At 32.9% G+C, this 72,089-nt stretch overlaps 5 protein-coding genes across 7 annotated transcripts; 2 read left to right on the top strand and 3 right to left on the bottom strand.

Annotated features, from left to right (window-relative positions):
• Positions 1 to 4,792: 4,792 nt before the first annotated feature.
• On the bottom strand, positions 4,793 to 13,181 carry LOC133196945 (uncharacterized). Its single transcript, XM_061332790.1, has 3 exons — positions 13,156 to 13,181; positions 10,671 to 10,855; positions 4,793 to 5,170 (listed from the first exon to the last, which is right to left on the bottom strand). The coding sequence occupies exons 1-3, from the start codon at positions 13,179 to 13,181 to the stop codon at positions 4,878 to 4,880; spliced, it is 504 nt and encodes a 167-aa protein (XP_061188774.1). The 3' UTR covers positions 4,793 to 4,877.
• A 136-nt stretch (positions 13,182 to 13,317) lies between these two features.
• LOC133196944 (uncharacterized) lies at positions 13,318 to 14,104 on the bottom strand. Its single transcript, XM_061332789.1, has 2 exons — positions 13,879 to 14,104; positions 13,318 to 13,624 (listed from the first exon to the last, which is right to left on the bottom strand). Exons 1-2 carry the CDS (start codon positions 14,102 to 14,104, stop codon positions 13,341 to 13,343), a joined length of 510 nt encoding a protein of 169 aa, XP_061188773.1. The 3' UTR covers positions 13,318 to 13,340.
• An 18,597-nt stretch (positions 14,105 to 32,701) lies between these two features.
• Positions 32,702 to 38,125, top strand: LOC133196541 (uncharacterized). 2 transcript variants are annotated; one of them, XM_061332416.1, is made up of 4 exons: positions 32,702 to 32,864; positions 33,139 to 33,195; positions 35,824 to 36,024; positions 37,728 to 38,125. In XM_061332416.1, the coding sequence occupies exons 1-4, from the start codon at positions 32,777 to 32,779 to the stop codon at positions 37,976 to 37,978; spliced, it is 597 nt and encodes a 198-aa protein (XP_061188400.1). In that variant the 5' UTR covers positions 32,702 to 32,776; the 3' UTR covers positions 37,979 to 38,125. The 2 variants fall into 2 exon arrangements, with proteins under 2 accessions (XP_061188400.1, XP_061188399.1); XM_061332415.1 differs by having other exon boundaries at positions 33,139 to 33,291.
• Positions 38,126 to 38,557: 432 nt separating this feature from the next.
• Positions 38,558 to 50,174, top strand: LOC133196540 (WAP four-disulfide core domain protein 1-like). 2 transcript variants are annotated; one of them, XM_061332413.1, is made up of 7 exons: positions 38,558 to 39,116; positions 43,865 to 44,078; positions 44,352 to 44,393; positions 45,577 to 45,618; positions 49,491 to 49,634; positions 49,773 to 49,884; positions 50,042 to 50,174. In XM_061332413.1, the coding sequence occupies exons 1-7, from the start codon at positions 38,979 to 38,981 to the stop codon at positions 50,085 to 50,087; spliced, it is 738 nt and encodes a 245-aa protein (XP_061188397.1). In that variant the 5' UTR covers positions 38,558 to 38,978; the 3' UTR covers positions 50,088 to 50,174. The 2 variants fall into 2 exon arrangements, with proteins under 2 accessions (XP_061188397.1, XP_061188396.1); XM_061332412.1 differs by having other exon boundaries at positions 38,577 to 39,116; positions 49,770 to 49,884.
• A 2,781-nt stretch (positions 50,175 to 52,955) lies between these two features.
• LOC133196539 (uncharacterized) lies at positions 52,956 to 54,194 on the bottom strand. The gene is made up of 2 exons (XM_061332411.1): positions 53,242 to 54,194; positions 52,956 to 53,051 (listed from the first exon to the last, which is right to left on the bottom strand). The coding sequence occupies exons 1-2, from the start codon at positions 54,185 to 54,187 to the stop codon at positions 53,038 to 53,040; spliced, it is 960 nt and encodes a 319-aa protein (XP_061188395.1). The 5' UTR covers positions 54,188 to 54,194; the 3' UTR covers positions 52,956 to 53,037.
• Positions 54,195 to 72,089: the final 17,895 nt, after the last annotated feature.

The raw sequence follows: 72,089 nt of genomic DNA, 5'->3' as shown, positions 1-72,089 counted from the left end.
TATTACTCAGACACATATCATCAAAATGTACTATATAATAGTCAACTGAAGCTTACTTAGCAACTCTGCATTCCTTCAAAATAATAGCATGTCATTCACATTATTACAGTTGTGTATTTTCATTAGCTGAGAGAGTCTTGCATTAATTTTGTTCGCTTAACTATGACGTCATACGACATAGGCTCTCCGTTAAGAGTTAATTTTCAAGAATTTGGTTTAAATTCACAACTGGTTCTGACATTTTTCTTTCGAATTTTTTAGGATTAATTTCTTCAATCCATGTTCAGTTTTTAATACTTTTAGTATTACCAAAATGTAAATGAGTTTGATAGATTGCACCTATAATGAATTTCCAAAAATTCCAAAACAATTCTTGCAAACAAATATGTATATCGCAGGGTCCAGTATATAAATGTTTAACAAAGTCCCTACTATAATTCTCATTAAAATGCTATATTCTGTGAAGGAGAGACTACTGTGCTATACATATTCAAGAAGTGCTGTAAATCAAAAGCGGATTCTCAAAAACTCTATGATTGATTGATTGTATGTTGTTTAACGCCACCACTTGCCGGTGGAAAGCTGTAAATTTTGTCCCATACTCGGCACTTACGGCCATTGAGCAGTGAGGGATCTTTTTCGTGCCAGCACCAACTGCGACACTGGACCTCGGTTTATACCGTCTCATCCGAAGGACCGGTCTCCACGTCCCACAGTGGGATTCGAACCCGCGACGTAAGGATCGACTCCTTACTTTGCGACTTTAGAGCAGACGCTCTAACCACTGCGCCACGCGGGCGACCAAAAACTCTATGAAAAAGAAAAAATTAAAATCACAAAATCTCCTCCAAATCAGTAACCTCGGAACGCATGATTTTTCAATGGTTTATATACGTGTAGCCATTCCCTACGACAGATTAAAGACCAAGATATTTTTTGCATGACAGACAACTGCTTCTTCAATGAAAAAGGATTGGTCATCTAAAAATTAACTAAATTTCTTAAAAACTATTCTGTTTATACACACAAGTACTCTAAAGTTGATATTGTAAAATGTTGGAGTTCCTCATTAATAATATCGTATGTAATCTTTGGAGACCAGGGCTTCCAATAATTTGTTGGAATTTCGATGGACACTTATTGTAGTCCTTTATGAACCGATCTGTATTGGGTATTTAAGAATACCAATCGTGAGGAGGACACAAACAAGGACCCCTGGAAACACCAGAGGTGGGATCAGGTGCCCAGGAGGAGTAAGCATACCCTGTCGACACCCATCGTTAACCCTCTGTATTGGCAGGTACACGGAGTAATCCGTAGTCATAATTGGTATAAAAGCAATGACCTTACAATTGGTGGTAAACATGTTTGTCAAAATACGACCCAACAATAGGTTGTATTATTAAAACGAGCATAGAGTTTGTGAAATGTTGTCTATAAATGAGATAGTAGGAAGTCTTGGCTAATTCGATTGATGGCCACGTAGGCTATGGTGGATCCACAACAAAGTCCATGTTTTCCACATGAATATATAGAAACGACTCTTTATCAAATTTCATTTCAAGAAGAGCAGAGCGTCAAGGAGTCGAGATAACATACCTAGGGTTAAGCCACAATAGTGACTAAATATCTTTGAAAAATGTTCTCATAAAAAACGACATTACATCCATATTATTTTATTATTATGCATTATAAATTCGAATTTCTTCATTTCATGACCGGGAGATAGAATGGGTACTCCACTCAAGTTTAAAGTTTTAAATTGGAATATATATCAACAACAAAAATGAAATGAAACGAAATGGAACATTACTAAGTATATAAGCGTCTTATGTATAGTGTAGATTTGTCAAATAATGGCCCATGTGGCAAGTGTTCGATCCGAGTAGGGAATCCGAGTTACGAGGGATGTTTCAAAAATAAAGATACTTGGCTCTTTTCACCCACATTTATTCATCTTTGATTCGTTTATTCGTCCCTACCCTCCAAAGTACTCACCCTTGGCCTGGATACACTCTTTTAGACGATCATTCTGGAAACATTTTTCATACTCCTCAATAGGGACACCAATCATATACTGATAAATAGCAGATCCAAGGGCATTTCGTGATTTGTATCTTTCCAGATAGGTGGAATTTAAGTTTGGGGAACATGCAGAAAGAAATCGCACGGGGCTAAATCTGGAGAAAAACGGGGGTGTGGTAAGACAGTAACCTCTTCCGCCTCCAAATACTAGTACTCGGTCACAATGCGTGTTTTGATTTGTGTGCAGGCGCAAATTGTCGTGCGTAAGTCGGAGATACTTCACACTCGTTTCGGGGTGACGACTTTAGTAATATTTCTTCAGTTTTTTAAATAAAAATCTTTTTGTAGAAGTTATCTGTTACTGTTTTGCCATTTGGCACAGGAATTTGCATGACAGGGCCTTTATTGTCAAAGAAAATAACATATAAAACCTTCTTCACGGTTCGTAATCTTTTAGCAATACATTTAACGTTTTGCATTCTTTGATGCCCAGATTCCGTTAGAACTTTTGCGTTTTGGATCAAAATAGTATACCAAGGTTTCATCACCAGTAACTAAATTATCAAAAGTCTTTTTGGTATATTTTGGTTACAATTAAATAATTTCTTTGTATTTTCAACGCATACTCTCTTTTGTTCATCGCTAAGTAAATGAGGTATCCACCTAGCGTTTATCTTTCTAAGCTTTAGATTTTTTTTTCAAAATACCATGAACACGTGCTAATGACATGTTTACATGTATCATCTGAGCCAATACGTTTTATTTCCATTACTGAACTCTTCAAAATTAGAGGCGCGTTTGGTCGTCTGACTGGGACAGCATGGGGTGGCGGATAATACAAAACATGCCAATCTCAATCCAATTTTAAATGTTAAATGTATTTGTCATTCCAATTAAAGAATAGAAGAACTAAAAGACATATGTAAGAGAGCGAGAACCCTAAATTTATCATCCATTAATAAAAAAAATACGACATTTCAAAGGCATGTGTATTGTATTTAGATATACCATACGATAAATAGATACATACTACGATCAACAATAGATTTTGACTTGATATCGTTGTCATTCCTACTCTTGATGTATATAAAGTCCACAACAATAAAATATTTCATTTGCATTTTCTTACGAACTGTTCATCGACATTCAACATATTGCTTACATGATTATGTTACGTTTGTCCCAGGAATCCCGCGAGATTTGTACATTTTCCGACTTTTTCACAAAAGAGCGCACTAAGAAGTATGACTCTTCCATAGTGGAAATAGAACGTATTGCCTTACAGTATAGCTTGCGTCTTTCTGTAAGATTAAGTGGTTTTTTACGATGTTATTATTGGTTGTAACTGTTACAGGGCGACCTTGGCGAGCAGCATCTTTGAGGAGTTCGTAACCTGTTTTAAATTCAGCAACCCACCTACAGACAGACCTTATGAGACATTTGAGCATTCCCATAGATATCACATACCTCACGATGAATATCTACGGGTTTAATGAAAAGTAAGGACCTACGTTTTATACAGGCCCTAATTTCAAGTGCATTGTTTGCTCTTTTTCCAGTCATTTTGAGTATAGTGTAATGAATACGGCTATGAAGCAATGTATACTGTAGCTAAGTCAGTGAAATTGTGAACATGAAATTTTCTTCAGCTACGCGGTTCATTGATCAGTGTCAATGTGGTTTCAGTAACTAAGATATTTACACGATTTTCACGCGAAGAAGGTGAAATGAAATTATTTTTGGAACACTCCTCGTATTTCCAGCCTTTATAAGAATCAACAGAAAAGAATCCCTTTTACTCCCCTACTGGTGAAAACGGAGGGGACTATGAATTTCCTCCTAGTCTGTCAGTTCGTTTTCACTCTGTTTTTCAGCCTGTCCCACTTGGTTTTCCGTACTTTTTAAAACATGTTTGTAGATATTAACAGCATGATTTTTGGTTTGTGTACCTTGATGAGTTACAGATCGTTTGCATGTTGCACCGCTTTAATGATTTTTGACAGAGTTACAGCCATTTTAATTTTTTAGGAGAACCAGAATACACTTGTCGATAAGGGACTAGTTTAGCTTATGCAATGCTCTAAGAATGCTTGTCTTCATGACAGAGGACATTAAAGTACATGTACATAAACAGAAATTCAAGTATCTCCGTAGTAGTTATATGCAATTTTTATCTTATCATTTTCACCGTAGGTCACATTAATGCATGGTCGAAGTTTTATATAGCAATTATAAAATTTTTATTAAGAAAAAGAGCTCAAATTTATGTTTCAGAGATATTTTTCTATGTATTGTCAGTTCCAAATTTTCAAATTTACATATCGATTCGGATTTGACATAAGATTATTAATATTAGCATCAAATATACTGTTAGTTCGAATACAATATTCACCGTTTAGGGTAGCTCAGTTGGTAGAGCGCTCGCTTCGTGATCGGGAGGTCGTGAGTTCGATTCTCGGCCGCGACTGACCTAAGTTGATAAACAAAAATGGGTAACAACTGTTCCTTCGCCATGCGCTCGGCACTTTGAAGTGAAAGTTGCGGGTCCTTCCGATGAGACCTTAAAAACCGAGGGCCAGTGTCACGGCAGACGTTGGCACGATAAAGATCCCTCACTGCTCAATGGCCCTGAGTGCCGAGTAAAGGTCAAATTTGAAGCTCTTCACCGGTACATGGTGACAGCTCTATATGAGTGAATAATTCTCGAATGGGACGTAAAACAACATACTTCAATCAATCAATCGAATACAATATTCTGATTAGCAGAGGAATTTAGACTTCAGAGTAATTGCCGATGTTTTTAGATACATGATACATCCCTATGAAATCGTGATTCTTCCGAAAATTCGTTTTTACTGACAATTATGCACTATGTTAACAAAAAACATCATTATGTTCAACAGGTAACAGATAAGATTGATGGAGGCTCCATTGTGTAAAACATCATATTTTGGATCAATGTGTTGAGGCCCATTGCAAAATCTACTCTTACAGACCGTCAAGCAGACGACAACTTTCCCATCTCCTGGTCTATAAGCACAAGTCGTCTGGTTGTCTGGAACAACTGTTCTTTCTGGAAAATCACCAAAAGAGAACACTTTCCCATCTGTACAGCCTCTAAAGAATGATTTTATTTTTCCACTCCCTGAAATTACCATACAAAAACAATTACATATAGTATATTTCAAGATTTTTCAAGTTTTAAAGATAATTTATTGTTAATTATGATTATATCCACTTGCATGTACATCAAACATAAACACTCATCGTTTAATGATTAGTGGTAACTGCGTATTCAATAATGTTTACAATAATTCATTACATGATTCATCGAATCATATAGTACTTGTTTAAAAACATAGATACAACTCTATGAATATGGTAAAAGGTTTAACTCCATTCAGAATATACTGAATCAGTATGCTTGGTGGTTATATCAGAGTCATAATTGAAATGGTTTATGAATTACAATGATTTTTTTTAAAGACCAGTTCCTTTATGGAAGATTTTTGTAGCAGTAATGTTATTTTATTATAATGCAATAAAATATCTACGGAAGCCCGTTGAGGCCAGTTCAGAGAAAGAAATATTTTTTATTGCGTTTAAACGCAACAATTATTGTGTTTAAGCGCAAAACATTGCGTTTAATCGCAATTATCATTGCGTTTAAACGCAAAAGATTGCGATTAATCGCAATGTATATTGCGTTTAAACGCAAAACACTTTGCGTTTAAACGCAATCTTTTGCGCTTAAACGCAATACTTTTGCGATTAAACGCAATACGTTTTGCGTTTAAACGTAATAATATTTTTGCTTTTAAACGCAATATTTTTTGCATTTAAACGCAATAATTTTTGCGATTAAACGCAATACTTTTAAAAGTATTTGCGATTAAGTGCAATAGCATTGTGATTAAACGCAATAATCTTTGCGTTTAAACGCAATAATCCTTCCTTATAGGGATTTGTTTTGCATTTAAACACAATGATACTGTAGTTTCAAAATCATGAATTAGTCAAAGCTCATAATTACATGTACATGTACTAGGATCCGACACTTCAACTTTAAGAAGATCCGATTTGTTCTGTGTCTTTTTGCAAAATTTTCCAGTTTTTGAAAATTGTAGTAAAACAATGGCATCCTAACAACCTGAATGTCTTAAATGTATTAAAATTCAAAACTCTTAATGAAGTCTCTGATCAATTGCTTACGTATATCACAATTTGTGTTTACTGTATGCAACCATAGGAAGGGTTATGAATGTACATTTAAGTCTAAATACTTCATCATGTTGTACGTAATTCCAACATTTCCTCAGTCCTTTCCAAAAATCCCTTTATACATGGGTTAAACTTGTGACCGCAACGTAGGGGACAGTTTTTTTTTAACAGAGCAACTGACCAAAACTTCATTAAGAATGTAGAGAATAATAAGCTTAAGACATGTCTCGTTTTTAGGTTGCCTTTGTTTTTACAACCCGACATTTTTTTTCTCCTCTATAAATTCTTATTAGTGATTTATCCTTTTAGAGAGCGTTTGCTCGGAGAAATCTGATTCTATAAAGCTAGACAATACAAAATTTCCTAATAAGTGAAAAGAGAAAGAAATAAAAGCTATAAGTATGCGTGGGTTTAATGTATTCTGCAAGGTTTGATACAAATGACTGCCTTTAAACACAAAGATTATTGCCTTTGGACGCAAAGATTATTAAACGCGAAAGTATTGCGTTTAAACGCAAAAATTATTGCGATTAATTGCAAAATTATTTCGTTTAATCGCAATATTATTGCGTTTAATCGCAAAAATATTATTGCGTTTAAACGCATAAACTATTACGTTTAATCGCAAAGTTATTGCGTTTAAACGCAAAAGATTCGTTTGCGATTAAACGCAAAGTGTTTTGCGTTTAAACGCAATATGCATTGCGATTAAACGCAATCTTTTGCAATGATTATTGCGATTAAACACAATGTTTCTTTCTCTGAACTGGCCTCACCGAGCTTCCGTAAATATCATAATACTAAATACATATACATATATATATATTCACACTTAAGAATAATTTACTAGTTTATTCTAGCTCTTGAAAAGTAAATTATAAAATTATCTATATTGAGAAGTATAAATGAGGTACACCCACAGGACATTATTAAGCTCATACCTTGCTGCAATTACAAAAAATAAATAATGTCTATATAATTATATTTTGATTGAGACCACAATGGACTGTATATAAATATGATATAGTGTGCCTTACAGAAACAAGAACAGATAAAGCTGACATAATCGACATTCCTAATTTTAGTGCATTTTGTAAGCATAGAACAAATTTGTCATTTCGGAAATCTGGTGGAATAGTTGTGTATATTAGAAATTCAATTGCTAAAACCTGTAATATTATTAATAATGAATGTGACAATGTACTTTGGGTCCGATTAGAAGGTAAAACATTTGGAATCGATGACCATTTATTAATAGGTACAGTCTATATACCACCTGTAAACTCCAGATTTTCATCTAGTGAAATATTTGAAGATATTGAAAATGAAATTTTTAATCTATCTACAGAGAATAAATGTATTTGCTTACTTGTTGACTTTAACAGTAGAGTCTCAAATCTGAAAGAATTTAATGATTGTGATGAACCTTTTGTTCAAACCCATGATCGTGTGTCTGATACTGATTTTAATTGGGCTGTTGATCAAATAGATATAAGATGTCTTGAAAAATATGGTTTTTCAATGTTAAGAAATTCAAGAGATATGATTGTAAACCAGTATGGGAAAAACTTATTGATATTTGCAAACATTGTAATATTTTTATTTGATGTTCATAATCCTGTGGAGGTTTTACTAGCCTTTGAAAAAGAACACGCTTCGAAATTAAATAACCCACAAAAACAAATACAAGAGATTGCTAAAAATTGGATTCCTGAGAAGCAAGAAACATTTCATAACTTTGTAAAAGACAAAATAAATGCTATCACACTATTAGAACATGAAATCAGGAACACTATAGCAGGAAAAGTCACATCAGATTTTATAGATAACGTTGTCGAAAGAATAAGTGACATATTGGTATCAAGTGCTAAAGAGACCTTTGGCAAGAAAACATTTTATACAAATACATGTAAGAAAACAAATTTTAAATATAAGAAACCTTGGTTCACAAAAGATTGGAAAAATGCTCGACAAAACTTTAGGAAAGCAAAAAGGCTGTATAAAAAATTTGGAGGGGAAATTTTTAAAGCTGACTTGTATGAAAAAGAAAAAATATATAAGAATAAATTAAAAAATACTAACATTAAACATAGAGTAGAAATGAAAAAGAAACTCACTAATTTAAGAACAAAAACCCCCAAAGAATACTGGAAAATCCTGAACACAAACTGCAATAAGCAAGGATGTAATGCTGATTTGAACGACCTTTTTACATATTATAAAGAATGCTGTAACGAAAATTTTAATGAACAAGAGTCAGAGCCCACAGTATTAACACAAGAAGAGCTTGATATTTTAGCTGATGTTCAGCTCAATCATGAAATTAACCAACAAATAACACATGATGAAGTGCGCAACAGTATTAATATGTTGAAAAATAACAAGGCTTGTGGTGATGATAGAATCTTTAATGAATATATTAAAAATTCATGTGATTGCATGCTGAATTTATACACTGAATTGTTCAACAAAATTTTTGACTCTGGTGTAATACCCACTCAGTGGGCTTGTGGAAACATAATCCCAGTATACAAAAATAAAGGGGACAATACTGATCCTAAGAATTATAGACCTATCACACTGCTGAGTTGTCTAGGAAAATTATTTACTGCAATTATTAATGAAAGATTAAACTCATATGCTGATAATGTACAACTCATTTTAGAAAATCAAGCAGGCTTTCGTAGAGGTATGGGTACAATAGGTCATATTTTTTCATTATATTCTCTTGTAGAACTTTTTAGAAGACATAAAATGAAATTGTACTGTGCATTTATAGATTTTGAGAAAGCATTTGATTCGGTTTGGCATGTCGGACTATGGAATAAAGTTTTACAAAATAATATTGATGGAAAATGCTTTAAGATTATAACCAACATGTATAAAGGTATTAAATCAAAAGTAGTAGTTAATGGAATAAGTTCAGAAATGTTTGAATGTAGTATAGGAGTTCGGCAAGGGGAGAATTTGTCACCATTTTTATTTTCATTGTACTTGAATTACCTTGAGGAATTTTTATCTGGAAACAAAGCTAAGGGTTTACCTTGTTTGTCAGAAAAACTCGAGAGAGAACTAAATCTCTACTTACAGCTTTTTGTTTTATTATATGCAGATGATACTATTTTGTTATCAGAAAACGCAGATGATTTTCAGTACATGCTAAATACATTTTCTAAATATTGCAAGAAATGGCACCTTAAGGTTAATAGTTAGAAAACAAAAGTTGTAATATTTGGTAGAGGTAAAAATAATAGCTCTTTTACATTTGAAGGCTCCAAGCTTGATATAGTTGACAACTTTAAATATTTAGGTGTTACATTTTGTAAAAGTAATTCTTTCAATTTAAATACCAAAGAATTATATGACAAAGCTACTAAAGCAATGTATAGTGTTATTGGTAGATGTAGAAAACATAACTTATCAATGGATTGTAAATTAGACATGTTTGATAAAATTATCAAACCATTACTTCTATATGGATGTGAAATGTGGGGTTTTCACAATACTAAACTAATGGAGGAATTACACCTAAAATTTTGTAAACATTTTCTAAGCTTGAAAACATCAACACCAAACTTTATGGTGTACGGAGAACTTGGTAGACACCCTTTATTAATTGATATCAAAGTTAGAATGATCTCATTTTGGGGTAAACTTATTAATGCTCAGAGCTCTAAATTGTCTGCAAAACTTTTATGTGCATTGAAAATATGTAAGAATCCATGGTGTGATTTTGTTCAGAAAATTTTAAATGAATGTGGATTGACTTATGTGTGGTATGAAAATTCAATTAATATATCTTGGCTAAAAAATAAGGTATATACCACTCTCTTAGGTCAGTTTAAGCAAACATGGTTTAGTGATGTACAAACTTCCCCTAAAGGTTTGAACTATAGAATTTTTAAAAAATCATTAATCTTTGAAGACTATTTGTTGAATTTGCCTCCTAAACAATCCAAGAAATAATGTTTATTTAGAACTGGGAATACAAAATTACCAATTGAGACTGGTAGATGGTTTAATATCCCTAGAGAAAATAGAATTTGTAAATTATGTAACAGCAACGAAATTGGGGATGAATTTCATTATTTATTTAAATGTACTGATGTGTCTATAAAGAACTCAAGAGTTATGTATTTGTCAAAGTATTTTCATTTGAATCCAAATGTTTTGAAATTTGAAATGCTCTTTAATGTAACCAATACTAATCAACTTAGCAAAATTTGTAAATTGTTAGATATTATAATTGAGAGAGTTGGCGCTCTTGGTTGACATACTCTGTTACCCCTTCTTCAGGCATGTAATATTTTCTGTTTATTATACTGTACATATCTTCTCTTCACTGTTTTGTCAGTTATGAGAATAAAGTTCAAGTTCAAGTTCAAGAAGGTATAGCATACAAAATAATTCTATTAAATTAATACCTGCTTCACGAACTGTTTCAATTGAGCACTGGTCTCCCCAATCGTGCTTTGCACAACTCTTAAAAAGATTCGGATATCTCCAAGAATTATTGATTGTGAGCACCTCTATGTCATTTTTACAGTATCCTTCAGCATTTAAATCCGAGCACCAATAACAAAGTATTGCCCCTGTAAATGAGTGTAGACTTTATACATGTGTCCGAAATACGTATTCATTAACAAGAATATATTACCAAAAAGAATTATTGTGAGCTAAATATTTTTCTTTTTTAATTTCATTTTAAGATGCCATCAAGTCAATCAAGATTTACATGTACTTGTACTTTCGGTTGAAGTGAGATACATGTAAAAATAGAATACCGATACATTGTTTTGATAACGGCTCTATAGCCACTACAATTTACCAGTTACTAGCCTGTGGTACTAAGTTTTATAAGAAAATCACGTAAACTTCGAATTTTGCTTCCTTATAGTAAGAATTCTTTACATCCCTATAAGAAACATAGTTAAAGAGTCTAGTATGGGTTTCCTGAAGGTTCCTTAAAACCGAAATTTCTTTAACATGGTAAATGCGGTCTATGCAAATATCTGTTCTTAGAAAGCAATGTAGTATTTAATTTAGTTGCTCAATTGATCAAACACTATTCAAAGGAAACATTGTCGTACCTGAAGTATAGATGTTAGCGGAAAATAAAAGAAAGAACACAAACATCATATCACATAACCCTTCAAAAACGAAACTAAAACATTTTCACAATACTGTTATCTCCCATTATAGTGATTTCAGATAAAATAAAATCAATAAAATAAACCATCTAAGAACGAGATACAGGGGACCTATTTCAGATAAAAACCGATAGCCTTATCTGCTAAAGCGAAACAGTTGAGGTATTTCAAGTAAGGAGTTGGTAGGAATGAAAATTGCATAATACATGTAGTCTAAAGTTTTTGCTTACATTATAGAATAACTTTTCTTTTGCTCTGAACATATTTTATTGACAATATGTCAAAGGGATTGGACACAAGTTCCAAAAACTTAGGTAGTCCTCTCAACTTTCAATAACTTCTCAATCATGACTTCACCTCTTTGCCATATGACCAGTCACGGTAGCCGAGTGGTAGGGCGACGTAAACATAAAAAAATGTTTAATCTGTTTATACCCAGCATTTTTCTATAATAAACTGTAAATGGTCGTTTAATAAAGTAAGGGTTAATATTTGTTCACTGCAATAGTACTGTAATTAAATATACGCATGCAAGTGAAGGGTATATCATAACAATTACATAGTTTAAGAAGAACAGCATATTCATTTTGAACATGAAGACAAAAAAAAATGTTAACCTTACCTTCAGGTTACATTTTTTGGCTGTTTTTCATGTCTCAAGAAAACAGATAATAGACTTAAGTCAATCATTTTAAAAATAAAACAAAACTTTCATTAAGCTTGTGCATATTATAACATGCAACTTTTTTCATTCATGTTTGTTAAAAATCAAGCTATTTCGCATCTTAATTTTGACTTAATTCTGTATTCAGTGTGTGGTCTAAAAATCATACGCTGCTTACATACTGATCATGAATCAATAATTAATCATTGTCAATGTCTAGTCTTCATGGTTTTTAATTTTTCAATTAACAACTAAAGCTTGAGTGTGTCAGACATTTTGTCAGTTTATTATAATTATTTTATTAATACAGAAACCCGGTACGATATTGAGAAAATTATCAAACACTTATTAAAATGACAGGTATCTGTTCTGTATATCACTTCTAAGATTTTCGACTGATCAACCCAAGTCATGGAAGAAAAATATATTACATTGCTATTCTATATACATTAGTCTTAGAAGTAACGCAAGTACTTTTTCAGACCCGTGGCAACGGTTTCAAAGTTGGGAGGGGCCAACTTCCCCAAGCAAAAAAAAAAAAAAAAAAAAAAAAAAAAAAAAAATTAAAAAAAACCTAAACTGACCAAAAGTGGGTGGGGGTTGGGGGGTTGGCAACTTCCCAAAATTATCTGAAAAGCAAAACAAAAGCTAATTTACTATCCAAATACTGGAATTTGCCATGCAGTACTCGATCTTACAATATCAAAAAGTGGGGGGCGAACCAGCATCTAAAGGAAAAATACTATATTCAGAAAAAGCCCCCCCCCCCCTGCGTTCTACGGGCCTGCTTTTTAAAAAGTAATTTCAAATAGGTAAGGACAGAGTTCTACACACGAAGTTTAGATCAGGAATTACAGTTATACAAAGACTGAGAAACAAAAAAGTATTGCTAAAAAATATTGACATTCATTTCCTATTCATACATATAGAAGGTTAAGAATGAAATGAATATCTGCATTTACATGAATATGTCTAGAACTTTATAATACACATTCAAAATTGTTTCTCAAATGTTAAGAAGTTCGTTATAGTCATTCAATATAGATTCTTCAATCTCTTTTTATAGTCTGATGAAACTAACTGTGCAGCATTTACCATGCAATTGTAAATTCACTTATCATACTGATATTTCAACAAAATTCTAACATGGTTACTGTATATTTGTTTTCTAAATAATTAGTTTTCTAAATAATAACAGATATTCATGAGAAATCATTGTAGTTCAAAAGGAAAAAAAAATGAGACTCTAAGAAGAAGGGACATTCCTGTGAAACGAGTCCTTAAGATTCACTGAAACAATTCACCTTATTCACAAGTAGTAGCATCAGTATCGCCAGTAAAGAACAAAAGTGATTTGAAGATGCTCCATCGTGTAATGGAGGCTGTGGGCCATTACATAGATCTGTTTTACAAATTGTCAAGCAGACGACAACTTTTCCACTCTCCGGTCTGTAGGCACATGTCGTCTGATTATCTGACACTATTGTTCTATTAGGGAAATCATTGAGGGAGAACACTTTTCCATTTGTACATCCTCTAATGAAAGACATCACTTTTCCACTTCCTGAAATTTGGAAAGAAGTTCAGGAATATTGTATAACTTTTATTTTGTCAATCTAAATCAACCAACCTTTAAAGATATTGAATATAAATAAATGATTAAGCCATTGACCATTTCTCAATCTTATCAAAGACAGACATGAAGACAACAAATGTTCCTGAAATTTATAGAAGAACCTCAGTAAATATCAGCACAGACAGAAGATGGTTGACAAGTCGATCAAACTGCTGGTAGAACTGTTCTTTTCAATATGTTACCTGCTTCCCGTATATTTTCAATCAGACATTGCTCTCCCCAGCTCTTTGTACAGTTCTTCAGATATGTAAACTCTGTATTGAACTCTGTGTCCGTGATATTGGTCCTGTTTTGAATACCCTGGTTATCTGACAGGAGTCCACTGTTGTCATGCCTACATGTTCCTTCTGCTTTGGCGTCTGAGCATTGGTAACAAAGTATAGCATCTATCAAAGAGAAATAGAACATTGAAACTTACGTATTATGTAGCAAGGAACATGGAGTAAGTAAACTATCATTTTAATTTTCCTAGTCGAAAAGATTCTTATCATTATCTATATTGAAGGAAATTTATGATACTTTTAGCACAAAATACAGATCGATTGTATTGTCATAGATATTATAACTAATATTGATAGCCACTGAAATATAATCTTTACCAAGTAGATAATTTCTGCACCAGATAATGTAGTACTACTTTCTGTTTGAATATGATAGAAAACTAAAATAAGCACACTTACACCGGGTTTATTAGACAAACTGGTGAGACAAATGAGAAATAATTACATCTCATGATGGTGAAGCTCACAATGAATTTTATAAGTATTTAAAATATGGAATTTTAAAAGTAGATCATTCATATTGGTTTTGCTTATTGGTACTAAGGAGAAATTTTCCTACCTGAAGCAGTGATGAATATAGAAAATATATACATGAAAATTCGAAACATCATGAAACAAAATATACCAATACGGAAGTAAAAAAAACTACATTCACAGAACAAAATACACTCGATCACAGTATTCCAGATAATCGGTTAAATCAATTTTTCATTCCTAAAGGTTTAAGATAACGCAAGTGTCGGTGTCGCACAAAATTGATATCGTTATCTGTTATCACACAAAACAACTAAGATATTTCAATAAAGAAACAGAAAGATCTATAGGCCTATTGAAATGCAATTGTTTTTTTAATATATTGGAAACATTAAAATATGATAGAATGATGGTTTTGCCAGATTTGACAAAGATAAAAAAAATATGGTTGTCATGCTTAATTGCAATAATTCTGAATATTTTTAGATTCGGTACTCTTGTCCAATATGCTTTTTCAACTCAAGGAATAAAATTCTGTGTCCATAAAGTTAATTTCGAAAGTTAATAAAATTTTATACATTTGAATTTAATTTTAAGCATCGACTGATTTTGTGTGTCATTCAGTTATAGTCAATTTACATTTTCAGCCACTGAATATTATCCCCTATATTTCTTATGAAAACCATCAGTCAGTAAACACCGCTAAGCATATCACATGTACAGTATAGTGGCTGTTCCATCAATGAAACGTACAATGACGTAAATATCAATAATACATTATTTAATCTACTTAATCCTTGTTTAGATGATTATTTGTACAGATACATGTATAAATATAAACAATAAAATATCTTTCTTTCTTTGTCAGTACGGGTTATGCATTTTTTTCTGCAACAGCTGCAACATTAGTTCCCGTATTAACATCGTTAACCAAAGAAAGCATTTAATTGTTTAGATATATTCACGATTATTTTTCGTAAACGTCACTTCCGAGATAATGTGAATAGTACTGCGCAGCCGCCAAGTCATTGAACTGCAAGTAGCCGGAGCGAGTAGACGTGGTCTTACTTGCTCGATCATTTTTGATATATTTTTACATATTGACGAGGTCAATATACTCTTAGAACTTTTTCAGAGTTCATTATCTTTTCTGACGTGGTCAGATCAGTTTTCGGGGGCGATTTTGTCTGACGTGGTCAGATATTTTTTCATCGGTTTTGAAAGTTCAAACCACGTGCGTCATGGCGGACGTTCCTAACCCTGACGATGATAAAGCACCGGTCAAGGGAAAGAAAAAAGCCCCGAACAAATCATCGTCTTCGGAGAAGACACCGTCTAACTTGCGTTCGTCGTCGAGTTCGTCGACTTCGACTGGCACTTCCACATGTTCTCGTGGTCATGGCGGAGGACATGATAGTTCCGCGCCAAATAACGAGAATGAGATTCTCAACATATTAAAAGCGATTCAAGAGAATCAAAAGAAACAAGACGATCGTATGACAGAGCTAGAAAATCTGTATGATTATGATTACCAAGAATATGAAGATCGTCAAGACGATACCCCGGACGAACCGGGTACTTCCGGTGAAGCGGCTTCGAGGAAGCGCGCATTAAACGAGATTCTGACTGATACGGAAAACAAGTACGTCAATGCCGGTAAGAAACTTAAAGTTAAAGAGACTTGTGATAAACCGATTGATGATGAACTAGCTAATCTCGTGACAGATTGGTTCCGAGAGGGAATCGAGGAAGAACGATATAATGAACTTCTGAAAACGACAAATCGTCCTGAAAACTGTTCAGCATTAGTGACTGTGAAAACTAACCAAATGGTTTGGGATTTTTTGAGCCCAACTACAAAATCTTCCGATAAGAAGATGCAAAATGTTCAGACTTCGTTGATCAAGGGTGCTTGTGCACTCACTAAAATGACTTATTTGCTCGGTAAGTGTGACAATCCCGAGATTTTAGACCTTTTGGGAAATGCTATGGAATCATTGGCATTGCTGGGGCATGCCAACAGACAGTTGTGTATGTTGCGTAGAGAATTTATGAAACCTGATATGAAGGGTGAATATACTCACCTTTGTAGTCATAATTTAAAGTATACAGACTATTTGTTTGGTGACGATGTCCTTAAAACTGTAAAAGACATCACAGATTGTTCCAAAATCAGCAACAAAATTGGTATCGGATATAGAGGGAGCTTCCGTGGTCGCTTTATGAGGGGACGATCACGTGGACGCTTTGTCCGAGGAGCTGCAAGGGGTCGTGGATCCTACTCGAATGCTGCATCCTTCTCATCTGATTCAAAAAACTACCAACGAAGAGGCTTGCAGAGTCGCCTCCAGAAGTAGTTGAAAAGGTATGTGAATTTAGAGCAGGTGTACTAAAAAATTTCATTTCTGAATGGAAAGAGTTAACATCAGATAAAAGTATATTAGATATTGTGAAAGGTTGTCATTTGGAATTTAAAGATGATAAAATTCCTGTACAAAATTCAAAACCTTTTGAGCCACGTTTTAGTTCAGCTGAATCATGTGTGATTGACAAAGAAATTGAATCTTTATTAGATATGAATGTAATTGAAGAATTGTCTGAAAATGTAGACCTTAGTGATGGTTTCATTTCCACTGTTTTCACTAGACCTAAAAAGAATGGCAGTTATAGAGTCATTTTGAACCTGAAAGAATTTAACAAAAACATTGTGTATCACCATTTTAAAATGGATACTTTTGAGAGTGCTCTTGATTTAGTGACTCAAGGTTGTTATTTTGCTAGTGTTGACTTTAGCAATGCATACTATAGTGTCAGTGTGGCAGAGGAACATAGAAAGTTTCTTAGATTCATATGGAAAAATAAGATTTATCAGTATACTTGTCTCGCTCAAGGGTTAGCTAGTGCACCTAGACTCTTTACAAAACTACTGAAGCCTGTTTTTGCAACACTTAGAAGATTAGGACATGTCATTATTGGGTATATTGATGACTCGTTACTGATTGGCAATTGTATTAAAGAGTGTTTAGATCATGTTTCTGAAACTTTAGCCCTAGTAGAGAGTCTAGGGTTTGTAGTCAATTATGAGAAGTCTGTTCTCACACCTAGTACAAAAATCATTTTCTTAGGAAATGTTATTGATTCTGAATTGATGATAGTTTCTCTTACTGAAGAAAGAAAGGAATCTATTTTAGAGGCATGTAAAAAATTACAAACAAAATCAAGAGAAAAAATTAGAGAAGTTGCAAAGGTCATTGGATTGGTCGTGGCTAGTTTTTCAGCAGTAGAATTTGGTCAGCTGTTTTATCGTGATATGGAAAGAGCAAAAACTGATGCACTTGTACAATCACAACATGACTATGATGCTTTCATGATCATAACAAAAGAAATGAAATTAGAATTAGATTGGTGGATTTCTAATATTTCTTCATCAGTTAGAAGAATTTTGCATGAACCCTATGATCTTACAATAACTTCTGATGCTTCTCATCTTGGATGGGGTGCTGTTATGAATGAATTGAAATCAGGGGGTAGATGGACAACAGATGAATCTGAAAATCATATCAATTACTTAGAATTATTAGCCTGCTTTTTGGGGTTAAAGTGCTTTTGTTCTGATGTAACAAATAAAAATGTCAAATTATTTATGGACAATACCACAGCTATTTCCTACATCAATAACATGGGTGGTATTAGTTCTAAAAAATGTGATAAACTTGCAAAAGAAATTTGGCTATGGAGTATGAATAGGGATCTGTGGTTAAGTGCATGGCACATTCCTGGTAAAGATAATTTGATAGCAGATATGATGTCGCGCAAATTTGATGATCAAATAGAATGGATGTTGAGCAAATCTGTGTTCCATAAAATTGTTTTAAGATGGGAACAACCTGAAATTGATTTGTTTGCAACAAGGTTGAATAAGCAGATTGATGTATATTGTTCTTGGCATCCAGATCCAGATGCCCGTTATGTTAATGCATTTAGTTTTTCATGGGCAAACATTTATGGTTATCTTAATCCTCCTTTCAGCCTCATTGGACGTGTGGTGAGGAAGATTTGTCAGGACCAAGCAGAGTGTGTACTGGTGGCTCCAGTGTGGCCAACACAGCCGTGGTTCAATCGTGTGTTAGAAAAACTGGTGGATCATCCGGTGATTTTACCTGTGATGGACAATCTGTTGACACTTCCAGGCACAGATGTGCAGCATCCTCTGAAAGACTCGTTAGTGCTGATGGCATGTCGATTGTCCGGTTGCAGTACCAAAAACGAGGAATTTCTCATCAAGCAGCCTCGATCCTTTTGGCATCATGGAAGTCGGGAACCAAGAAACAATATAAAACATTTTATACGAGATGGTTTCAGTACTGTAGTGAAAAATCGATTGATCCATTTTGTACAACTATAGAAACTGTTATTGAATTTTTAGCACATCTTTTTCGCCTAGGTTTAGGGTATAGTGCTATTAATACTGCCCGAGGGGCTTTATCTTCTGTTGGACTGATTTTTGATGGGTTTACTGTTGGATGTCATCCACTTGTTATACGATTTATGAAGGGTGTTTTTAATTTGAGACCATCAAAATCTCGATATGTACATACTTGGGATGCATCTATTGTTATCAAGTATTTGAGAAAATTGTCACCTGTAAAATACTTAAGTTTGAAAGACTTGACACTGAAGTTAGTTATGTTAATTAGTTTAATTTGTGCAAGTCGAGTACAAACTATTTCATGCATGAAACTTGGTAATATGACGAGAAGAAAAAATAGCTTTGTTTTTACTTTTAGTGATTTATTGAAAACATGTAGACCTAACAGTAGTATGTCTGACATGGTTTTGAAATCATATCCTCCAGATAGGAGGCTTTGTGTATATATTGTTTTATGTGAATACTTATCAAGGACTGCAAGAATTAGAAATAAGTGTGATTCACTGTTTATCAGTTATGTACAACCACACAAGGAAGTATCAAGAGATACTGTTGCCCGTTGGATAAGAACAGTGATGTGTTCTGCAGGTGTTGATACTACTATTTTTAAGGCTCATAGTGTTAGATCTGCATCAGCATCTAAAGCAAAAGAGAACTTTGTTCCTGTCGATGATATTTTGTCCAAAGTAGGTTGGTCTAATGTCGAAACCTTCAGAAAGTTTTATGACAAACCTGTGCTGAATGATGATAAGTATGCAAATGCTGTTTTGAAATTAAAATAAAGAATTTGATTTCAGTTTGAAAAATTTTTTGTGTTGTGCTTTAAAGATTCACATTATCTCGGAAGTGACGTTTACGAAAAATAATTAGGAAATTAAACGAGACTTACCTTGGTAAAGGCGAAGTTTGATTCCAATTATTGGAGTAAATAAAAGGCACTGTAGAGATAAGGTGCCTCCCTCCCACCCTGCAGGTGGTGAATGTATTATTTGAAATTATTAGTGAAATGAATTTGGGTTTGATGTTTTGTTGCAAATCTATCAACCCAAAAAATTTTAGCTTTGAAGCAATGACTTGGCGGCTGCGCAGTACTATTCACCTTATCTCTACAGTGCCTTTTATTTACTCCAATAATTGGAATCAAACTTCGCCTTTACCAAGGTAAGTCTCGTTTAATTTCCTAATTTTTCTCTGTATTGATCAATATAGGCCTAAAGAATTGTATTTGTGTATTTTGTTCCTGGAAATATTATGCTTCAAATAATAGAACCACATGTCATAAAAACAGTATTAAAATATGTTGTTGTTATTTCATAAAAATAATTTCGAAATAAAACTAATTCATCAACAAATGTACATGGAATTATATACTTCAGGTTTCTTTTTTTTAAATAGATTGATTACAACATGTGCCCAGGAACTAAACATACAACTGTTGTACATGAGTACAAACAATAACTAGTACATGTATTTATGCACTGAAAAATTGTAAAAGATCATAAAATAAAATTACTATTACATTATAATCTTTTCAAGGTTTTAAAACCCCTTCAAGATAGAGAGAGATACATGTGGTATAGTATTTCGTTTAAGTATTATAATGTAAATCTAAAATTTTCTGGAAGAAAGTATATGCAAAATTTAAAATCTGGTAACAACTATCATATTGTAAATTTTGCCATACCTCCACCCTGTAAAAATTAACAACATTATATAAAACTTTCTCTCGCCTAGTTCCCTGTTAAATACATATTTTTTACATTTGATTTTTAGCCCAAATGGGAAAAAGCATATGGAAATCAAAGATTTTTTGTGATTTTGGATACAACTGACCTTTAAATAAAATAATAGAAAACTTTAAATGAATATGAGATATGAATTTTATAGCTGTATTCAGCAGAATTATATCAGTGCAATCATTTTAAGTTTTCTTACTCTCAGACTTAATGAAAACCAAGACACACAAAACATCTTTAGTAGATTTTAATAATAATAATAATAATAAAAACAGGAAAACGGTGATTGATTTTTTCCAAAAAATATTTTATGTCAAATTATTTAAAATAAATATCCTATAATATTCCATTCTGTGAGATATATGCGATTTACTTAAATACATTAAATGTCGATTAAAATATCACCCCGAACAAGTGAACCAGATGGAACAAATATTTTTTTCCACATAAATTCTTCTCTTTTACTTGTGAGATAGGGATTTGCACAGCACAATTTTTAATGTATACGAGTTATCTTTCTTCATACTCGGTATTTCATTGAATTCTTCAATGAAACTTAATCTAATTACATTTTGGGTACTAAAGCTGTAGTTAATTGACCGTATAATACATATAGTACATCTAACCACATATATTGGAGAATCATGTTACTGAAAAAAATAACATATATTCTGAAGCTGTTATAAATATGATTTGAAATCTCTACGATGCTATATATCCGAATAGAATTGGTCATGTAAAATGTTAAAAAACATGCATACAAATATTTGCACTGACATCAGAATCTTTGAAATCTATCGTTCGTTATCAAGAGATAAAAATCTCTAATTGAGATGAAAAATATTGGTGGGCTATCTGCTCATGATCAGCTTTAGTTACGAATGATATAAAAATTTAGGAACCTCCGCCTGTTTATCTTCTTTGGCCTCATTTTAAGGCGATTTATGTATGATCAATAACTTTGCGTATACTTTGTAATTTTTTTTTCCTTTTGGCAGTATTTATCGTTACAAAAATGAAAATACAGTCAATGAAAATGCAGATTCACACATGTTCTTTCGATAATATATGTTCATGAAATCTTTCTTTAGCAAAATGTTTTTGTAATGAATAATATTTCAGTGTAGTGACGACATTCATGGTCTCATTTTTTCAATTTTCATTTTTTTTATAGCTTAACATATAATAATATAATGTAATGAACATTCTTCAGAATGATCATTTTCCTAGATGAGATAATGACAAAATGCCTCATCCTATCAAATGTGTTTATATTTCTTAACAATTCAGTGTCCAGCAAATAGTTTTGAACATTTTCGAAGTCAAAAACAGTTATACATCTAAACTCCTTCAAAGATAATCTCTTCGTGTTCTCAAATTCTCTGATGAACAATTCATCCCCGGTTCTACTACCATATGGATTGTCTTTTTGCTGTTAAGGTAACTAAGAAGGCAATGCTATTTTCACGGCAATTATATTTACCCAACCCAATGAATGAACCCATGTATCATCCCGATAATAGAAAAGGGTAACAAAGTCTTAGTGCCAATTATGTTCTGTAGTTTATCCTTTTCATCTAAAGAAAAATTTCAAAGTCATATTCTTTTTCATCATGGTAAGTTTTTGTTATTTTATTTTGTTAAAATATACATTTCCGGGTACCAACAACTATAACGTTTGGTGCCAATGATCAATAAAAAAAGAAGCTTTCACAGACAGTTATATCATAGCATAAAAATATAATCAAATCATTTGTTGTCTCTTAGCTTTGAAAATATTGGCTTTAAAAGTCTTCAGTTATTGAGAGACCAAAATTGTTCTTAAGGACAGATGATACGAACAAACTTTTATCAAAAATCTTGAAAATAACGACTTAAGTCATATTTATATATGCAAATGAATAAGTTTAACGTATAGATTTTCATTTTTCTTTCGAAGTTTTACAATATTTGAATTTAACAAAATAATTTAATTGTGACAAAAATTTGTATAGAGTAATAAGGATGGCTGCAGAATGTTGGAATTTTGAACATCGTAGAAAGTATACAATTAATTCTTAATATTTTAGAAACTTATAATTCTAATCATTTGAAACCAAAATATATTAAAAAATATATACCAAGCTAGGCATCCATTTTTTTTTCTGTGTATCATTTGTCCTTAAATAAATGTGCTTCGTGAAGAATGTACTTTATATCAGATAGTCAACAACAAAAAACCAAAAGCACTCAATGTGAACTTGACCCGAGTGTTTCTTTTAGACCCAGATCTTTCGGAAGACATCTTACATTAAGATTTATAAACTTCAGAAAAATGATGTCTTTTTGAAATGCATTAATAGCTCCAACTTTCAAGATTTTTTTTTTACTAGAATAACATTAACGGGAGGAGTTGAAGTGCTGCGACAAAGATGCGCTTGGAGGGGGACCAACCTGTAAATGGAAATTAATTTCCATACTAAATTGACAGAAAAAGATAACCCTCGGGAAAAAAAGTGAGGGAAAGGGGACAGACTCTCCCCTTCCCGATACTTCATGTCAAACTAAAACATACAAGGGTTGCTATAAGAACAAGGCCCTTTAAGTATATTTAGTTGGAATACATTTCTCTTTTTTTGTAAAGGAAAGCTTCAGTAAGGTGGGTCTAGGAATACCTCCTCCCTTTCCTGTATCCAACCATCTTGTTTGCAAACGGGTTAAAGAGACAGCTTGAGGACATATTGCATATGGCTTCGTACGAAACTCATTTCAGCATGAGGGGAAATGACTTGCCCCCGTACATCGCCCTCTTTCTTTTTCGTAATTGTTAACTTAGTGCAGCGTTGCATAATTTACAAACCATATGACAAAACAGAAGTCTACTAGTTACATGTTCGCATTGACAACTTGCAATTGCATTTTACACAAGCTGTGTTGTTACAAGTAACAAATTGTTATAAAACAATTTTTACAAATTATGAAATTATGATTTGCAATTCACAAACTCAGGTTTACAAGTATACATTAAAAGAATTACAAAGTTGGAATTGTGAACCCGTTGGTTTTCCATACTTAGCAGGGTTTTTTTTCATTCTTGATTCCCCAAAGGAAGCTCACTCTCAATATTGGTCGGATGCTCTGTGTGACCTCTATTTTCTGGATGAGTAATCAGGAAACTGCATGATTTTTTAGTTTGTCCATTCCAAAGATTACCATGCATTTGTTTATTTAAGATATTAGATAAATGATTTCTATTTGTTCATTTATCCTCTGTATCAATACTTCACAACTTATAAAATAATTCCTAAGAAGTCCGATACCCACTTTCTGAACCCGACAACTAGTTTACAGTGCTAACGATTCCATCATGCATTTAAGGGCTTGTAAAAGCAAATTAAGATAATGTCTTTAGAAAGAATCTTGTACTTTTTATTAGATGCTCCTGTTAACATTCTCAGTTGGAGAGATATGTATGGTTAATGCACGTTTCCAAATTTCCAATTAAAGATCACATTGTTCTGGAGCAATTCAATGCTTCACCTACAGACAAAGATGTAGCAACACTTCAAACTTGGAAGAAGTTTTAAATATATATTAATCTTGATTTTTATCCGGTATTAAGAACTGTAATACACTTTTCCGAAGAATGGTAACACCTTCAAATTTCATTAGGGGGTGGTGATATTAATTTTTATAGAGTTGGCATATATAGTTACTAAATACTAGTATTTTAAATTGCAAACTTTAAAAACATACACATTTCTTAAAGATGATCAGATCTCCACAAAATACAGAATTTATCTATTAACCTATGGAATTACATATACCGTATATACTCGCCTATAAGTCGGTTTTTTGGGAGTTAAACTTTGGTCCAAAACTCTTTATCCGACTTATACGCGAGTTATAAAAAGACTGGTATTTTATTGGGTCAATCCCTCTAATTTAAGCTGAAAAATAGGCGGACCGACTTATAGGCGAGTATATACGGTATTTCTTCTCTTTTATAAAAATGTTTATCAATCAACGGAATTATTTCTTCTCTTTTACAGGTTATGTCTTCTTTTCTTTTTCAAGAAATTAGAAACGTTTTACGATATCCTTACTTGTATCTCTGGTATTTGGAATAAAATGATACTATACATAATTTACATTCATTCTACTATTAGATGTACAACTTTTTAACTTATGTTTTTATTTTCTTTAAACTTAGAATGCCCATTGCTTATGGTCGTGTAAAATTATCAGGTACGTTTTGAAGTCCACACTTAATTGACCAAAACTACATCCCACTGTGAAAAATTAAACATGTTATATACTTGTATATATCTGATGCTCCTTTTTAGTAAAGATGTTGTGTATGGTTGGAGACTTAATTTTTGGTGTTTTTGGTAATTTTTGAATTATTTGCTTAACAAAAGCATTCCTACCTGAAGAATGTTTTTTGTTCGTTCGTATTTTTTTTTAAAAAGGAGCTCTACTGTTGGTTTTCGCTTAAAATTAAAAACTAATAAAATTAAAAATATATGTGAAAAGAACAACATGATTGTTCTTTATCTACTACTCAACAATAAATTAAAAGACGTAATTAATCATCTCCTCGATGTACTTACTTCTGGAATTTTTTTTTCCGGTTCGGATAATAAATGTAGGATAAAACCAGAGACTTTCGAGTTTTCCATTCTGAGGTCTTTGGTTTTATCGTACACTACAACCCTAACCGGAAGATCCTGTATCTCGTCTAGAGTCTTAAAATTTATCGAGGTAATTTTCGAGGAATAAATGAGTGGTTTACAATAAAGAGGCTCGACCAGAGACGTCTAAAATAATTTATTTGACAAGAAAAAAAGTCTCTTGAAGCGAACGATGTCATTTTTTAAGTAGGTTAATGATTGATATATTAACAAAATACGAGTTTGAAGTGGGGGTGTCTGAAATTGAGTTAGGTACATTGTGGAAAAAAAAAATTAGAGGGTGACCCCATATACGAAACAAGTGCCTATGGTCTGGTCACATGAATTACATGTGTGAAATATAAAAGCCTTCGCATCAACCATTCAAAAGTTATGACTAAGGTTTAAGTTTGGTAAAATTTTGCAAAAGTGGGTCAAACTCCAAGGTCAAGGTCAAGAGGACAAATATGTTACCCAAAGAAAGGTCTTGTCACAGTGAATATACACATGTGAAATATGAAAGCCCTATCACCAACCATTCATATGTTATGGGCGAGGTTGAACTTCTTGCGGACAAACAGACAAAACGATTAATAGACAGACTTACATACATAGTAAAGGACAGACTAAAACCTATCTGCACCTAATGCTCAATTACGGGGGCATAAAAACACAATTATCTAACAACATCTTTTTCGTCTAAAGGTTTTCATATCACATAAAATATAAGAATCACAATAGATTTTAAAGGGCCTTCGTGGCTGTTGCTGTGACTGATAGCAGAAAGAAATCTGTGGCGAAGGAAGCTACTGTTTAATACCATATCACAGTAAAATAACAAATCAATATTAAGCTTCTTTTACAATCCTCATTTATCTTTCTTGTTAATACTATGCATAAACGTTTAGAAAACATCTCTACGAAATAAGTCTTTCATTTCTGAAACTTTTCACATAATGGTGGACTATTACAATAATATCGAGTTTATTATATCATCATATCAATTTATAGTAAAATTTTGTATTTCATTTTTTCAGTTGGATCTTTCCTCATTTAAATAATGATAGTATATGCATTAGTGTTTCGTCCATATCTATATATATATATATATATATATATATATATATATATATATATATATATATATATATATATATATATATATATATATATTGCAGATTCCCTATTAATCAAACAAACAACAGATATTATTTTGCTTGTTTAATTTGGCGCTTCTGGCCGCGGTGATCAATTTGCTGGGGCTACCACAGGGCTGCCCCACAATCAACAATCAATACAACAAATGTGACGACCCAAATCGGGCGGATCATGCACTGGGTAGGTCACAAGTGCATGAACGTCACCAATTCAATTATCAATCAAGTTCAATCAATCAATCAATCAAATTCAATCAATCAATCAATCAATTCAATATCAATCAAGTCAACTGCTTGTCAATTACAAGCCAATGCACAAATTCAAATCCTGAATTTCAATTTACATGTGCAATAGGATAAACAATGGAATGAGCGTAAGAATATGTGTTGCACTCCTCCAGTTGCGTTGAGGTGCGACGGAATACGCAAACACACATAATTACCACCGCGACATCAGTTGAAGTGGACGCTGTACCCAGCAGGCAGTCATCACGGAATACGCAAACACACAGATTTCACCACCTTCACATAGGCTGATGTGGACGCTGGATCAATCAGGCTGTATTTACAGAATACACAAACACACAAAATTCACCATCGCCACGTAGGCTGATGTAGGTGCTGGACCAAGCAAGCTGTCCTTACGGAATATGCGAACACCCATAATCCACCACCGCGACATAGGCTTTTGTGGAAGCTGGACGAAGCAGGCAGTCTTCAGCTACAATGACATAACAAAAAGCAGCAGTATTTGTTCTAAAAACAAGAGGAGGGTGGGTGGGTAAAATTTAAAACATTGCCACAATTTAACTCCCAAAAATTTTCCAAGACCTTACCGTTTAATCGATTCTTTGAGAAAGGAGGTAGAAGAGAACTTACTATTAGACTATATACGAATGGACCTCAATTATCCGGAATGATAGCTTGTGACTAAGGGTGAAAATCTATATTTATCCGAATGTACGTAACTTATACGGAATAGATAAATATTACTAGGGTTACTGAAATAAACTCACTTATCCGAGACCAGGCTCGTGTAAGTGGTATTATTGCAGATTCCCTATTAATCAAACAAACAACAGATATTATTTTGCTTGTTTAATTTGGCGCTTCTGGCCGCGGTGATCAATTTGCTGGGGCTACCACAGGGCTGCCCCACAATCAACAATCAATACAACAAATGTGACGACCCAAATCGGGCGGATCATGCACTGGGTAGGTCACAAGTGCATGAACGTCACCAATTCAATTATCAATCAAGTTCAATCAATCAATCAATCAAATTCAATCAATCAATCAATTCAATATCAATCAAGTCAACTGCTTGTCAATTACAAGCCAATGCACAAATTCAAATCCTGAATTTCAATTTACATGTGCAATAGGATAAACAATGGAATGAGCGTAAGAATATGTGTTGCACTCCTCCAGTTGCGTTGAGGTGCGACGGAATACGCCACTTGCAAGGGCCATGAATACTCGTGTCTACCACGAGTAAACATGGAACTGCAACCGCCACCAATGGGGGTGCCAAGAACCATGGTGACGGCGGCAGTACCTCAACGCAAATGGTCACCGTCGACCAGGGCCTGCTCATTCACCAATACAAGTTATAAAACAAGTGACTTATTAGTCAATTTACTATTCAATGCATTAAAACAAAATATGAATTTAAATCGCCAACAGTCATTCACCTATTCCGTTATAATTATTTTAACAAATGTGTTGAAATGCAATTATGGACTTTTCAGTATAAAACAACTCCCCGTTTAATCTAAAATTGTGGATCCTTACCTGCACTGTATTTCCCGTCCCGATGGTTTCTTTAATCGTCTTACTTACCTACTAGGCTGTTACTCCTGTTACGCATTTTTATGGCTTTTATAAAAAATTTAAACTATCCTTGCAAGTATTGGTTATAGGTGTACTAAAAAGTTTGGAGTGTATCAGACCTAGGGCTGGGACGATATATCGAGATATCGATAATATCGATTCAATGTGAGGATGATACGCATATCGATACGTATGAAGAAATATCGACATATTTCCCAAAAAATTCTGACTAATGTTTTTCTTTGTTAACTTAACATTTTGGGTTTAATATGTAAAATAAATATGCTTAATATAAATAGGAATATGAAATACATAATAATTAAGACCAAAATAATTAAGTTTTACAACAGATATACAACTTCTTTGAATAAATTATTCTTATTTGTGAAGAAATATCTTGTTCATTTCAATATAAAAAAAGAATTTATAACCAATTAAACATATCGTGATACATATCGTATCGTGGCTCAAATATCGGGATACGTATCGATATAGAAAAAGTTGGATCGTCCCAGCCCTAATCAGACCCATATTGAACAAAATCGAGAAATTTACGTCACCTCTCAACTTTTAGAATACTTTTAAAACTATATGATATCCTTAACCCCCCCCCCCCTTTCTCATTTCCCCAGCTGCATAAATCGAATTCCCTCTTCGCAATTTATCAAACAACTATAATCCATAGCAAAATTCAAAAAAATAAATCATTGGAATGAAAGAAAGTAAAAATATGTGAGCCTTGTAACAACTACTTAATGGATGCATAAACATGTGCATTTTATAGCCAGCGTTTCAAAGCTAAAATAACCTCCCCCGTTGCATCTTGATAGCAAATGTGCTTTAGCGGTTGCTCCCTCATTGTAGTGAATGGGATTTAAATTTTGTATTCTACAAATAATAAAACATATCGGCATGATATACAGTATCCAATACTGACTCAACCTGCTCTCAGTTTCCCTGAAAAATGATAAACGCCTTATATGACTACATTCTAACCGTTAACTTTTTTTTTTAATTTAATTACCAATAACTACCAAGGCTTATTAATTTAATCATCACCTAATAAGTGTTTTAAAGTACGACTAATTTTAGCCTTATATAACCTCATGCCATAACGGTACTTTAACCTATTTTAAACAAAAGAAAGAATACTTTATATCGCTATTACTTAACGTAATGAAACTCTTTTGCGTTGAAGGTAGGATACGTTGATTAATAGCTGAGGACAATGTGCTATAGCTATTGACTACACTATGAGATTGATCACTGCAGATTTAGAAAGAAGCCCTGATGAAATACCTTGCTAAATGTTCGGCGCACCACGCTGCTGAAATTAAAATGCTAGCTCTCTTGTGTAAATTTTTGTGGATATTTCCCTGTAAGTAGACTATTCTAATAATAAGTTTAATCATTTCTTTCTGATAAACGTTATTTTGGGAATCTAAAAACTCCGAATACTTTGACTTGCTTTCTGATGTGCAACCATCGGCATTACATTGTACATTCGGCATACTTATTGTTCGTATCATTCCATTGTCGCTAGCGTAAACAATATATGTAAACAATATGTTATGTCCCGAAAATGAAGGGAGATTTATAACTTTCTTGACTTTATCGCAAAACAGAGGCATTAAGTTATATAATTCGAGGTAATTGCGAAACTAAATGTTCTGAGTATTCAAAAAAATGTCTACGAGGGAGTAGTTTGATCTCTGGGAAATTTAGGTATAAGCGTGGACCATTGTGTATTACACACAATTATACATGTATTTGGTAATAATTAAACAGAATGATAAAATTAGTCTCAAGGCTTAAATCCCCATTAGACACTGACATAGGTGCGTAATAAAATAAACAAGCACCATAAAATATCCGAGAAAACAAAATCTTGAGTATGTTGCAATTCTTTGTCCACGGGTATGTGCGCTGGACAAAACTGGTTTACTTGATAAGGCATACTTCTGGACATATCTTGGATATCCCTTACCAGATTAGCTTAAAATTGAATATCGTAGTGTACCTTAAATAAATGGATCAATATTGTTTTGACAACACATTATTAACTCCTTGGTTTTGACCTTTCTTATATACTAGAAAATTCAATATACTAGTTGATATTCAATATTGCAATTTCACATCAACCTATTAAATCTTTAGATAATTGTTGATTCATATATACGGTAATTTATATTTAAATGATTATTCGACAAGCTTTGTTTCCCCGTCTCGTCGCACGCGTTACCAGACTATCCATTCAAATAAAGCGTGATAAGCAACATACAGAGCAAGTGGTGGGTGCTGCTTATCCGAGTGAGACTCCTGACCAATCACTTTGTTAACCTGCCTATCACAGTGCTCTAATAGCTTAACTAAATATCAGAACTCAATCGATCCGAAGGAGATGAGGAACCAATTTGATTTTGACCATCTACTTAAAAAATTACCAGTTTACTTGAAATATGCCCCCCCCCCCCACACACACACACACAAAGACCGCTTAACCAAATTATACTTTCCCTCATAATGTAATCTAATAGTTGCAATTAATTGTAGCTGGATTAGGATAAATATATCATTTGCCAATGCCACTTTTATATCTAGTTGTAGCACAACTGCAACATTTCCTACTTATTTCTTTTTTGCAAATCTTTAATTACTGTTCTAATGAATTACTGGGGAAGTGATAAGGTCATGCTTTGATGGAAAGGAATCTTGTTCCCACTGCAGCTGTTGACTCACTGATAAAGCTGTCTTAAAAAAAATAAAAATGTTGACCTGTTTTTGGTAATGTAGCTGAAAATAATTAATCATGGTAACATATATCTGTAATCACTATCACTTAAGGTTTTTTATTGTACTTACTGCCTTTTGTACCAATATCATTTGCTCCTTGCTTGTGCCCGAACCCTGCAAATTTGCATACCTATTCTAAAGCATATGAAGAATACATTTCCACAGCTTTGCTATGGTTTGACTGCTCACTGTGAGACAAATGCTTGCAAAATTAATAAGAAATGTTTTCATCCTATTTCAATAAACTGTGATTTTGCTTTCATTAGTTGGATTTTTATACAGTAATTGACCATGTGGACCACATGAGTTCCCATATATTGTGTAACATAATATACAAATTAACTCCCCTCCCATTATGTAATAGGAAAATCAGTTCATACAATATCACCTATAAAACCTTAGACCTTTTTGTTTTCTTGGTAACATGTTCTATGTAAATGCCAGGATAACATGAAAAAAAAAAATTAAAAAATTGGAAAAGAAAACAAACAGTACTCTTCCATACTTTTTCAAAAGACCAATAAACAAATGAAACGTTACAAGTCTGCAAATAGAGCATAACACTACTACAACTTAATAAATCTCCTCTCAGTACATACAGTACTTTGATTACTTCAAAAAGTGAAAGTGCACAAATCCTCTTGAATGCTTTCTCCGGATTTAACGACGATTACATTTTGTAAAATGCGAATCAATAAACCTCCTTCAAGCACGATAAATCTATGTAGAAAACAAACTAAAATCCGTCTAATAAGCCCGGCTTCTTAGAATATTCCGTGTTTTATGAAATTAACCCCCCCCCCCGTTATAGCTATGATGAACTCGAAGTTTAACATTTCGCTCCTAAAAATAATACTCAAGTTAAACAATCCTTTGACCCCCAAACTGATCTTAATGTTTATTTATTCCTTTTATCTGTAACTCACACATTACAATATCGCGTAAAATCAATTCAGTTTACGAAAAAGTCCAATCAGGCCAAATCCAAAGTCAAACTTCGCCATTGATACGTCTAATTTGCTTTGAAACTACAAACCTCAATAGTTATACTAAAAATCAAACTTATTTGATTTAAAAAATTTAAAACATTGCCACAATTTAACTCCCAAAAATTTTCCAAGACCTAAGCGTTTAATCGATTCTTTGAGAAAGGAGGTAGAAGAGAACTTACTATTAGACTATATACGAATGGACCTCAATTATCCGGAATGATAGCTTGTGACTAAGGGTGAAAATCTATATTTATCCGAATGTACGTAACTTATACGGAATAGATAAATATTACTAGGGTTACTGAAATAAACTCACTTATCCGAGACCAGGCTCGTATAAGTGGTAATATATATATATATATATATATATATATATATATATATATATATATATATATATATATATATATATATATATATATATATATATATATATATATATAAAGCTATGTCGATTTTTGAAAGGAATTGTTAGCTCTTTCCATTTTTTTAGTCCTTCTTAAGAAACATAATTATTCATTTAACTTTAAAACCCGGTTTGTTAATGTAAAGTCTGTTGAAATGTTTAAATACCAAATACCATCTAACCATGTCAATATGTGTGTTCAAATAGAACCAGCCACCCATGAAGCACTGTGTGCATTACACTTCTGGTATTCCAAACTAATACAGGCGGAGTAATTATAGTGGAAATGTGAACGATAGACAGACTTTCTACATAAACAAGTACAATATGTTATCAAAGACAGGAAGTATACAAATTTTAGAAATGCTACTAGTCCTTTTCTTGTGTTGTGGAACATTGATACCCCAAAGTTTGGGTAAGTAAGGATACTTAAATAAAATTGACGGGAATACATTAGTCATACGTGCATCTTCACCTTTTGAGAACACTTTATTTGTAACAAATGAAACACTTTATGCTCAAGGTATTCTAAGTGTGAAGTAACCCATTAATCTCGTTACACCCAGGAAGAAAAAATACTGAAATTTACTTCCTGGTCGAAATTAATCAAAGATGCTTTAAAGCATGCTAACTACAAAAAATTAAATATTAAAATGAGATTCTGAATATAATTTATCATTGATTCACAGCTTCTACAACGCAGGATATCAGATCTTCTACTGACAACAGTACAGAACAAACAAACGGTATGACAAACACCTCAGAATCAACAGTCACTGCAAAGCTTATTACTAACACCTCAGAATCAACAGTCACGGCAGCAATGGCAACAACCACAGCAGGTGCGACTACTACATAAAACAGTAGTGTGCAGAAGAAATGTCATTTTCTTATAAACATGAAAATTTCAGTTTCAAGCACTAATCCAAGAATTAATTTCTACTTTCGTTTTAATTTCATCAAGCAAATAAGATTAAGGTGCCGAATGGGGTTTCTATTGCCCAATATTTTGCGCATTGTATGAAATAATCTAATAGAATTTAACAAAATTAAGAAATCAGAGGTAAAAAAAAAATGCATTTCTAAGGAAATGATTTTTTTACGAATTTATAACGGATAGGTAAATTCACATCATTTTGGAGAGTTTGTGATGACAAACTGAAGTGATTCAAGAGGGGTCACAGAAAGTGCTATAAAAGAAAAAGTACAAGTACTCGACATAAATATGTTGCATGTTAACATAAATAAGTCATAATCATCTTGAATGTTAAAATATAAGTCGCATGTTGACATAAATAAGTCGCGTGTTAACAGAAATATAATAAGTCGCATGTCTACATAATTATGTTGCATGTTAACATAAGTAAGTCGCATGTTGAAATAAATATCTTGCATGTAAACATAATTATCTTGCATGTTAACATGAATAAGTCGCATATCAACAAAACTATGTTTACCAACATTAGAATTAGTTTCTCAAAAAAAAAAGATTAGTAACCTTCAAATCAACATCATTACCGGTAGTATGCATGTAGACATTATTATCTTGCATGTTGATATACTTTTCTCGCATGCATGTTAACGTAATTTATCTAGCATGTAGAGGGCAGAAATATGCTATCATATTTTTGTTCTTAAGAAGAAGATTTTTACAGATTTCTTCCAGTAAAATTTTGATCTTCTATTGTGGCCCCGCCCTACCCCAGGGATCACGATTTGATTAAGCTTGAATCTACACTACATGGGGATGCTTCCATATAAATATGAATAATTATGATTTAATATTTAAAAGAATTTTTCCTATAAATTCCTATGTAAAACCTTGATTGTTCATTTTGGCACCGCACAATACCTGGGGACATGATTTGAACAAATTTAAATCTACACTACCTGAGAATGTTTCCATATTCCATATAAATATGACTTATCATGGTTTTGCAGTTCTTGAGAAGGAGATTTTTAAAGATTTTTTTTCTGTGTACTCCTATGTAAAAATTACCATCTGTGGCCCCGCACTACACATGGGGGGGGGGGGGGTCCATGATATGAATAAATCTGAATCTACAGTATGTAATGAAGTTTTCATGCAAGTTTCATCTTTTTTTTCCCAGTGGTTATTAAGAAGATTTTAAAAAGATCCCACTAAATTTAAACTTCTTAATTATCCCACTTGAAAGAGGATGTGGCCCTTCATTTGAAAAAAAAAATCCCTTCACCAAGAATGCTTTGTGACAAGTTAGGTTAAAAATGGCCTTGTGGTTCTTGAGAAGAAGTCGAAAAATATGAAAAGTTTACATATGTCATAAGACACACAACAGACGAAACACGACAGACGGATGTCGAACAGCCTTCCATCAGAAAAACTTACTTGAGCCTTCGGCTCAGGTGAGCTTAAAGGAGAAATGACCAAAGTAACCATTCTACATGTGTAAAGATACAATTTTTTACGTAAAGGTTTTACCTTGAGACAGTTAAAAATAATTTACTTTAAAAACTTTATATTTCAGTTTGATGATCAATAAGTCAGCTACATGTTTTTATAAAGCTTGATGTTCTATTTAAAATTCTTAAAGGTGCTTAGACACAGATTTGAAGTCAATATTTTTTTCAAATTTTCTGTATAATATCACGACTTATATATTTCAATAGCATTTCACACGAAAATATAATTAAAAACTTATTTTATCTGGAAATTATTGGAACTACGAATTTCTGGACGCGTTTGATTAACACATTCTTGCACTTTCACAAATTTTATCTTTATCCTTAATATTTAAGAAAAGGAGCTATTTTTTTGTGTATTAATGAAAAACATTACATCTATAATCCAGAAAATTCAGAGTAGAAATGTGCGAAAGCAAACCCCCCTCACTAATATCGTCAGCCCGTGCTCAGTGTTGTGTACAGAGTTTAACAAATTAAACACACCCGTGAAACATAAACTGTTTTTGTAAACAGGGCACGAGCTCTGTTATTGTTAATGTTTACGATTCACCGGGTGTGTTCAATTGTTAAAGTCTGCACACACCACTGAGCACGGACTGACAATACTGTGAGTGGATTTTGCTTTCGAACATTTCTACTCTGAATTTTTCTGGATTATAGTTTTAATATTTTTCATTAATACACAACAAAATTGCCACTTTTTTTAAGTATTAAGAATAGAATTAAAATTTGTGAAAGTGCAAGGATGTGTCAATCAAACGCGTCCATAAATTTGAAGTTTCAATAACTTCGAGATGAAATAAGATTTTTATTATATTTTAGTATGAAATGCTATAGCAACATATAAGTCATGAAATTATGCAGAAAATTTGAGAAAATGTTAACTTCAAATCTGTGTCCAAGCACCTTTAACATTTTTTTATGTAAAGTGAACGATTTGTGGTGCTATAGCTGTTCGGACACTAAGCGTGGTGCTGACTGTCAAGCAAACATTAAAACTATGGCCGGAGAGGCAGGAGAAGTACAGAGAAAGACAACACAGGACGGACGAAATACAAGGAAGTATGTAAAGAACTGCGGGGGATACTACAATTTCACCTATTGTTTGATTGAAACAATAGAAAATAGAGGTAACAGATTTTTCATAAGAGTAAGCAAATTGCTCCCTCTACTGTCAGTCGTTTATTTGAAATGTATGGTGGCATATTTCTGCCCCTTGCGTGCAAGTTATTTTTCTATCAAATATGTCGACTTGCAAGATAAGTATGTTGACATGCAAGATAGTTATGTCAACATGCAACATAACTATGTTGACATGCAAGAAAATTGCAATCAAATAAAAATTATAAAAAAATCTTCAGAAATCTCATATATCGCCCACAGGTGACATCCAACACGCTAGATGCTACTTATTTATGTAAACATGCATTTTATTTATGTTGACATGCAACCTATTTATGTCGACATGTAACTTATTTATGTTGACATGCAACTTATTTATGTCGACATGCAACTTGGTCATGTTGACATGCGAGATAAATATGTTGACATGCAGCATATTTATATCGACATGCAACTTATTTATGTTAACATGCATTTTTCAGATACAGTTCTGCTATGACCTTAACCTTAGACCTTGAAAGATAGTTCAAGGTCACTGCACACCCATTAAAAGAGACCTTGGACAGATCGACGGACGGACATACTAATTACTATAGGTCTCCCGCAGAGAGGGGCCCTAAAAACGTTTTATAATCTACGGTCACGTTTCTGAATCGCCAGGACATTTTATCTAAGGAAATTCAATTTATACTTTGTTGTCCACCTCATATTATACAAAATAATTTAAACTGCAACATTTGCTTGAATAAATTTTCGGTCATTAAAATCAACTTCAATTTTACTGACCAAAAAAAAAAAAAGAAGAAAAAAAACACAACCGTGCCTCATTGCATGTGTCTTGGGTGGTAACGAACCTGCACGCTCGTACAAAAGTTCAAATTGTGTATCACATATTTCATTTTGCATTTAGATTTAATCATTGAATTCAAAATCTTATCATTTTGAAAATCGATCATATTTAAAAAATTATATATCCAAAATGAAATCAAAATCGATCATATTCACTGTAAACTTTTTCGCCATTCCTGGGTCTTCAGACATTTACATCCATTTGAGATTTCATTTTTGGATATTTACTTTTTTAAAAATTTTATATATATCCGCCACTCAACATAACTAAATTGCATGTCAACATAAATAAGTTGTATGTTGACATAAACAAATTGCATGTTGACATAACTAAGTTGCATACTGACATAAATAAGTTGCATGTTGACATAAATAAGTAGCATGTTAACATACCTAAGTTGCATGTTGACATAAATAACCTGCATGCAAACATATTTATTTCGCTTGTCAACATAAATAACTTGCATGTCGACATACATAAGTAGTATCTAGCATATTGTAAGTGACAATATTTGAGATTTTTTAAAGATTTTTTAAATTCTTATTTGATTGGAATTTTCTTGCATGTCAGCATAGTCATGTTGCATGTTGACATAACTATCTTGCATGTCAACATATTTATCTTGCTTGTCGACATATTTGACAGAAAAATAACTTGCACACATGGGGCAGAAATATACCACCATACAAATGCAATATTTTATTAAAAAAAAATATATTTTCTATTAGACGTATTCAGCCATAAATATATCAATGGTACATTTTCAGGAAAAGAGTTTGTTCTTTTTTATTTGCGGAATAATCGAAAAAATTAAAATAAAACAATGTGTCCTCTATCAAACAATGAACCTTACATTTTTAGGAGAAGTACATTCCTATATCCGAGATTGTTCTGATGGTGTCTCCTTCTCCTACAGCCTCGCTAAGCTGACTAACGTCCATCCCGACAACCAGACGACATGTGGCTACACAGGACAGGGATACGTCATATGTGTACGTCTGTGTCGGTCAGACTTTTGTAACGGACCACGTCCTCTCTCAGCGGCGAATACAGACAAAAATAGGAATGGACTGTTATTTATTTTATTTATGGCATATTATTTGGTCTTCTAAAAATGACTTGATTTTGAAATGCTGAGCATTATAAAAAGAAAAACATTTATTTGATCCAAACTCGGCATAAACGAAAATTTGGGGATCTTATGGTGCAGCATAAGGAATTTCTGTTGATAATTGTACTTATTAAAAAGTCTAAATTTATTTTGTATTCTTAGCTCTGTATTGTTCTACTGAAATTTTAGATGGGCAACATATTTTATATCTTAATTTGCATTATGTAACAAGGTATCAATCCCTATTAATTTTTGTCTTTTTTGCATCAATCAAGTAAATTTTAATAAAGAAATATTTTATGCATAATTGGTGTTTATTTGATCCCAACTAAGCAAAACGGAGCTGCCATGAACTTGTGCAGGATAAGATAACATAATTTGGTTTTTTTAACGTAAAAAAAATCGTGCTGGAGGTATGATCCGCATGTTTGAATAAAGCAGATCTGAAGTCAGTGACTAAATCAGACCATGAAAACAACAATACAGAATATTTTTGAAAAGTTGAACAAAGGATTATCTTTGCAAATTTAATTCACGTGTCCTTGAAAGATAGCCGGCTGTTAAAATTAAATTCAATTTCAGTTCAGAATTACAGATACCGAAATCACCTTTGTTGTAGCACACATGTAGGATCGCGATGTTTGTTTAGGTTAGCGTTTACCTTTGGAATACATTGCTTTTCAATTATCATTTGCCGGCTTGATGAATTTGTTTTTAAAACTGTCTGATAACCAGATCCAAACACGCGCTACAGACGTTTCCGATCAAAACTATCATAATTATATTAGCGTCAAAATAATAAATGCCACGTGCTTTTTCCCGCCGAGAGAACCACCGGCAGAAGAATTCAGTGACCGTTCTGTGAAATTGGACAATTTTACACCTTTGTTCCGTGAAATTGCAGATGTGCTGTAGATATAATTGCCTCTATCTGTAACCAACAGGGAGCAAAGGTTGAAGTAAAATTCTTACCGATGTAAGAATTCTAAGGAATTTTCTGGATGAGGAAAATGTTTACTTTTAAACAATTTAACTTGATCTGTATAGTGATTTGGAATTGTTTGACCTTTTCTTCTGCTAAAAGTGTCGAAGATGTTTTGATACCAAGAGAGAAAACACGATGGTTGTCAGATGAATTAGTGAGTATAGATTTGATTGTGATAGACAGTTGGTAAAATAATATTAAGAAAACCACAACTAATTACAAAGTCTTCATATATATAAGAAAGATGCTATGATTTTTTGTACAGTGATAATGCTTATAAAAAGATAAAAATATGTATATATTAATATCCCTAAAAAAATCTAAATTTGCCGTATTTTAAAAATAAGTACTTTTTAATAACAAGATATAAAGCCATTCTATTGAATGATAAGTACATAAACGACTATATATGTGTATATATATATATATATATATATCCAAAAAATGAAAAGAAATATCACAGTGTCCGGTAATTAATATGAAAATTAAAAATAACAAGGCAACAATGTTAGTAAAACGTATTACTAATAGTATAACGTTTTACTAACATTGTTGCCTTGTTATTTTTAATTTTCATATATATATATATATATATATATATATATATATATATATATATATATATATATATATATATATATATATATATATATATATATATAATCTTTATAAATATCTCAAAAGGCTAAGAAACCAGAGTTACTGTGAGCACTGAGCTAATGATACCCCGCCTCCCATATAATTATAATGGCAAAGCTCATATTTTGCTATGGGAGACCCAAAATGAGGGCTCGATCAAAAAGTAAAGTTGGAGGTGCACAGTAGCCCTTTGTGACTAAGATTCTACGAAAGTATCATTAAATTTTATATAGTGGTATAGGAGGAGATGGGTACCCCTCAATATTATAGAAAGAATGGCAGTGTCTATGTTTTGCTATTGGAAACCTGAAATATGTGTCTGAGCAAAAAGTAAAATAGGAGGTCCACAATACTTTGCAACAAAGATTCTGTGAAAATATCATTAAATTAAGAGGAGTTGCGGATAAAAGATGGGTAGCCCAAAGTGTAACGGACGGACGAACGGACATCACCATACACTCCCCGCTTTTCATGTGGGGGTTATAAAAATACGGAGAAAAAACCTTATCAGTAAAGCAGACAATATAGGCTGTAATGCGCTTTACTCTCTCTCCAGAGAAAGTGGTAAAGCTTTGAAATCCACTCCACGGCATGCTTCTTGAGCTTTAACAATATAGATAACAGCAAGATCAAAGAAAGGTTTTCCTCAGACAAAATGTTTAAAACATCGCTGTGTGGCAGTTATGTTCCACTTTTAGCAAAAGCAATTTCTTGTGTTTAGTAAGCTTTTTTTCATTTTATAATTAACTCTATGTTCTAATTGAAGGCAATGCAAGAACAATGCCTATCAGACGAATTGTCTAGTCTTGTGGATAAGATTTGTAGTTTCGCTTTCAGTGTAAACGATATTTCAAGAATCTCTCTTATCATTTCTCTAAATCGTGAACACTATCTTTCTCACTTCTGAAGACAAACTGCAGGCTGCGGTCTCGGTTACCATTCCTGGGCTGTCGAAGCAGGTGCGATAGCAAAGAAATACGTACATATCTTCTTATTTTCTTTGGTTGAAACACACGAATTGATGCTGAGATATACAGTATTCAAATGATATGCAAAAATAACATTCTGCAACGGCAAAACGTCAAAGTTCGTGTAGCTTGTAAATCTTTTTGACTACTGATAATGTAGTTTGACGTTAAATATTACCATTAAGTTATGTTTCAAGACACTACGCAGTATACTGAATTCTATTTTAAAGAATTTGCTGAAATTTTATAAATTAGGGAAATGGGGTTTATCTAAGATAATGGAGTGAAAAGATTTCTAACAAAGCACTGGGCTCGTTTAGGCACCTAATCCCACCTCTGAAATTTCCAGGGGTTCTTGTTTTATGCCCTGTTCACAAATATATCCTAGAATACCCATAAATCGTTCCCTTACGACATTCAACGTCATAGTAACGGCGAGCGCGTGCAAATTGATACACAAACTTCAGTGCGAGCTATAGAACGGAAATGCTGATTAAATGTTAAAATTCATTTTTTCATATCACTCTTGACAAGATTTTAGAGCTCTTCTACAAAATCAAACTTTTACACTTAAAAATGTCACTCATACCCTAGATTCGTCCTTCAGATATAAAAACGGACGAAAGCGATTGGTCCATTTGTTTTTCGTGCTTTGTGATAAAAAAAGGTGGAAAATCATTAAAATAAAAATTGTAAATAAAGTTCCTCTGTGGAAAAGGTTTTTTTTTTTTTTTTTTTTAAAATATTCTTATCAATTTAAGAACATTCAATTGCTTTAGCTATTACCGACTCCGTTTTCTTTTTAAGAAACAAGAATGTGCTTTCAGATTTACATTGTCAACGATGTCATTACAATACATGCTCATCAAATTACCTGATATGTGAATTATACAATGTTACATGTATATTTCAGATTTTCCCAAATTCATTGGCCTTACTGGCAAAAACCGATAGAAAATCAATATATTCGAACAGTGCAAGTCTGACCGACACAATCTGGAAAAATCAGAAAACTTTAATTTAATGGTTGGGGTTACGAGGTAGACTTGAAATTGATCTCCTAATTATATGTAAAATGTTCACGTTACAGGAAAAAAACTTTTTAACTACTGTGTAGTAGATGAGAAATTAATTAAAGAGTGGCAGTAAAGATCTTGTTTTACTAGATTAGCAATATGTCGTGAATTTCATACCCCAGTAGACGATCGCTGGATTAGTTATGCTTCAATGCACATGGCACCTGTGAAACTGGTAAAAATTGTGACAAAAATACACCTTCTTTGGTCGACTAAATAAAACTACTGTTTGATAAAATAAATTTTTGGTATATAAAAATGAAATATTCTCTTCTTAATTACTTGACTACTTTTCGACTTTTTTGCGAAGGGGGGGGGGGGTATTAATCAGAACTGGCGACTGCTAGGTTAAAAGTAGATCTATTTAAACAATGTGATCATCATTGCTTGGGTATGTTGAAAGATTGATTTTTTTAAGGGTGGAGGGGGGGGGGGTATGATAAATTCTTACGTACGATAAATATTGATTTTATTTATTTGTCATTTTAATAACATATTCCTGGAGAAAAAAATCTCGATTATATACAACTTATAAAAAACAAAAACAAAGAACCTCCCCCCCCCCCCCCCAAACACACAAAAACACACACACACACACACAGATGAAAGAAAAAAGAAAAACACCAGCATGATGTAAAATGTTTTAATTTGTAAGACCAACAGAAATTCTATTGTTGGAAGCATTCACAGTTATTAGTCAAAGTTACTGATAAAATCTTTGATTTTTGGAGACTCTATCATTTGCAGTGATGACTTAGATTTTTTTTCTGAAATAATTTGTAATACCGCATAGTACGTCAACCAAACACGGGTAACGTCAATTTCTAGGTGGAAAGTGTATAAGATCCTTATGATTTGGGAGCATTAAATTTTTGTTTTCAAATTCTTATATTAAAAGCCCATGCACGTAATTCAATACTTTGACAGGTATAAAATAATAAAATGAAGGTAAATTTGATCTGGAAGTGATTTTTGGGAACGTAACTGCCGTGTACACTTTCAATAAAAAATGGACCTAAGGAAAAACAGATAGTTTAAGGATTTTTATTTTTCTTTAATTTACTACGAGTTTAAACTGCATATTCTAAAAGATAATTGCTATCACATTTGCATCCTTGTGTTTACCAGTCAAAACAATTAAAAGTGACGTCATCGATACATAGTTCGAAACGTGCGGGCTGCGTCAAGTTTGAGGACGATTTTAGGGTACGGACGAATTTAGGGTATATGACGATATATTGTTTGAAAAAAAAATTGAGATCGATCACTGTTCATTATATTCAAATTTTTCAATTGAATGATAGTAACTCAACAATCTCCGATTTCTTCGCTTATTAGACATAAATATCTTAATAATAACTGTTTGGGATATTTATGGCATGTAAATTCCAGATTTACAGTTATAATTTCCCTTGATTCTTCTTCCAAATTCCTTAATTTACATATGCAACATGAATCTAAAATAAAAATCCCATATCTTTTTCCCAGGCAGGCGAAATGAAAGATGTATACATTGTATATAAACCCAGTTTCTATTTCTCGACTCATTTTCTCGTGTATTTATATCCATCATTAGCATGAGCACTTACCAAGATAAATAGATCGCTGGATGATGGATGGGCAACACACTTGCCAGAAAAGTGATCATTAAAAATATGTTACCAATTAACGAATTGGTTGCTACCTTTCTATGTATTGAATTATGTTACCCTTTTTTAAACTAAATACATTTTTTAAAGATTTTGAACGTGTATTCACTTACTATTTACATTTCCCCATAGAAAGATGTTTTATTTTTTGAAAAAAAAAAAAGACAAGACCTCCACCCTTCGTTTACTTTTTTGATGTCATTTTTGACTTGATGGTAGTTCCTTGCAATTGAATTAAGTATCACATTATGTGACGAAGTGATATAAGGGCAATAACAGAGCATAAAAAATGAAGATTATTTAAATTCAAACAAGTTTAACCCCCAGTGAAATTGATACAAGACTTTACATTAAGTCTTGAACTGCAATAGACTGAAATTTGAATTAATATCTCAGAAAAGGGGTTATCAATTTTTTACTGGTAGAAAATAGTTATAAAAACCATTTCTATGTGAAATAGTGTAACTTTTGAATTGAAGTCCTCTTGTTATTTGCCGACAAGCCAGACAATGAGACAGAAACATGGGTTAAACAAAGGTAAACACCAGTGTGCTGTCTTCTTTCCTGTAGAATTATGATGATTATGACTATAACAAGGACGAACCTCAGAACCTCGCTTTGAGTGATGACGACAGCGAATGCGGACCAGTACCAGATATAGTGCTGACAGGTTTTTGTAAAAAGAAAACATGCTCAAGTCACACTGACTGCCGGAAGAAAAACCAACGGTGCTGTTTTAATGGATGTGTTAAAACGTGCATGAGACAACCTGATCCACCGCCTTGTACGTACATTCACATTAATTTTATACATGTATGCCATGCAGTTCCTTGGTATGATTATTTTTCTAATGTCAGTTTAAATTTTATATCCATTTTAGGATGCTTGTTTTGATTTTCAAATCTCAGAAATCGTTGTCGCAATTTTTTTTTTTCAAAATTATTTGATGTAAAATAACACAAAGTTCCAGTTGTATACATGTACATAATACCAGCTGTTGTTCGTCATATTCAGAAACAGAATGAAGTGATAATATCTTTAACATAAAATTTTACAGTTATTGACTGGATAAAAGAGCCCAGAAGCAGAATTGTGTCTGGTGAGAGTAAGAGGGTTGCCCCAGGAAAAAAGCAAACTTTTCAATATTTCAGAAACTATTCGACCAAAACTAATAATTTTTTCAGGTTGTTGAAAAATGATATTTTCGATATTTTGACAAAATATTATAGGCTTGTGATGACATGAGTATATAAAAACAACATTTAAAGGGTGTTAAATATCGGTGGTCGGCGCACGGCAATTTTTTGACTTTGAGAAGTAGCATTGTCAATGAAGTTTTCTTTATTACTAGGCTCTACGGACATATAATGTCACAAAATTTACCTCCATAAATACTCTTTCATCTGGTGTACTCGTGTATAAAAATTCATTAATTTGATATCATTAATGACAAATATATGACGTTATATGCCAAAACACTTTTAATTAGATATTGTCAAAAATGGTGAAGTTTGTCGATAATGTGGAGTACCAAATTATTAAGCAGTACTGTGTTGAGTGGGATATGACTCCTATCCATTCGATAAAAGAGATGTTAACGATGGGGAAAACAGAAACATAAATCTTGGACACAGGTTTATCTGTTGTTGAAGAGGTTTGAGGATGGCTTGACTGGTTATAGAAGAGGCGTTTTGTAGACCAACAAAAATAAAAACAAACTGAAAGTCAGGAGCTGGACATCATAGGCCTAAGTGCAGGCCGCCGTTAAACAATACGAACTGTTAGGTTTATGATCGGGACTAAGAAATTGTCTATTTAAAAGAATTCATTCCGCAATCTTTTGGCAACACTAGTATTTGAGATGTATAACTTGGTAAATAAAAGAAAATTAAATACAGTGCCGAATTTCTGCTTAAACGAATTTTCTCAGAAGCACATTTCCAGAACAAATTCACAAACGCCACAAGCTACGTTTAGACGTCGTCAGTGTTGCGCCGCCAACTGATTTGTTAGATTCGTTTACCTGAGAGATAAACGTTATTTACAGAGATATTTCATTGAAATTTTTATGCATTATTCAAAAAATGTTGATTATGATGTTTGTCAATTTTAACTTTATAGTATTAGAGAAACAAAAGATATTGAAAATGTTCGCGTATTTCTGGGACAACCCTCGTATATGTATTTCCTTCCATTCAAAATGAAATAAAAGTAGATTAACTGACGTATTTAAAAAATTTCAAATTATTCTCCATTGAAATTTTATATTCTTATCATTTCAGGTGTATCCTGGCTTATCAATGGGCCCTCCAATAGAAACGAACGTGAGAATGCAAAACTGTTATGACGACTCTTGTATCGAGTTGATCCTTGATAATACGTCTTATTTTTTTTTTTTTAATTATTTATGCACTGTTGGCGAATACTTCCCGTATCTACCCTCAATTATTTTATTTTCAGGAGTTTGAAAAATCTTTGATTTTAATTCATTATATAGTTATACTTAAGGCTATAGAAAAATTACCGTGATTTGTTAAGTGTCTTCTGAAATTTGAGAACTTCATGTGAATATATTGTAGCACAATTTGGGACATCCCATCAGCGAACTTGGAAAATTTTTATAAGCACAACTGAAACAAATACTGTCTGATTTAACGAAAGTTATTAATTTATAATAGTTAAGTTTTTAGTAAACTGAATTACATTTGGGAGAAGAATTTTCATAACAGTTAAGGCACCATACACAACACATGGCCAGTTTTACCCTCTAATTCAAACTAACTTTCTAAGCAAATTTTTGTGCGACTCGCAATCGACACGCTAATTTGTTTTGAGTGCCACATTTGAAAGAAAATCACACATTACTACCAGAGCCCGTAAAATAAGATATTTATTGTTTGAGTCCCAATCACCCAACACTCAGCAGCTGAGATGACAAACACTCATTGTTCATTATTAAGATTGAGTATTTATTTACTATTGATAGATATACTCACACAGCGACAACAAACAATGCATACAATGTTATTTTTAGGTGTACAGAAAGACGAGTTGTGCAACGTTTTTTTTTTCTGATTTGAACTTAAGTGTACTTGTACATAGATGGAATTCTCTATTTTCCACTTTTTTCTCGCAAGAACAGATGATACAAAGAAAAGAAAATGATGCATGGATTGGTATATGTGTTTTGACCTACTTTGGTTTAATAAAAAAGGTGAAGATAACGAACAGTGATTGATCACAAAAAAACCTTCAAGCAATACAAATCTTACACACAGACCCTGTAAATTTCAGGTGGGATCAGGAGCCTAGGAGGAGTAAGCATCCCCTGTCCACCAGTCACACCCGCCGTGAGCTCTATGCATTCGCACTCGTGAAAATATCAAAAAATCCTGTCCCACTCGTGAAATAAATTCCATATTCATCTACAAAACATTGAATTTTCTGTTTATTACATTTTCTTTCCTTTGCCTCTGTCTTTTCTTAACACAGTGTCATAGATAGGCTTGACGTCATAGTTAAGCGGTTGAGACGTCATAGTTTAGCAGTTGTGAGATTGAAAACATTACATAGCATGGATTTTAGCAACATATTTTGGAAGAAAATTGCAGTTTTAGCTCTATCAAGATGTTCAGTTACTATCTCTATCTTATGACAGGTCTGAAATTATTTTTTACTTACTTTGATATCCTTTCACACTGTGAGAGAATATCATTTTGGTATCCTTTCACACTGTGAGAGAATATCACTTTTATTCAATAAATAAATCACAGTATTTCACTGTTGAAAATGTAATAAATTCCAATATTAAAGGGTTGATACAAAAATAATGTCACTAGTGCCATCAATCTCACAACGTCAGGGGTTCTGTGTCAAGTTGACTCGTTTCCGTGGGACCCCTGACAAATTTCATTTGTTTCTTTTTTTGGGCAAGCTTCCCTCATTTAGAAGCACCAATCAAATTGAAGTAGACGAGTTGACACAGAACCCCTGACGTTGTGAGGATGTAGTGCTAGAAAATAAGATAATAGGAAGATTATCAAAATTTTACATACTAATACCTCATTCCAGTTTGTTACCATTAAAAAATCATTAATTTTAGTTTTGCATATAAATATATAAATCACCACGCTTTAAGTTGGTTTATTAAAATTAATTTAACTTTCCAATTTTCATTTCTAAATTCATTATTCGCGTACATCGCCCGATTAAAAAGTAAGTGACTGATCGTGCACAAACTTTTAAAATGTTGAAAAAGACTTTTAAAATGTTGAAAAATATGATGTCTCGACATAAAGTCAAGAAATGACTATTTTATGACTACAAAGAAGGGATGAAAACTTTACAGAGATAAAAAAAAATACATAAAATAACATTTTAAAAAGAAGTCGATTGATTGTATGTTGTTTTAACGTCCTATTCGAGAATTTTTCACTCATAGAGACGTCACCGTATCAAGAAAGTAAGTGGATGATCAGCCTGTGTTTACTCTTGAATCCGATGACACATGAAATCTACATGTACGCACAGCGCAATGAACGCACTTTGGCGATGTTCATAAAAATGCGTGTGGGAGATTTAATAGATTTTTGAAATAACTAAAAATGAGTGCTGACAACTGACGTCATAAAGACGTCAGTCATTCTTATGTCCTGCAGCATATCTGAATGAATTTTTTGGGCTTAAGTGAAAAAGACAGGGATATTGGTACATAAAAGTTTGCTCATGGCGTCTTTGTATTAAGATTATTTCTGATCAATCCTCGAATATGTTCGATAGTCGTTCAATAAATAATTCAATAGGTCATCTAAGAGTAAGAATAGTGCGTTATACATATCCTAATCATTTTCAATCACTCATAGCATTCCCTGTAAGCCTTTACACATGTCTCAAGTCTTTGTACCCATGACCAGAAAGCCTCAGCATATCCATCTTTAGGGATGCCCCAAAGACAGTGATGAATATCACTTTCCATGACATATCTAATAATGTACAATCTTCCTTTGATTGTTTTCATGCATTTTTAGAATAAAAAGATCTCACAATGGCTGAGATCTAGCGAATATAGGGGATGGCAAAGCTCTGTAAACTTTCTTTTCTTCAGAATTTCATTTATTTTTCTGTGCTTATTTGCAGCAGCGTTGCTATGTCAAGAAAATTACCCTGGGGTGGTATTTGGACTTCCTTTGCAGGAAATCTGTTTACGTTTCCTCAGTGCAATTTTAACATAAAAGTTACCATTGATGGTCCTTCCTTTGGGTGTATCTACATGTTTTACTGGACCTCTTGGAAAAAATGAAAACTAATTAAACATGCTTGAAAACCTTATTTCTCTTTACAATAATAAGAACGATAGTTTTTCTTTGATTCCACATTTTATTATTGATCTTCCTTGTAGCTATAAAAAGTGCACCCATGTTTCGTCACCCATCACGCAAATTTAACAAATCTTTTATTTTGTTAAAATATTGTTTTTAAGTAGACCTTTGGCATATTTAATGCGTATTTTTCTGTTAGGCAATTTAAGAAAATAAGGCATATATCTGATAGAAATATTATCATATTCATTTCCGTTGTCAGAATTATAAAATGTTATGACGATGAAATGGTTTATGTTTTATCAACGTCTTTTGGTGTAAATCTGACATTTTCAGTTATCTTGTTGCACATTTCATCGATAATTTTTGGTGTCCCTACAAATTGCAATCGACCAGTTTGACTTTTATATTTTAACTCTCCTTTTTCACTTTTGAATTTCTGAATCAATCTGAAAACTATACAGCGTTAAAGACTATTCTTTCTACATATAAAAATCATATCTTTGATATGAGTTCTTCGGCGATTTATATAAAGAAGCACAGTTTTCACATACGTTCTCATTTTCATCTTCTTGGCAGAGATCATTTTAAACAGTTTTCAGCTCAGTGTAGTGACCATGCATACTTTGAAAGTGAATTTCTTCGCGAGGACAATAGAATAAATTATGGGGGTTTCTGTGATTAGGAGCTTTTTAATTGAACGTTTCAACTGTGAAAAAATAAAATTAAATATATCTACATTTACTTTGATATACTGTTTGTTGCATTATTTATTGAACGACCCTCGTAGATGGATGAAATAAACGGTGAAGGAATTTAAAAGATGCCATGGAAACATTTTTGCATTATGAATATAAAAAAACCACTTTATTTTGAAGTTCAAACCTGTACAACATCACCATTTGGAAAGAATGAGGATCCATTGATGTGTCCCCATGGATACACGTGTCATGTAGTAATAAAGGGTAACAAGAAGAAACGAATCCAGAACAGGGGATACTGTGTTCCGGAAAAAGAAAATGGTAAAAAATCGAAATTCCTCAACACCTGACATTTATCATATGTCCCGGAAACATCGTTCATATTTTCTTTTCTCTGTTCCAATGATCAGCGTACTCTTCTCGTGTTTACTTAAGATTTCGCCTTTGTTTTTTCAGCAGTTGTTCGTAGCCATCGTAAACAGAACAACAGGTCAACAGTCACTGGAGAATGTCCACTGGATAAATACATTTTAGCGGAAGGGGCTTTCATGCTATTCGATGGCAAAAAATGGTATGAAATATTCTTTAGATATTTTTTTCCGCACACGATTTTGTATTTCAAGTATTCTGTTAATTCGTAGCGACTTTTGATTGGCAGTGAAAAATATAAAATATGATACCTGTATGATTTGACTTAAGGTTTCTTTTATTTTTATTTTCTTTTTCAGCTTTTGCAAAAAAGGTTTTCTAGAATGCTTGGAAATGAAAGGATAAAGTGATTTTAAAGTCTGTGGTGGAGGAAATAGATTGTGTTTAATAAAAATAAAGAAAATAAAATACATTGTTCTCATGATACATGTATTACATTTTTGTGGATTGTCTGGCTTTTAACCTCCTTCTTCAAACGTTATAGACTAAATTACCTGAAAACTTTACCAAATTTCCGCTGTAATTGAAATTTGTTCCAAAATAGGAATGTGACCTCTTGTAGGGGAGATAATAGATTAGTGAAATTACTAAAAAAAATCTATTCAAGTAGAAGGGGGCTAATATGATATAAGTTATATAAAAAGCCGTATAAGGTAATACGGTCTACATGCTGGAAATATTAGTTGAAAAGTCTACACAAAGTTTTGAAAAGTTCTGTTCAGACTTCTCGGTGATCTTTTAAGATTTTCATATTTATGCTTAATATGTTGAATATTATATTAAATAGGAATATCTTTAATTAAATAATTGGCTTGAGCATTAAAAAGATAATTTATTTTCATCCGAAATTGTCATTTGACCTTTCCCTTGTTAAATTGAGTTACTAGTTTCCTCAATTAAAATATAAAGTAGAGCCTTTTGAATATGTTTACAACTACATCAAGGATTCATGCATAAAACTTGTATGCAAGTTTCTTCAAATGGTTTAGTGTGAAGATCACCGGTCTGCAAAAAGTGTATATTTATTGCGCACAAAAACGTGCGCACGGTCCGAGCGGTATCCACATAATTAACTTACAACTCTCTTTCCACCCTAACAAAAATTTACTATAGTTAACTATAGTGAAAACTTTGATACTTTGAATACTATGAAACTTTACTCTGGACTTTTTGGGGATTTCAAAGCTTAAAATCTCTTAAATTCGATAACAGTAATGTAAAATTTTAAAATAATATGTGAATATACAAATAATATTTCAATTTAATATAAAAAATGTGCATGTATGAGTTGAAGAACAAAAAATATAACGATCTGAAATCCATAGTAAAAATACTTTGATTTACTATATGAAAAAACTTCGATACTATAGTAAACTATAGTTAACTATAGTAAACTATAGTACTTTTTTGTTAGGGTATGCACGCTTTTTAGTGCACAATATAAAAAATACATGTTTTTTAATGGATGGATCTGTAGATATAGCTAATAGAGGGCCATGCTACAGAAATTTTGGGTAAAGAAATATAAAGGAAAAATCTTAAGATCTTAAGAACAACAAGACTATCATAACAAAATTTGCATGAAAATATAAAATTGTGGAATTTAAAAGCAGCGAAGCAATTTCATATAAAAAAGACAACTTATGAACGATATACCATAAGTTTTTGTCTATAGTTTATCAATTTGTTTTCAAAAAAAAAATCTCAGACATTTCAATATCAACGTATTTGATCTTCTACGTTATGTCGTACAAAGTCCTTTCACTGAGTCCATCGAAGTAAGGGTAAGGTGCTTAGATGTAAATTTCGAACATGTAAAGTTCAACATAAAAATACGAAGAAACCCTTTTTTGTCTTTTTTTCCCTTCCTTTTTTATTTTTAAAACTTTGAAAGGGGTGTGGGGGTATCGGTGCAATCTTAGAAATACCATATTTTCTATAATCAACTTTAGTTTACTATAGGTTACTTTATAACTTTAGTTTACTACAGTACATATTTTTATACTTTGATTTATTATGAAACTATACCCCTGATTTTTTTTTAATTTAGAGATTTCGAGTCCTTGATGTAGTATCTAGATGTATGTAGTATGTAGATTTATCCGTTATTTCCCGACAAGGAGGACACGGCGGGTGTGACCGGTCGGCTGGGGATGTTCACTCCTCCGTGGCACCCGATCCCACCTCTGATGTTTTGGAGGTCCGTGTTTGCTCTGCACCTATTTTGTATTGATTAATGGACTTTTGAACTTGAATACTGTTCGTTATCTCCATATCTTTCATTTAACTCCATACCAATGATGTAAATTTAGTAAAAATACTTGAAAATACAAGTAATATTTCCTTTTAATAAAACACGTAATACTCTAGTAATTGGAGGAAAAATAAAATATAATAATTTGAAATTCAAAGTAAAATAATTTATTTTTCTAAATTAAAAACTTTGATCAAGTGTAGTAAAACATTTGATATTTAACTATTGTTAACTATTGTGAGCTCTAGTTTTTAAATTTTTGTTTAGGACAATGTAAGTATATCCGATATACGTTCCCTGTAAATAGGTTCAAAATAATTTTTTCCTTCTATAACTTTATTTTCGTTATTATATTTTTATGGTGAATTGTGTTATTATATGCGTGCCATCATATGCCTCTTAAAAAGAAAGGGAAAGCAAACGTGTTTAAATCTCTGATGATGTTTATCAGGAGCATTCAGGAGCATTGTGTTCCCAGGAGGTTCCGTCAACAAGAACCTCTAGCCAAACTTTGAATAAACACAAGAGCCATGGGATCAATTTCAAATGCTAGAAATAAACAAAACCTTTGCCAAGATATCAAAAGAACGTACTTTTTTCTACGATGGCTGATAGCGGCTGTCACTTACACTGACGTTTTATGTGTAATGTGTACAACGTTTCTGTGAAGACTCTTTGACACTTTACCCCTTTAAGTAAAAGTGTTCAGTTTCATTGCAAAATTTTCACACACTTTAAGCCAGCGTTATTTTTGTAAATTGTAAGGAAAAGTACACTCTACATCTTAAGTTGGTATCAATTATCAAAACTGAACCAGTATTTTCTGGTCCTTTTGTAATTCAAGGAAGTATAATGCGAAGAAATTCCTTTGCAATTGCCCTTAGGCTTGTAAGGTTTATTGATTTCTGCAAAATTATTTTAAAGCATGTGGTTATTTTGGGATTAGGAGAAAACATTCCATATTTTAATATATTCTTTAAATGTTCAACGGTTTTTATCGACCTTTACAAAAGTTAAACTGTTTTTCTTCCTCATGGTTCCTTAGCTTTGTTCATCTGTGAGGGAAAAAAATTCAAAAGATTAAATGGTTTAGTTTATCTTTTACTTCGCTGAATCAAGCATGAAAGACAATTTGTCTAAAATACGTTTTCTTCAGATTTAAAATAAAACACTTGCATGATTTACCCCCGTTACCTAATAAACAGTTAACATTTCAAAAAAACTGTTGCAATTGTTTCCACATACCTATTTTCCACTGGATTTTCTTCCTGTCATTCAATTCTTTTTTGAGTAGACAAAAAATCAAGACAGTTGCACAAGAGCTAAGTACTGTGAAGATTATAAAGCTCCACATAAAACAATGTAATCCAAAGCAATTGTTTCTAGAGTCGGTATTTAAATCGTATAAAGTACCAAATATTTGTTGCATAAAAAGATGACAAAAAGCTTGTCCAAGTAACACGAAACCATAATTCCTTCCAAAGTATTTCATACCATAGAACTCGCTGACCATTGTTGGTGTTATAGAGAAATAGATACCATTGGATGATCCAAAAAATATTACAGCTATAATAAAGAAGATGAGTTTGTCTAACAGAAATATTGACAAGATTAGACATATTGTTTGGATGACGGTGATTATGAAGAGAATACCAGATCTTGGAACTTTGAGCAAAATGAAATCTGACAAAACCCCTGCGAACAATTTGGAGAAGACACCAGCAATGGGAACTAAGGTTGCAGAAATGGTGATATAGCTTTCTAATCCAAAAGATTTCAGGTATGTTCCTGTGTTGTTTTGAAAAGTAAGTAGAAGACTGGTAGAAAATATAAATGCCCAGAAAACGTAATGGAAATCACGTCTACGAATTAATTTCTGTCCCGTGACATCGTTTTGCTGTTTGAAAATACTTGGCGACAGTAGTGCCTCTGAGTCGAGAAGATCGTTCGTATCGTCATCCATTTTTATCTTTAACTGCTTCAAAAATAAAATTCCTAGGCACCCAGCAACTCCAAATGTAACTGCCGACATCAGATAGAAGCCACAAAGATCCTGCTTTTCCTCATCTTTTATGTGACCCCTAGCAAATATTGATCCATAAACTCCAACAAATATAACCGGTCCAAAACTTATACATGCGCAAAGAATGCCGACTATTTTCCCTCTGTGCTTTGGATGATAGTTGATCATATTTGGGATCAAACAGGACAAGCTCATGAACGAGCCACTCAAACCTAAATCAAGAAAATAAATTTTAATGGCTATCGTGTGCACATTTCCTCTTGTATTGAAAATAGAAAATAACGGAGAATTTTTTTTTTTGAAAAAAAGTTATCTTTAGGATGGAAGAAAGGTATTTGACTTTGAGTGTAACAGCCATGAAAGTGGTATCCAGTTTATCGGATATTTGCCTTTACACATAAGCATGCATCTATACACACATTTTAACACGGGAACCTGTTTCCCTTTTTAAAAGACATAAGACATAGAAATGTTTAGGGAAAAGGAAAATTTCTAGACGACAAGTCAGTAAAAGAAGAGTCAATAGGAATTACATGTATCATAGTATTTAGTTTTTGACATCTGTGATTTTTAATAAAGATTGTATATCATAATATGATATAAAATCCTCACTTTTCTTACAGTTAATGAATTATCAACAAACCTGTCATGAAATAATAAACACATTGCAACCAGAAGTGTGTATAGTAGAAAGGTCGCATTTGCGTAGTTTTGTATAACAAAATAAATCCAATGGTCCCAAAAAGAAAACCTCCAAAGGCTATCCACTTGACGCCAAATGCTTCATACAAAATTCCTACTGGAAGGTCGAGATTTATTCCCAAAATTGAAAAACCTTCAAGAAATTCCACTGGAAATAAAAAAGTATCTTTATTTTATGTTTATAACTATGCACATTTCATCAAATAAAAAATATATAATCGAAGAAAGCAACAGATTATGTTGCCGGTGAAGTTTTGATTTTACACACATAAATAATTCAGGTCTTAAATAGGTATGTCTATTTAAAAGTTAATAACTACTATTTGAGTATACATGATTTAAACATTGAAATATTTGGGGGAAAACCATGCGGTTTTAGATATAAATACAATACAATCTAAACAGCACTGTTTTTTATTTGACTTTGTACTATGAACATTCTTATTCTTAAATAAAAATATAAGTTGTGATTACAGATTATTACTTCGTGAAATATCTGAAAATATAATAAACGCATATATACTAAAGATCAACTAACGATGGACACTTAATTGAGATGAATATTTATATTTGTCTATCATTCTTTGAAACATTTTTTTTTAATTCGAGAAAAGAATCCTCATTGTATCAATGTTTCTTAATCCATTTTTAAACACCATTCATTACTATAAACTAGGGATAGCAATCAAATACGGAATAACCAATCGGTTAACGTTCCGACCGCTTAATCGGTTAATCGTATCAACATTATGATGTAAGTGCTTTTCAAATCGCAAAACGTAAAGGTGTTAGGAAAATTATGTGTTTTATCAGAGCAATATTTATTATGGAAAAATAAATTTAAGAAAACCATGAAACTTGCCTAAAAGATCAGACACATTAAAAATTTTTTCACTAGATGTCACTCAAGTTCATTCTGCATTGTCACTATTACCAGAAATAAGTCTTAACTACCTCTTAATTTACAATGTTTGTTTAATAATATAATCTGATAGGTAACTGCAAAGGATAGATGAAATGATATACACATTATAATCAGTTTGTGGTACTCAACGATCATTTTATTAAATCATTTAAGAAACACAAGGCAGGGTTTACACAGCAATTAACATCTCATAAACTGACCAATTACACAAAGTTAATCAGGAGAGGTTTAATTATCTCTGAATTGGTTTAGATCGAAAGGTGAAAATGCGTACATTCAGAAATATTCATTTGTATTTTTGTTATTGATTTTTAAGGAAATTGTGTTCAAATTTACATACATTTTTTTTTTAAATTTTTTCCGACAACTAACTGATAACAGAATTTCTAACCGATTACCATCGTTCCGACCGAGTAACCGGTTAACCGATACAAATTTCCATCTTCGATTCACACTGACTAGTTTTGCGATAACAATACCTTGAGTACAATCAATATATTGTTAAGAAATAGAAAGATAATTTACCTTGAGTCTGTGTGTAGTTGAACTGAGCCTTGATAGCGTTACTGTAAGCTCCAAAGGATTGATAATGACCGGAAACAGCTAATCCTACACACCCAACAATGAATGTGAGACCACGCTCTACATTTTCTGGTAACATTCTCCTGTTTAAAATATGAGAATAATTTTTTTGCAGTTAATTTGTGTCACATAGTATAAATACAAAAGGCATGCTATATGTAAATTTGTAGGATCATCCCAAGAATAAACGCAGTATACGCATGATTATTGAACTAGGCTAAAGAGACCTTGATATATTAAATATACGTTTTTGCTATCGATTCTCCTCAGTAACACTTATTTTACTAAAATCTCCCAATAATATTGATAATCTGTCAATCTGATGCAGTATGGTCAGTGATTCGTTAGACGCATTTTCATTTAGATAAACATAAACTAGTACCCTTTTGTGAATCTCTTTATCCTCAGTAAATAATATTTTTAGCTTCGAATAGAATAATATTGTTAATTATAGATTTATTGATTGTATGTTGTTTTACGTCCAATTCAAGAATTTTTCACTCATATAGAAACGCCACCATATACCAATGAAGGGCTTCAAATTTAGACCTATACTCGCGCGGGACCGGCATACTGTGCTATTTAACCGTTAGGAATCTTCATTGTTCAAAGGCCTACCGTGACACGGGACCTCGATTTTTAAGGTGTCATCCGAAAGACTCGTAAAATTACATACAATCAGTCAATTCCACGTGTTTTCATAAAACATATCTAAGTAATATTGTATTGTATAGAATGCGTTAAAAAAATGAAAATTCTCAATACACCTATTTTCGGGGCATAGCGAGCGTCAACGTTGTCAACGTTTGGCATTTCCAGTGGAGAAGAACTACGTTATTCATATCAACATAACTTGCTTTATAATCGCTGAAAACTTCACGTTTCCATGTTTTGGTTTTTAAAAAGGCTTGGACAAACTAGCTCTCCAAAAACCACTAAATTACAAAATCAAAATAAAAATATAGTTTAGATTTTTTGATGTTCTCCAGACCTGAAAGTTTCGAGCAAGCTGTTTCAGAGAATTCGCGTGCACAAAATCGGTAAAGAAAAAAAACATTATTAATAAAATTGTGGAAAAGAAACTCAAGAATGATAAGAAGGTCCTCCGTAAGATACTTACTTTGATATGTGTGTTCTCTGCATTTGAACAATCTTAAAACAACAAAATACATTGAACGCATGGTATGCGATCGAGTCCAATTAACTATACTTTCATTATAATTTTACAAAAAAGCCCAGTTTCATCACAAAAACAACACAGAGAGTAATTAATAAATAATTCTCGCGGTAGTGAAGCATTTAAAATTACTTTGTACATGTACTATGTCAACAGTTTTTGTTGAGGATAATTATATTATTGACTGTGTCTGAGGAAAAAACGGTTTCTCAACTTTGAGATGAGAATACCATCTCGGTTTCACTCTTCTGTCCGAATGTCATTTCATTATTCAATCGTCGGGCCATTCTCCTTTTAACCTACTTTTACATGTATATTTGTTCGCATTTACTGTACTCATGAGCTGAAAAACTCAAAGATAAAAAAAATCTGAACTGATAATATTCAAAGCCAAATATAGTTCTCGAACGATTTACATGTACTTAAGCACAAATAAATCCACTCCGTTGATAATATAGAAGTATTGATAGCTGTGCTACATAGTATGCATCGAAGTATAAAAATACGATGCTGTGAAACCTTTGACTGACGTATACACTAGCCATAAAGACATTTTATAAACACTTAATGAAACTGTTGAATTTAAAACATTGAACAATTTAAAACATAACGACAGAAATTGCAGTCATTAAAGTTGGAAACATTGTACATAAAAAAGAGATACTTTAATATATACCTTACAAGTTTTCTTGTTACTGTAAACATACTGTTTTCCACGGGGTCATAATTACCGGGTACACGAAATCAGAACTTCTGTTCAATCCACGGGTAGAAAACTAGGGGGATTTCTAGGACTATAATTGTATTTCTTAAAGTACGTTGTGACGAGGAAGAAGGTACGTTTTGGGCTTTCTTGTGCCCTAAAATGTTGTAATTTTAAAAAAATTATGGAATTGGCTTGAATATGAGTTGATTATATGCAATTGATAAATGATGAAAGAATATGGTATGAAGGAGGACCATTCTGGAAATATGACATCATTAATTTGGTATATTTCTAAGTTTTTAACAGGAAAAAAACCTATTTAAAAATGACTCATTTCTGAAGTCATTTTCCTTAAGAAAATAGTGTCCATAGCTGTCGCCCACTTTCATTTTCGGATATATTGTGTAAAATCAATTGAAAAATCACATTTCTCAAAATTTTTTTTAGGGCTTTGCATGTGCCATATTTAATCTGAAAGAAAAATCTACTGAAAGCTGATTTATTCTGCAACATTTTTAAAGAAAATATGGGAATATGCACAAGTTCATGACATCACAATTAGCATTTTGGAGGATATACGGGAAAAAAACGATTTGTATGTTCTAAATAACTGCATGGAATTTTAACGATTTAGAATGCATTAGTTTTAATTTCGTTTACCACTTTAATATTGTACAAAAAGACAGGACCAGATTTGTATTGAAACCGTACCTTCTTCCTTCCTTCGGAGAATTTGTGATCGCGTAAATGCACATAGCGAAAATAATCCCACGCTGGAAGAAGTACATCTACAGTATCTCTTATTTTTAGGATTAAGTAATCATAGGTTTTGAACAACTATGACTATTCAATCTTATGAATACAAACATATTACGAATGGTGAAATCAATACAAATTGCAAATAAAATGAACATAGACGATTTCTATTGACAGAGAGTCTATCAAAATCATAATGAAATGTAAAAGTAATTAGTAACATTTTAAGAATAAAGATAAGGACAGGGTGTGAACTATGCATAATTAGTAGGAAAACTAGAATAAGACTATTGCACCACCTTTCTGTAGCAAGGGATTAATGGAAAGACATAAAAGAAAAACCAATTATGCTTGAACCCGCGACAATTTTAGTGTGCAGAAATAAAAGAATGAAACCTTACCTTTCAACGGCAGTTAAAGGAATACACGAGATGAGGTACAGATGAGATCGCCAAGATGTTGCTCAGGTGTATCATACACAAATCAAAATAAAAATTATATAACTTTTCTCATTTCAGTTGCTATTTTTAGACATAACTAATAAAACTTGCCAATGTTGGATTGTTTTCATCAGGATGTGACACAACATTAAAAGGAAGCTAAATCTGGACAAGCTTTTTACCTGATTAATACAGAGGACTCACGGTGCAATGTCGACAGATTATGCTTACTCCTAATAGGTACCTCATCTCACCTCTTGTGTTTCTTTGCCTGTTCACAAATTCGTATTGTTTACAGGATTTATGATTGATCACTGTTTTCGTTATCTTCAATTTTTTTTTAAATTTATGATGAACCAGTATAACACACTAGGAATATTTAATGTAAAATATGAATGAGTGAGTGAATGCGTATGAAATACATTTGCTGATTGAAATAACTAATAATTATTTAATCTGTCAATCACACACTTTATTTTACATGATAAAATATTTGACTCTGAAGAATGGGAGTTAAGCATACTACATGAAAGTATCTCTCCTTTTTATATCACTTGAGCTGAAGGCTAGAATTTTATTCGAGCTTGCTTCTCTCAATGAGAAGCATCAATCAAATTTATTTAGGCAGATAAACAGAAAAGAATCAATTGACACCTAAAAAACACGTGTTAAAAATTATTTATTTATTTGTTTATCATTATTATCATTGTTTATCACAGAAAGGCTTTATGTGATTGGTTGAGAGATAAGACAAACAATCAAGATTTGTAATTTTCCGAAAGATGTCGCTGCAGTCAGCCCGCAAGATATCGAATTTGACTCAGGACCCCTGACATTGTAGGGATGCGCCTTCCAGAAACTACAAGATATGTAGAAACAATTTAATTTTTTATTTAAACTAGCGTATGCCCTTGCAATATTGAAATTTGTTTATGACCTCCATGCAGCACACATTATATGCACTTATCACGATACTGTCAAATAAGATGATCAAACTAAATTCAATACATTGTGGGGTATACTATGTTCATTTAATTAATTTTAAAGTCATGAGATAATATAAAAGCTTTACAAAAATAAATCCAGTTTAAAAAAGGTATCTATTGGTGAACGTCTATATTCCGTTGATTTCTTCATAGTGTGCTTTAACAGTGCTGTAAGTGTAGATTCAAATTTGTTCAAATCATGACCCTCTCCCCTCCCCGGGGTAAAGTGAGACCACTTATGTATTTAAACTTTTCAATTCTAGACTGATATCTGCTTTTCTTTAACCAAAGTGCTCTGGTGAGCGATGTGACCCTACGGCCTCTCGTCATTACAATTGCAAAGTAACCAGAGATGATGCCAGATACTTTTCTAATGAAAAAGGTAAAGATAAAGAACACTGGTCGATCTCAAAACATCTATAAACAATACAAATCTGTGAAGAGGGTATAAGACACGGACCCCCGGAAATTCCAGAGGTAGGGTCAGGTGCCTAGGAGGAGTAAGCATCCCCTGTGATCGGTCACACCCATTGCGAGTTTTATGTCTTGATCAGGTAGACGGAACATTCCGTAGTCAGATTTGGTATAAAGGCCTTACAATTAGTATGAAACACGTCAGCCAGATTACGACCAAATGATGGGTCATATGTTAGGGTTAATGTACGAGTAGCGCTTCATTCCTTAAAAGTAATGGTGCCGAGGTTCCGAAGGGGCCGAGGTCCAATACTTTTAAGGAATGGAGAGCTACGAGTATATTAACCCGCTTAAAATCCACCTTTTTAAACGCTTTCTATTATTATTTGTTAATATATAAAAAGAATATTTATAAGATACACTGTAAATATACATTTCATATATTTATATATATATTAAGTAAGGCGGAAAAGGTGTACTGAAGTTATTTAAATCCACTGTCTTTCAACAGTTTCGTTAGCGTAGTAGGATTAATACCTGACTACGACGGTGAAGATACCGGGTTCGAGTCTCAACAGTACCACAGTTATTTTCTTTATATGAAATAAACTTTTTAAAATTTTCTAAGTTCTTTCCTCGGTAGAGGCACGGGAAGGAGAATAGAATCTAATAAATTCCGTTTTCAATGTAATATGCAACTCTCCATTCCTTAGAAATAATGGAGCGCTCAAACAAAAAGAGTGAGGTCACAGGCCTAGGTGGATTTTAATTGTGAACAAGATCATTATATCGACCATAGAATTTACGAAATGCTGACTTTAAACGAGGTTGCTGAAATCCCTGTAACATGAACTTATCTGTCAGTACATTGCCTCGATTTAAAAAGTGATCGTTCTTAGGGAATGCTTTTGAGTATCGTATAAGATGGGAGACATAAACACAATATGCGGGTGATAGCGGGATATTACTACATAAATAGGGAAAGTTAATGATGGAAAAGCTGAAGTCATCGCGCTTGTCATACAAATTTGCTGTTAGTTGGCCCTTATCATCTATAGTCAGTAAAACATCTTTAAAGACTTCTAGTGGGCAAATAGATTTAAATAATTACAATGAGTGCATGATCCTTTACCAAAATCAGAAATTCATGTCACCTGGCTTTAGCACTCAGGTCCCAGGGTATGTTAATGACGGTCATATATTGAGAAAAATAATTTGAAAATCTTTACTCTTAAACATCTAGAAAATTTACTGTTTACATGATTATAATGAACACAGTCGTCTGTCGAAATTATGAAATGCATGACCCCTGACTCATGATTCAGGCCACAGGGTGGAGCTAAGTTCGTCATACGTATATTGAAAAATACTGTAAAACTTTGAAAATCTTCTTTAAACATGGACATGTGTCAGCCAAACTGTTCGCATTATTTCAATCATCTTTAAAAAATCTTGTTTACTCATAGAAACCAGGTAGACAAAATGATTGCTTAAATATACCACTGAGCAAAATTTTGGAGCACTATCCAAATTTTAAAATTTATGGCACGCTGGCCCATGACTCAGGCCCCACGATGAAGTAAAGTTGGTCATATATTGAAAGTAAATTACTAGAAAATTATATCTCTGAAAACCATTTTTTTACTCGAGACATGTAAATTTAGCCAGTAAATTGTTTGCATTTTTAAAATGAACAAAAATGTATAATTAGTACATCCATGAACCAGGAAAAATAATCCACAGAGTTGGGTTAAGTTGATTCATTTTGAAATTTGTTATTATTTCTTTACTTGACTCTTGAACATCTTGAAGAAAAGCTTCATGAATATGTTAATGATAACTGAGTCCTCACCAAACTGTGAAAATTTTATCACATATGCCCTGATCAGTTCCAGGCCTTCAGTGGTCATAGCTGAGAAATTGATGATACCCAGGTGACCACCGAACCCCGCGGGCCTATTGATTGAATTTAAATTACAATAACATATGTAGGGGTGTGAATGTTATTTGACATGGAACAGTTTCTGCAAACAGTATTCTTAAAATCTCCATGTACTCATAAATGCATTTATATAGTTGAGATAACAATTTGAAAATATAATCATAGATTTCCTTATTTATTTTCTTTAGCAAGAACAGTTTATATGAAAGGGTTTTAATTACAATATTATCAAAACATATCGTAGTATAAGTTAAAATCACCTACATAAACTTCAATGTTCATAGAGTTGCAACTCATGCTTTCTCTTGTCGATGTATAACAATTTAAAGGCCTGAAAAGTAGGTGTGGATGTTACAAATTTTGGAATAAGTGACCCAGTACAATATACTTGATCAAACTTGTATTTTTTTTCAACCATGAAATCACTGAATATGAACACAGCAAAGTTTCTTTTATATACCAGTATGTTAAGTCTGCTTTGCACTTGATAATAGTAATTGCTTATTCTTTATAAGATAATGGCATTTGTTTCATTAGAATACAAAACATCTAAAATGTTTACCTGAAAAATATTTAACTTCTGCAGGACGATCATCAAACTTGTTTTTAATTGCTGAGCAAACGATCCCTGTAAAGCAGATATTTTTTTTTACAATAACAAGCATTCCTGGGTGAAGGGAATTCAAATTTTTCATATGAAGGGTCACGTTCTCTTTGAAGGGGGGATAATTAAGAATTAGTAAAAATTGAATAGCAACTTTTAAACTTCTCGAGAACAACTGGGCCAGAAAAGATGACATTTAAGTAAAAGCTTCATTACACTATGTAAATCCATGGGTTTTTTTTTTTTAAATCATGACCCCCTCCCCCCTGAGATAGGTGGAATCACAATAGGCGATCAAAGTTTTACATAGAAATATATAGGACAAAATCTTTTAACATCTTCTTCTCAAGAACAACAAATTCATGATTAGTCATATTTATTTGGAAGCATCCTCAGCTTATGTAGGTTCTAGTTTGTATGAATCATGGCCCCTATTGGGCCACATTCAGAGATCAGAAGTTTTCATAAAATATTTGCGAAGAAATCTTAAACAGCAAATGATCATACGTTATATTTTATATAGAAGCATACTCAGGTAATACAGATTCAAGTTTGTTCAAATGATGATCCTCGCGGATACGATGGGGCCACAATAGGCGATCATAATTTAACATAGGAATATATAGGAAAAATCCTTTTAAAAAGCTTCTTTTCCAAAATAGCAAAGTCATATTTATATGGAAACATTCTCGGGTAGCATAGATTCAAGTTCGTTCAAATAATGACCCTTGGGGGTAGGGTGGGGCCATAAAAGGAATCAAAGCTTTACAGAGATCAATATGCAGAAACTCTTTAAAACTCGTTCTCTAATGAACAACAAAGTCATTTTCAGTCATATTGATACATGGAAGGATCTTCAGATAGTTTAGATTCAAGTTTGTTCAGATCAGGACCTTAGGGAATAGGTTTAGATTACAAAGGAAGTCAGATTTTTCAAGGATATTGAAGCATACCAAAGTTGTGTTGATTTAACACTTATTGTATCATAGCTCCCAAGGGCTAGATACCGATCCACGATTAGAAGTCAATTTTTTATTTAATTTAATAAGGATTTTTTTGGGGACAAGGCTGTTGATGAAGAACATCATGGCAAAAGTGACTTAGGTGAGCGTTGTGGTCCTTGGGCCTCTTGTTTCTGTAGTTGTTGGTAGTCTGACAAAGACCAGCGCACGGATACAAGAGCAGTGGCACTTTCAATGGAAGTGCGGGGAAATCACTATTCCTTTTTTCTGCTTTCAATCTACAAAAGTTACACAAAATGGCCAAACTGTCTGTTTAAGAACTGGACAATTTCTAGCAATTCAGAAATAAAGCTCATTACCGCCTACATCTCAAACAGGCATAATAATCAACAAGTTTGAAATATTTGCTATTAAATCTTTTCTGAATGCAAAGTTGACTTCATTTGTAATTGATTAATGGCGCTGATACCAGTGTTTATTAAATAATTTCTGTTAAATATAACTCTTTTTGATAAGGGGGTGTAATTTTTTCATTGAAATCAGGCTTTAAAACTTCATTCCTGTTTAATCATGTCGATGTAAGAAAAAAAAGTTTAAATGAAATATCTTGTTACGTTTCACGAACTTCACCTGTTCAGACTAACCGTGTTTTCTTACGTACGGGATAAAACAGACACGGAGCCCTTTGTGCAAAATCTACTTAAATATTTGTTAATAAACAATAACTATACAAATACACAATACATGTAATTTATTTAATTGAACCTTTATAATTTGATTTATATATCATAGTGACATAGTGTAATATGTTACACATGGGTACAACGTGATTAAATGCGGTTAAAAGTGTTATCTTAGATACTGATTATGAAGTTATCAGCATTTGAAGTTTATACATGAAACAACTTTTGCCTATAGAAGACAGTTGTTTTGGGTTTGAAGTCAGTGGACAGAAGGGAGCGATTCGGTATTCTTTGAGTATAAGATAGTGGTATATACCAACATATACGTGTAACCATAAGTGAAAAAGCCATGTACTACCAAGTCAATAGCAACGTCCTAAATTTGTTGTCACGGTATTCATAAACTTAGGACGTTATACCAACCAAACAACAGTTTACCATTTCATGTGTTTATAATAGGACCATAAACTTTATACAGAGTGCTATTCATAACAATTGTACCACTACAGACATTAAAGTGGACCTAAAGTTGGTCATTATTTATTATATAAGTCGTGGTCAACGTGACCTATTTCAACCTTGACTGTGACCAGAAACAAACAGCTCCATGTACCTTGGGATCGTGACAATATAATCTCTTTCAATAACTTATTTACTTTTTCCGCAAACACCATCGCCTTGCAATGCTAATTCAACCCTCCATTTTGGAATACTTGCTATACTTTTTAGTGTCAGTATACGAGCACTACCTATCGTGAATGCTTACAATTAAGCGATATATCACCTTATCATGAGCCCATCAAAGTAAGTATCAATTTAAAACATGTAAAAGGGATAATTCCCCTTTGACTGAGTTAAAACTACATGTGATTTCCTAATTTTATTCAATTTTGATATTGTATTGTTATGGGGAATGCATTAATAATTACATGTATGTTCCATTAAATGAATCTAGAAAAAAATGTTAAGTTTATTAGTAGAAGTGTTTTCTCAGAGGCCCTGGGTTCCGTCCACAAGAACCTTTGAGCAATCTTTTAAAAAAGAATATATACGAAATTCTGTTTCAAATTATACAATTTGTAAAGGAAATCTTTTTCAAGATATTGGAAGAGCGAACAATAAATTCCATAATTAAAGGTAGGATGGCCTAAAATCGTGTCATACTACGTACATTAATGTTTAATTTTTCAGTGAGTTATATATTATGCAGTCGCCCGCGTTGCGCAGTGGTTAGAGCGTTTGCTGTAGAGTCGCGGAGTAAGGAGTTGATCATTACGTCGCGGGTGCGAACCCCACTGTGGGACGTGGAGACCGGTCCTTCGGATGAGAACGTATAAACCGAGGTCCAATGTCGCAGTAGGTGCTGGCATATATATATATATATATATATATATATATATATATATATATATATATATATATATATATATAAAGCACTAAGAGTGACCAACGACACGAACAATAGAAATTGTCAAATTTTCGGGACGCCCTATCCCTTCCTCAGGACAAAGAAAAAAGTTAAGAAGTCATCAAAGGAAATAGAAAAACAAAAACGGCTAGCATTACTACTAAACTACCAAACACTACTTATTTACAATGTTACATGTTTAATTTAAAGTTTATAATCAGTTGGAAAGAAAGAAATCCGGACGCTATGAAATACGTCCGGTCTCTCGGGTTTACTCTGGTGAAGTTCGATTTACATAATTGAACGAATTAATTATCGCTAATTAAGGAATGACTTCAGTCTGTGCATCCTGAACTTTTCCTTGCTTTTTCTCTGAGCATCGGCGTTTGAGAAACTAGCTCATTTCCATGCCAGACAAGGCCCCCGACAATTTAAGTAAGGAAGAGAGATCCGCCTTACAATCATTAGAATCGGGATGACATTGTAATCAAGAAAGCAGACAAAGGCTCTACAGTAGTAGTACTTGACAAAGAGACGTACATGGCGGAGGCCCATAGACAACTCTCAGACGAACGTTTCTATAAGAAACTTGACTCTTACCCTACTAAAGAATTCTCCAACGCTATCACCAAAACCCTCGATGAAATGTTTGAAAATAATGAGATCGGTATAAACGTCTATGAGACACTCAATCCTATTGACTGTAGACCAGGACAATTTTACCTGCTTCCTAAGATACATAAAGAAGGCATGCCAGGTCGCCCTATAGTTAGTGCAATCAGACACCCCACGGAGAAAATTTCTGAATACATTGATTTGCATCTCCGTCCTCATGTAGAAAATTTGCCATCCTATCTCAAGGACACCACAGTCTATATCAACAAGACGCCCTCGACTGGTCTTCCAGATCACACCCTTCTCATGACTATGGACGTTACATCTTTGTACACCAATATTCTGCACGATGAGGGTATTGAGGCCTGTAGAGAAGTCTGGGACAGTAGATCAATACAAACTCCTTCCACTGAGTCCCCTACCAAGCTCCTTGAAGATGTTCTCAAATGTAACAATTTCATGTTTAACGGAGAACATTACCTGCAGGTTAATGGCACTGCTATGGGTACGAGAATGGCCCCATCTTATGCCAATATTTTCATGGGCAGACTTGAACGCAACTTGTTACTTCAAGCACCATTTATGCCCCTTAGCTGGTTGCGCTTCATTGACGATATAGAGATGAAGTGGGTGGAATGCTGCAAGAGCCTCGAAGCATTCATTTCGTTTGCCAACAATATATATATGCAAAAAAGAGTTTGTTGATTTTTAATTCAGATATTATTCTGCAAAATGAATGCAAGGCATGATATTGTTTTTGGATCAGATAAAAATTCTTTATTATAATATTTATGTGTGTTAATCATACAGTTTTCATTGACATTTTCATTGCAGTAAAATTATTTCACTCTCTCATGGTTCCGTAGCTTTGTGCATCTGTGAGGAAAAATAAATTTTAAATATTAGATGCTTTAGTTTCTATTACTTTGTTAAAGTAAAACATGAAAGACAGTTTATCTGAAATATGTTTTCCACATAAATTAAATTCAACATTCATTTGTTTTACTCCAATCACCCAATAAACTGTTGAACCATTCAAGAAATCTTTTGTTCCCATATACCTTTTAAGACATTTATTTCCACTTGGTTTTTATTTCCTATATTCTTCCTCTCGTTCAATTCTTTTTTGAGTAGACAAAAGTGGCAGACAGTCGCACAGGAGCTAAGTACTGCGAAGATTACAAAGCTCCACATGAAACAATGAAATCCAAAACAATTATTTCTAGAGTCGGTATTTATATCGTATAAAGTACCAAATATTTGTTGCATAACAAAATGACAAAAAGCTTGTCCAAGTAACACAAAACCATAATTCCTTCCGAAGTATTTCATTCCATAGAACTCACTGACCATTGTTGGTGTGATACAGAAAAAAGCGCCATTGGCAGATCCAAAAATTATTACAGCAATTATAAAGAAGATTGGATTCTCTATTAGAAATATTGACATGATTAAGCATAATGTTTGGACGATGTTGACGATGAAAAGAATTCCTGATCTTGGAACTTTGTGAAAAATCAAATCTGACAAAAACCCTGCAAAGAATTTGGAGAAGACACCAGCAATTGGAATTAACGTTGCAGAAAGGGTAATATAATTTTCTAATCCAAAGGATTTCAGATATGTTCCTGTGTTGTTTTGGAAAGTAAATAAAAGACTGGTAGACATTATGAATGCCCAGAAAACGTAATGAAAATCAAGTTTACAAATTAATTTCTGCCCTGTGACATCATTCTGTTGTTTAAGAATATTTTGCGTCGGTGATGCCTCTGAGTCGAGAAGATTGGTTGCATCACTATTCATATCCATTTCTATCGGTAACTGTTTCAAAAATAAAATTCCTAAGCTACCAGCAACTCCAAATGTAACTGCCGACATCAGATAGAAGCCACAAAGATCCTGCTTTTCCTCATCTTTCAGGTGACCCCTAGCAAATATTGATCCATACATTCCAACAAATATAACGGGTCCCAAACTTATAAATGCGCAAAGAATGCCGACAATTTTTCCTCTGTGCTTTGGATGAAAGTTGATCATATTTGGGATCAAACAGGACAAGCACATAAAGGAACCACTCAGACCTAAATTAAGAAAATAAAAGTTTTATGGATATATATACTGTATGCACGTTTTCTCTGTTGCATTAAAAAAGATGAGAATAAATCAAATTTAAAATTTCTAGGTAAAAGTAATCTTTGATATAAAGGGGTGTCTAGTTTTTAGTGCACCAGGCAAGAAAGCGAAGTCCAGTTTTATCAGTTATTTACCTACATACTCATAAATACATGCATTTATACACCCATAATACAATTGTAACATACGAACGCACGCACCTGTTTCTAAAGTTGTTTTTTTTTTTTACAAATAGTATCATTAAGGGATCAGTGTCTAGTTTGTTTATGCCGTGACATTAACGAGTTATGCACAAATTATGTTTCCAACAGTCGCTAATGTCCCTGCCATACCCAACAAACCAGAGAATGATTCCTTATACAGTGAAACATGCATTTGGGGACAAATGTTGTGTTGGAATAGACAGGGTGTCGGATCGCACGGTGTCAAAAGCAGGCTTGGGGCGAATTACATTGAAAAGTGATGCATTACATTACCATTACTTCAAGAATTTGGGCATTAAATTACCATTACCATTACTCTCATTTTTTTAAAGTAATGCATTACATTACCATTACTTTAGCAGAGGAATGCATTACCATTACCATTACTTTTGGTGGTTTTCAAAATTAAAAACACAAACCTTTGCAACTATTTTCATAAACATGCATCCTTTGGTTATTTCCATTCAGAGAGTCTGACACATCTGTTTCATATTTGGATATTTCATTAGAAAAAGACGTTAATGGTAATCTGACAACAAAACTTTATGACAAACGTGATGACTTTAACTTTTCAATCGTCAACTTCCCTCACTTTTGCAGAAATATACCATTATCACCTGTATACGGGGTTTATATCTCTCAGTTGATTCGATACGCAAGAGCATGCTCTACGTACGAACAATTTCTAAAACGAGGTAAATTATTGACAAACAAGTTGATGAAACAAAAATATCATCAGTCTCGTTTAAAGTCATCATTTCGTAAGTTCTATGGTCGATACAATGACTTTGTCAGCAAATACAATCTTTCCTTAAGTCAAATTCTGAATGACTTTTTTAAATACTTATTGTTAGGCTATTATTTACACACTGATTTGTTGACGGATTTTTCCGTTATTTCCCGATCATGACAAGGAGCACACGGCAGGTGTGACCTGTCGGCAGGGGATGCTCACTCTTCCGTGGCACCTGATCCCACCTCTAATGTCTAAGAGGTTCGTGTTTGCTCTACTCCTATTTTAAAATGTTTAATGGACTTTTGAGCTCGAATACTGTTCGTTATCTCCACAAATTTCATTTGAGTTTAAGTAATGCATTGCAATGCATTACCATTACATTAAGCATTACCCCAAGTCTGGTCAAAAACATGGACAATAGAAAAATGAGAATGAAAATAAAGGTCGGAATTTACAGTGAAACAGATTGCACAGGTGTCGGATTAGACGTTTTCACTTATTTACATTTATAAGTGAAATAAAAATGTAGGCTATATATTTGAATTTTTAAAAAAAAATGTTGTCGAAGAGATATGAAATACACGAGGCATTCCATGTTTATTTCCATAGTTCCTCATCCACTGAGTTAGACACAATGATAGCTGCAAGAAATTGACATGCATGTTAGGCGCTTTGCCTTTCACTTAGCAAAATTTGCATTCAGTTGTAATAATCGAGAAATCAACACATTTAAATTTTGAAAAAAAGAAAGCATTTGGAAATGTAAATATTTAGTAATATAGAATTTTGTATTTGACACTGTGATTCTTTGCAAAGTTTTATACTCTGGTATATGATGTCACATTCAATCCACAACGTATTTATCCCTCTCCTTCTCTCCTTCTTTACCGTTAATGAATTAACAACAAACCTGTCATAAAGAAATAAACGCATTGCAACCAGGAATGTGTGTAGTAGAAAGGCTGCATCTGTGTGGTTGTGTATAACAAAGTAAATCCGACGGCCCCAAGGAAAAAACCTCCAAAGGATACCCACTTAACGCCAAACACTTCATAGAGAATTCCTACTGGAAGGTCGAGAGATATTCCAAAATTTAAAAAAGCTTCAAGAACTTCCACTGAAATAAGAACAGTATTACAGCATTATTGTTTATGGAATCATTGTGTTTTAGTTTGATAACTATTGTCTTGAAATTTATATTTTTTCCTAGCACAGTTAGTATATGTGAACAGCCAAATCTTTCTGAAGGATCCAATCAGAGGCGAGTATTTTTATATTAATGCAATAAGTATTCTGATAGCCCAGTTACCCATTAAATTGTTTATTTCATTTTATTATCCTCTCATCACTAGAACACCTAATCTTATCCTCCTTCAATGAATAAAAAGTCTGTAAAACAGTTTGTCGTGTGTTGCCACCTTTGTGACGTTTAATAATTTGTTTGAAATTCTCAAAAGTATTATAAACAATGGTATATAATTTTAACAGACACAAAATATAAATAGGAGAAATAAACCAATTTTGTAAAGGGAGATAAACCAAATTTCCAGTAATTACAACTTAGACTTAACAGAAAAATCATGAAAATGGGTCTGATAACGCTTAAAATATGACAGAGGCGGGGTGGAAGGAGGTAAATAACAAACTTGAAAAAACGTCCTTCCTCTTAGGCTGTAGGTTGGAGAAGAGGGAGAAGAGGGAGAGTGACGCACCGCGTGGCAGAATTTTAATTGTTAGATTTTGATTGGTTAATCTCTGCTTCTCCTAAGACATGAAACAAAATGACCATTATAATACATAAGTATACAATATTTCAGACTTGAACATTCAAGGAGGACACTTATTGATACAATAAAAAAATTTAAGTATACTTAAATTTATTTACGTGACTCAGAATAGCATCACTTGACTGGTTTTGATGGAAAATAAAACCACACAGATAATTTACGCAAGAAATTACCCATCCGACTTCCTCAACTTTCACAATCATCCAAAATTTGAGCATCTTTTATATCTAATATAAACTTTTCATTTTTTAATTTTTTTTTAATGCAAACTCTTTGGTTGTACTGTTCATATGTATTACAGGGGCACTT

The sequence above is a fragment of the Saccostrea echinata genome, unplaced genomic scaffold (genome assembly GCF_033153115.1).
Source record: "Saccostrea echinata isolate AGI-Se365-2 ecotype Australia unplaced genomic scaffold, CSIRO_AGI_Sech_v1 ptg000030l, whole genome shotgun sequence".
In the NCBI taxonomy this organism is placed as follows: Eukaryota; Metazoa; Mollusca; class Bivalvia; order Ostreida; family Ostreidae; genus Saccostrea; species Saccostrea echinata.
The sequence above is the reverse complement of the archived record's forward strand: the minus strand, read 5'-3'. Positions and strand labels throughout refer to the sequence as shown.

What these genes read in the sequence shown, in the direction of transcription:
- LOC133196945 (XM_061332790.1), bottom strand. Translation starts at nt 13,181, where the DNA reads ATGATAAGTGAATTTACAATTGCATG. An exon ending in AGTGAATTTACAATTGCATG is followed by an intron (nt 10,856 to 13,155) that starts GTAAATGCTGCA and finishes ACATGTATAAAG; the next exon opens with TCTACACTCATTTACAGGGG. An exon ending in TGAAACAGTTCGTGAAGCAG is followed by an intron (nt 5,171 to 10,670) that starts GTATTAATTTAA and finishes TGGTAATTTCAG; the next exon opens with GGAGTGGAAAAATAAAATCA.
- LOC133196944 (XM_061332789.1), bottom strand. Translation starts at nt 14,104, where the DNA reads ATGTTCTATTTCTCTTTGATAGATGCTATACTTTGTTACCAATGCTCA. An exon ending in TGAAAATATACGGGAAGCAG is followed by an intron (nt 13,625 to 13,878) that starts GTAACATATTGA and finishes TCCAAATTTCAG; the next exon opens with GAAGTGGAAAAGTGATGTCT.
- LOC133196541 (XM_061332415.1), top strand. Translation starts at nt 32,777, where the DNA reads ATGTTATCAAAGACAGGAAGTATACAAATTTTAGAAATGCTACTAGTC. An exon ending in AATGGCAACAACCACAGCAG is followed by an intron (nt 33,292 to 35,823) that starts GTGCGACTACTA and finishes TTTTATGTAAAG; the next exon opens with TGAACGATTTGTGGTGCTAT. An exon ending in TGAAACAATAGAAAATAGAG is followed by an intron (nt 36,025 to 37,727) that starts GTAACAGATTTT and finishes TTACATTTTTAG; the next exon opens with GAGAAGTACATTCCTATATC.
- LOC133196540 (XM_061332412.1), top strand. Translation starts at nt 38,979, where the DNA reads ATGAGGAAAATGTTTACTTTTAAACAATTTAACTTGATCTGTATAGTG. An exon ending in GCCCTCCAATAGAAACGAAC is followed by an intron (nt 45,619 to 49,490) that starts GTGAGAATGCAA and finishes TTTATTTTGAAG; the next exon opens with TTCAAACCTGTACAACATCA. An exon ending in TGTTCCGGAAAAAGAAAATG is followed by an intron (nt 49,635 to 49,769) that starts GTAAAAAATCGA and finishes TTGTTTTTTCAG; the next exon opens with CAGTTGTTCGTAGCCATCGT.
- LOC133196539 (XM_061332411.1), bottom strand. Translation starts at nt 54,187, where the DNA reads ATGATCAACTATCATCCAAAGCACAGAGGGAAAATAGTCGGCATTCTT.